Source organism: Triticum aestivum, chromosome 2D (genome assembly GCF_018294505.1).
Source record: "Triticum aestivum cultivar Chinese Spring chromosome 2D, IWGSC CS RefSeq v2.1, whole genome shotgun sequence".
NCBI lineage: Eukaryota > Viridiplantae > Streptophyta > Magnoliopsida > Poales > Poaceae > Triticum > Triticum aestivum.
In genome coordinates, this window is record NC_057799.1 from 138,869,425 (window position 1) to 138,941,025 (window position 71,601).

The 71,601-nt window shown below is 46.3% G+C and overlaps 4 protein-coding genes across 4 annotated transcripts; all 4 read right to left on the reverse strand.

Moving 5' to 3' along the window:
* Positions 1–1,305: 1,305 nt before the first annotated feature.
* On the reverse strand, positions 1,306–2,851 carry LOC123052220 (uncharacterized). Its single transcript, XM_044475337.1, has 4 exons — positions 2,601–2,851; positions 2,168–2,217; positions 1,776–2,061; positions 1,306–1,676 (listed from the first exon to the last, which is right to left on the reverse strand). The coding sequence occupies exons 1-4, from the start codon at positions 2,826–2,828 to the stop codon at positions 1,647–1,649; spliced, it is 594 nt and encodes a 197-aa protein (XP_044331272.1). The 5' UTR covers positions 2,829–2,851; the 3' UTR covers positions 1,306–1,646.
* A 4,470-nt stretch (positions 2,852–7,321) lies between these two features.
* LOC123052221 (uncharacterized) lies at positions 7,322–8,796 on the reverse strand. The gene is made up of 4 exons (XM_044475338.1): positions 8,521–8,796; positions 8,241–8,281; positions 7,722–8,138; positions 7,322–7,611 (listed from the first exon to the last, which is right to left on the reverse strand). The coding sequence occupies exons 1-4, from the start codon at positions 8,525–8,527 to the stop codon at positions 7,594–7,596; spliced, it is 483 nt and encodes a 160-aa protein (XP_044331273.1). The 5' UTR covers positions 8,528–8,796; the 3' UTR covers positions 7,322–7,593.
* A 614-nt stretch (positions 8,797–9,410) lies between these two features.
* LOC123052222 (uncharacterized) lies at positions 9,411–10,566 on the reverse strand. Its single transcript, XM_044475339.1, has 4 exons — positions 10,440–10,566; positions 10,013–10,065; positions 9,623–9,910; positions 9,411–9,532 (listed from the first exon to the last, which is right to left on the reverse strand). Exons 1-4 carry the CDS (start codon positions 10,444–10,446, stop codon positions 9,503–9,505), a joined length of 378 nt encoding a protein of 125 aa, XP_044331274.1. The 5' UTR covers positions 10,447–10,566; the 3' UTR covers positions 9,411–9,502.
* A 1,710-nt stretch (positions 10,567–12,276) lies between these two features.
* Positions 12,277–13,378, reverse strand: LOC123052223 (uncharacterized). Its single transcript, XM_044475340.1, has 2 exons — positions 12,623–13,378; positions 12,277–12,540 (listed from the first exon to the last, which is right to left on the reverse strand). Exons 1-2 carry the CDS (start codon positions 13,064–13,066, stop codon positions 12,520–12,522), a joined length of 465 nt encoding a protein of 154 aa, XP_044331275.1. The 5' UTR covers positions 13,067–13,378; the 3' UTR covers positions 12,277–12,519.
* Between the last annotated feature and the right edge of the window lie 58,223 nt (positions 13,379–71,601).

Sequence of the window (71,601 nt, forward strand, 5' to 3'; positions counted from 1 at the left end):
CAGAGCGGCCAGTACCCGGCCGCTAACCACCCCTGCTGCATCGAGGTGATCATCGCGGCCTCTTTGCCACCACGACCGCAAGGTGTGCGACACTTTTCCCACAAAGGTATGGACAGTGGAGATGAGTTTTTCTTCCACCACTTCATTTGTTCATCGGACGATTCGTCGTCGGATGATGAAGATCTTGTGGTGGCTGCACTGGTCGTTCACGACCACATTCATCGGCAGCTTCCTCGGTACAGGGGGTCACTCCCTGGCCATGCTCCCAACCTGAACCGCAACAGGGAGAGAGGCCACGCCCTGCTCTATGCCGATTACTTTGCGAACACCCTGCTCTTCAAGCCGGATAAATTCCGTCGCCGTTTTCGAATGGCAAGGCATGTGTTCAATCGCGAGAGGGAGTGGTTGCTCATGACCCATATTTCGAGTGCAAGACGAATGCTCTTGGCAAGCTTGGATTCTCCTCTTACCAGAAATGCACCGCGGCCATCCGCATGCTTGCATATGGAATTCCAGGCGATCTAGTGGATGAGTATGTGCGTATGAGTGAGACAACATGTCTGATGTCAATGTACAAGTTCTGTCAGGCTATGATCGAGGTGTTTGGCCCGGAGTACTTGAGGCAGCCAACTGCCGCTGATACAGAGAGATTGTTGGCGACCAACGCAGCTAGAGGCTTTCCAGGCATGCTTGGCAGCATAGATTGTATGCACTGGGAGTGGAAGAACCGCCCATTTGCTTGGCAGAGCCAGTACAAGGGGCATGTCAAACCGTGCACTCTCATATTAGAAGCGGTGGCTTCGCAGGATCTTTGGATATGTCATTCTTTCTTCGGCATGGCAGGTTTTCACAATGATATCAACGTGCTGCAGCGTTCTCCAGTCTTCGCAAGGCTTACAGAAGGCCACTCCCCATCTGTCAACTTTGAGATCAACGGCCACCAGTACAACAAGGGATACTATCTAGCTGATGGTATATATCCTCAGTGGTCAACTTTTGTGAAGACAATCTCGAACCCCCAAGGTGAGAAGAGAAAGAGATTTGTCCAAATGCAAGAGAGTGCTAGAAAGGATCTTCAAAATGAGTTGGTTGAGCACGTGCGGTTTCGTCATGGAGGCAGAACTACCATGCTGTTCGGACTTCGGAATCAACATCAACTGCAGTTTATTTTCAAATTGTGTGCTCAGGGTACCACTCCTTGAAGTATCAGAAGATTGGCATCACTCCTGGCTTGGGGTGCACAGAAAAAGAGTAGGGATTGCACAGAAGAAAATCATGTGCATACATGCTACAATTGAAATGAACTGATATAAAGTGGTTCCAACCTTCAAGGCTTCTGCTAAACAAATTCAAATCCGGTCTAAGTTCATACAGACAGTCTAGACCCCAAAGCTGCTGCATGCTACAAACAGACAGGCAGTCTAAACCCCAACGGAACAAGACAGCAACAAAATGGCAAGTTAAACTTGTACCCAAGTACGGACATGCATACTGGCAAATTGAAACTGAAACCCATTATGACAGGCCCTTCCAAATTTCTAACTTAGAGTAGCAGAGTAGGAACTAAACAAAACGGCGCATCTCCAGACTCCAAAATGATCCATCTTCAATCCTTCGGCAGCCGAATCCAGAAGTGCGCAGCTCACCTAGGCATCATCCTCCACAGCCGCGTGGCACTGACGAAAACGACGAGAGCAAGTTCATTACATTAGCGCCCAACATCAAGCCGAAACTTGAGAAAGAAGAGAACAGACGGACACCGCGCAAAGACTCACCAGCAGACGGATCCTGTACGGCTTGAGCGCGAGCTCCACGAAGCACGCGGCGGCGCCCACCGCGTAGAAGCGCCGGGCCGCCAGCGTCCGCGCCCGAGCGGCCTTCCTCGCGAAAAGACAGGCCAGGTTGATCTGGGAGAGCACGCACATCATCACGAAGTGGTTGCTGCAGAACAAGGCGTGGAGCCGGGCAGGGCCGTCGGGCGCCATGGAGACCGCCGCCGCCGCCGTGAGCAGCAGCAGCAGCAGCATGGCCAGCGCGCACCGCCATCTTGACGATCTTGGCCTGCAGAAAAGCATGGCGTGCAGAGTCAGATGGAGCGAACGCAAGAACACGCTGGCAGAGGAACTCGAGATCGATTATGAACGTGCATGTGGGAGGTTTTTTTCACCTTGTTCCGCCTCGCTCGATCAGCTCCTGCAGCACCCAGCAGATTGCGGCCTTCAAAGTTGAGATAAGAAACAAAAAGATGATCAAATCTTTGTGGAATGACAAGGAAATAGCAGAGCAAAATCTTGGTGACATGGCAGGCAAAACTGCGCGAGACCCGAAGAAAAAGGACAAGAAACCCCCAATTGAGCCTTTGCCATGGAAAATCAGAGGGGATGCGACCAGTTTTGTACTGATCCGAACGCGGAAGATCTCCAAATGGAAACAAGATTGCTCTACGGCGAGGAAGACGGAGAAAAAGAAACCAAGGAAGAACATTCACCCGGAGATCTTAAGCACAAATTTCCAGCAGAATAGTGGGCATAACAAAGCTAACAGCAGGAAAAAACCAGGGACGATTAATCAAGAGGGATAGATCATAGATGCAAGCATACCATCCATCTCTCTAGCACCACTCTATTCCCTGACCACGGAGAGTTTTGGAGATATTGGCGGGGCACTGGATGAAACAGCGACAGAGCTTTTCTGAAACGAAATTGCCGTGGGGGCTTGGCGCCTACTTTATATGCAGCGTACGGGGCAAGGATGAGGCACGCGGCCGTGGTTTGGTCTCCACATCGGTCAAGGTAGTACATGCATATGCATGGACGGGTGGGCTGCATTTTCAGTCTGGAGGGAGCAGCAGACGCAGCTTTTTCAGGTTTCAGTTTCTTCATTTCAGATCAGCTCAATTGCCACCTTTTCTTGCATTGAAGATCAAACCTTGGTAACATGGCAAAGAAATAGCAGAGCAAGATCACAAAGTGGCGCCTGCCAGTAGTGACTAGTTGGACAATTAACGACAGGAAAAACCCCAACAAATCCCAAAGAATGGCTGATGGCGCTGTGATATATAGGCAGGCGGGCCAGCCAGCGGAGGGGAGGATGGCTGTGACTTGTGAGTGGTCAAGGTGGTCAAGTCGGGAAGATGCTCTGTTTCTGTGGCAGGAGGGCAGGATCGACGCAGCTTTTCCAGTTTTGAGCTTTCTGAACTGTCCGACTTTTTCCTCTTTTCGATTCTGAATCGAGTGAGTCCAAATGGTTCTTGGGCTTCAAGAAAAATTACTCCTAACTCCAAATCCAAATGGTTTAGCTTTGTTGCATTCCAATTCCTTGGAGTTTTCTTATGGAGACAGAATTATCATTGAGTTCTGAATCAAGATAACCTGCAGTTCATTACCTACGCGCACATTCCGCGAGTTTGGAATGCACAGAGAGCATCAGAGCAGCTAATAAATTTGGAGAACTGGCTGCAAATTACTAACGCGTCAAGAATGGGAAATGCATGCAACCATATATTATTAATAGAGCAAAATCCAGCAGCCCAACAACATTGACCCGGAAAAAAGCGAAAAACAAACCCCGAGGCCATATACCTCGCGACAGTAACTCCCCCAGATAACCACTAACCCTATGGTACAAGACACAACATAAACGAAAAATACACAACTCCTAGGCTACCCCTTCAAGAAGGAATCACCGCACATGCGCTGATGATGGCAAGTCCACCACAAGATTGAACTTCGGATTCTCATCCCCAAAGCAAAGCTTCAATCCATCACCTTCAACAAAGACACGACGCAGGTGCACGACGACATAGCCCGATCAGAGATCTTGTGTTTCCACCGGAGTGCATAAGCTCGTCACTAAAGCTGTCTGTACCATCCGCCTTTATCCATCTACCGACACCTCGATAGCTGGAACCTCCAGAGGAGACAACAAAAGTAAAGACGTCCCATACCGCCTGCGTCTCGCTACTGTCAGACCGCCTTTGATCCAACAACAACAGGCTAAACTTGACACCTCTGCCAGAGCCGGCGTGCAGCACCTGCCGGTAGCAAGCATGACTTGACGTCTCCGTATAAGACGTCGTGTGTAGCATCCGCCGATAGCACATCCACCGGTGGCTTCACCTGCCGACGACAGGCACCACCCGACAACTCCGAGAGAGGTTCATGTGTCACCTGCCGAGCCGCATCGAACCCGGTCTGTTGATGGAAGGGACGTCCCATACCGCCACCAGCCTCAGAAGGCCGTCACCATCTCGAGATCCGCACTCCGAGTCGCCCACACGACCCCGGAGTCTGCCGCTGTTGATGAAGAGGGGCCGCGGCCCCGATTCCGTGCGCTACAGGGAGAACACCCCCGGGGAGACCCGTCCACACCGCCCTCAGCCCTCCCCCTCCATCGCCTCCCACTACTGCTGCCGTCGCTGAGGACGCCGCGGGGCGAAGCCCCTGTGGTGAGGCGGCGGCGGCGGCACAGTCCTCGGCCGGCGGTAACACGTGGGGGGCAGCGGCGTCCATCTCCCTCCTCCTCTAACGGCAGTGCGCAACGGGTTGGCAGGGGCCAGGAGATCTCCGGCGGCCGTTTGGCGGATGAGATTTTGGCTACGATGAGATCTGATCTGGGACCGAGGGGTTTAGATCGAGATCCACTGCGGCTGCGCCTCGTCTCGACAACGGCAAGAGGAGATCCTCCCTGGGTAATCTTCGCGGCATGAGGACCTCCGGGTGTCTTGGCCCGAGCATGGTGGTGGTGGCTACCTTCTCCACCGAAGGCGGTTGGCCAGGCTGGTAGTGACGGATCTTGGATCCCACTATTAGCACCAGCGGCGAGTTGGGGAGACATAGTCGCCGGTGAAAACCGAGCCGACTCCGGTCATGGCGGGCGATGGCGACGTCTACGTCGTTACCTTCATGAAGGCATCGTCAAGTAACTATCGTCAACCTGCTCGTGCCGCTCTGGCAGAAATCCTAAGATCACCAGATTGGACGATGGCGGCATTGTGGTGTCGTGTTCCCTATTGGGGGCATCGTTTCTGGAGCGGCGCCGGATGGAAGAGGCGTGAGGTGGTGTGGCGTGCCTTCTCTCGCGTCGACGACAACGGGTCTCGGCAGCATGGAGCAGCGGGGTCTCACTGGTGGGCGTGTGATGATGGACGAGCGCAGGATGGTGGAGTTGTCTGGCGTCATGGTGGCGTCGACGGCAGCTAGACCGGGCAAGATAGATGTAGCAGTACATTACTGAAGATGGATTGGTGGCAGGTGATTGCGGCGGCCTCATACCCGACAGGCGTCCTGGTTGAGGAGTGCGCCGGACTGGTGGGTGCCCCATACCCGGGAGGCGTCCTGGTTGGGACCTCAGGTCTTAAATGTTAGGTTTGGCTGCGAGGTCTGTTTGGTATTAGGCCCAGACTATCACCATCCCTACATCAACTAGATAGGAGTAGCGACAGATGTTGCCTAAACGGTGGCTTTAGTCTTACTGTTGTATGACTTTGTAAGGTCTTGTGTGAATAGTTAATAAAGTGGCTGTATGCATCGTCCAGATGCAGAGGCCGGGGTTCCTTCTCCTTTTCTAAAAAATAGGGAGCACCCACCATCGCACCGGCCGTTGTCATCGCCCATACAACGGCAACCGCCGCCGCGATCCCGCATCAAGCGCCGCCGACTCCGGAGGAAGCTCCAGCCGCCACGCGCATCCTGCGACGAGCCCGGACACGGGATCCCAAGATCCACCGCCACCGGCGCCGCCACAAAGGACCCACCCCGTCGGACTGACGGCCGGGTCCCACATGAAAACACTCTGAAACTCGTCAGTCGGAAGCTCATCTCCTCCGTCGGGTTGATGGCGCCGCGTGGCGCCGCTCCGGCAGGTGACGTAGTGCCCTAGCCCGGCTGCTTAAGTCGACCGCCAGCACCGAAACCCTACTTGTCCACATCCCTCCCCCCCATCCGCCGCCGTCACCACTTTCCACATGCCGTCCGCTGCCACTAGTAGCCATGCCACCACGTCGCCAGCTTAGGAGCTACCCATATCTAACATCGGAGTGTCGGCTGCAGATCCAGGCTAGGCACGAAGCCCGAATCGCTGTGGGGCTACCTTCGGAGCGGTGATGATTAAGGCTTGGCTTGGTCTAGTTGATGTGCAACCTTCCCATTGGGTGGCGATGAATTCTGTCAGCGAGTGGTGGCAACATAACACCTGCAACATCTCGCAGTCTCGGAGGGTGCTCATCTCTCTAGTGATGCTCATCTGGTGGGAAATATGGAATGAGTGGAATCCTCGTGTTTTCCGCAACATCGTGGTGCCGGTGGGGGTGATTGTTACTAAAATCAAATAGGAAGCTTCTCTGTGGTGCGCGGCGGGGGCAAAATTTCTGAGTAATATAATGTCGCGAGAGTAGTGCTTTGTAATTCGGCCTTCCGCTAAAACTCTCAAAACTTCTCCTTAATTAATGACAATGTCAAATATTTTACCTTGATTCAAGAAAAATCCTGCCGGTACCCTTTAGTTAAACAAACATGCAAACAAAACATTCACTCAAGCAGATATCACCAAAATTTGATATTCTAGCAGAAGTAATCCTTTAGCAGATCCTTCACCAAAATTCTCAGAGATGTGCTTGTGTATTTGTTCAATCAACCATCAAGTGTATAAGCTAGCAGATTGTGTTCTAAAAACAATTTCCTAGAGGAATGAGCTTGTGTAGCTAACTATGCAACTCTATACAAACTTTACTAAAGATTTATATGACAGATTTTCATTTGTGACGACCTGCAAGGATTAAATGACCTGAACCAGATTCATGTTGCATATATATCCTTCCATGACATTACCTACTTTGCTGCAGCTACAATATACATTAACCATGACATGTCTTCCTCTGTTCTGGTCAGAATTACAATCTGATTACTACCCCCTAATCATATTTCATAATCTGACATGAGCATGATCCCACACTGAATGGTTTTGTAACTCCTACTGTTTTAGCATGATAAAATAGATGGCTCCAAATTTTTTATTTTCTAACATGGGAATCTGATAAGAACAGAGACTGACCCTGAAACAGATCGATGATTAACTTAACTGAAGCTAAATCCTTTTTTAACCACGCATCAAGAACTCAATAACAGTCAATCTGAAATTAGTAGAATATGGCTAACATAGCAGAACCGATTGCAATCACAGAGAGGACCGAACAGAGAAGATCCCATCCTCATCAACAAGAACCAAGGATTCATTGCCCTGCTAGGCGATAGTGATCCATTGACTACCCATCAAGGCATCAACATGTCAGGGCATGAAACGCAAACAAGCAATGAAAAGATCATATCCCCATCAACAAGTTTTTCATGAAACATTCCCTACAAAAATAGTTTTTTCCCGAAAACAACAGGTACTGACAGACGAACACATTAATCATGTCCCCCGAATGAAGTCAAGTCCTTCCAGCAGATAGAGAACCTTAAACTCATAACACATCCAACACTAGACAGAAAATACTAGTATAGTAAGTAGGTAAACTGCCATAGCAAGGCAAATCCAAACGGTCGCTACAGTTCAGGTACCAAGATGCTCGCTCAATCTTCGTCGATCCGGCAGCTAAGCAAAGACGGGGCGCTGGCAAAACAGACGATAAACAGCTTAATTAAAAGCCTTCCCTCAAACAAACAAGAATGCTCAAATTGTATGAGAATAAACAAACACAGAACAAAGAACTGAATTCCAACCTGCAGCATGTTGTAGACGGTCATGGCGAGGCTCACCACACTGGCGACCCCGGCGATGATCAGGTCCGAGCAGCTCGGCCCCGGCGCATACCCGCCGGCCATGGCGGTGTAGATCAGGTAGAACAGGACGCCGGACATCCACACGGATATGCCCATCATCCACTGGCTCACGGGAGGCGGAAGCGCCGTCGGCGCCGGCTTCTCCGACAGCGCGATGGCAAGCAGCGCCTGCAGCAGGGCGGTGACGAAGGTGAAGAAGAAGCAGGTGACCAGGGCTTCCACGGCCGGGCCGTAGCGGCGGGACCCGACCCCGACCCCGGCGCCGGCGGGACTCGGCCACCGAAGCGAGGACATCCAGAGCGTCATGAAAAGCACCATGTACAGTAGGCAGAGCGTCTTCACGTCGATCTTGGGCGGCTGCAGAGCACGGAAACAAAGAAAAACACATGCAAAGACTGGCTTAGAGAGATGAAATCGAACGCAAGAAGGAGCAAGAGACGAGTGGATGGAATTGCTCACCCTGGCTAACCCGCTTGCTCCTGCGGCGCCCAAGTTGCGGCCTTCAAAGTTGAGACAAGACAAGAGGTGGGTTAAATCTTGGCAGCAAATAGCAGAGCAAAGAAACAAGAAGATCAAATCTCGGTAACATGACAAGGAAATAGCAGAGCAAGAAGCCACTCTTTTGACGCAAATAAATCACAAGAACAAATTCTCGTAAGCGACCCAGATTGTTTACCAAGAGAAAGCCCAGCATATGAATCGAACGGTAAAGCGGCATGGAGGATAATTGCAAGCTTACCGGCCATCTTTCCTCCTAACCACAGACGCAGGATTTTTCTTGTTGTGTAGCGGAAACCTTGGCTTGGCGCTGGAGAGGCAGATGGCGGTCTAGCTGCTGCCTATGTAGCCAGGCCGGCAAGCGGAGGAGGGGTCAGGGTGGTAATCGTGGAGATTCTCCGTCACCGTGGCAGGAGGGCAGGAGGATCAAGACAGCTTTTCCAGTTTGCAGTTTACCTTTCTGAACCATCTCCTCTTTCTCTTTTCTTTTCTGAATCGAGGATTGCGGTGGTTTGGTATGGTAAAAGCGTAGGGATTGCACAGAAAGAGAAAATCAAGTCCTCTTTAACGATAGAACCAGAGAGTACAGGCTACAGTCCAAATGAAGGAACTGATATGATGTGGTTAAAGAAAATCAAGTCCTCTTTAACGTAGGTGTTGTGCTGTTACGATGGCGCATAGACAGAGGTGATTGCAAAATGAAACGACCTACGCGCAGAGAGCAGCTAACCATGAAAATTTTGTTGCAAATTATTGCATACTGTACATTCCAAGTTTCCAACCTTCAAGCTTTCTCTTGAGCTAGTAAATATAAGTTCAAATCCCTTCTAACTTCATACCAAGCCTACAGCCTAAAGGGCCGCATACATGCAACAAGACAACAACAAAATGGCAAGGACCCAGGTAGAGTACGAAGTAACATACATACTAGCAGATGAGTCTAAAACCCCACATGACAGGCTATTCCAAACTTCTAAGGCCTTGTACAATGGGAGATGCTTAGAGGGGTGCTTAGAGAAATAAACCGAGATTTTCTGAAGCACCGGTGGCTATTTTTACAGGAGAGACGACCCTGTACAAATAAGCACCGGTGCTTAAGGAAAATCTGGTTTATTTCTTTAAGCACCTCCTCTAAGCATCTCCCATTGTACAAGGTCTAATATAGCTAATTAAACAAAACGGCGCATCTCCAAAATGATCCATCTTCGGCAGGCGCAGCGCACCTAAGCGCCATCCTCCACAGCCGCGCGGCACTGCCAGAAACGACGAGTGCAAATTCATCAGCGCCCGAAATTAAGCCCAAACTTAGAGAATTAAGTGACCAAGACAGCACACAAACTCACCACCACCGGGATCGTGTACAGCTTGAGCGCGAGCTCCAGGAAGCACGCGACGACGCCCACCGCCCAGAAGCGCCGGGCCGCCGGCGTCCGCGCCCGAGCGGCCTCCCTCGCGAAAAGACAGCCCATGTTGATCTGACAGACCACGCACATCACCTGGAAGTTTTTGCTGCAGAAGAGGGCGTGGAGCCGGGCAGGGCCGTCGGGCGCCATGGAGACCGCCGCCGCCGTGACCAGCACCGCCAGCACGGCCAGCACCAGTACCGGCACCGCTATCTTGACGATCTTGGCCTGCAGAAAAGCAGAGCGTGCAGTGCAGACTCAGATGGAGAAATAGGTGCAGAGGAACACGAGATCCATGGTGAATACGCATGCAGGAGTTTTCTTTTTTACCTTGTTCTGGTTCGCTCTCGCAGCTCCTCCTACAGCACCCAGCAGAAGGCCGCCTTCAAAGTTCAGATAAGAAACAAGAAGGTCAAATCTTGGTGACATGATAGGGGAGTAGCAGAGCAAGATCATCAAGGTGAAACTTTGCGAGCTGCCACTACCCGAAAACAAAAAAAAAAGGGCCAAGAAACGCCCAATTGAGCCTTTGCCATGGAAAATCAGAGGGAATGCGGCCAGTTTTAAACTGATTCGAACGCAGAAGATCGCCAAAAAAGGAAACAAGATTGCTCCACCGTGAGGAAGACGGAGAAAAGGAAACCAAGGAAAAACATTCATCCGGAGATCTCAAGCACAAATTTACACCAGAATAGTAAGTAGAACAAACTACCAACAACGATTAGTCAAGAGGGATAGATCATAGATGCTTGCATACCATCCATCTCTCTAGCACCACTCTTTTTTCCCTGACCACGGAGAGTTTCGAAGATATTGGCGGGGCTCTGGAGGAAACAAGGATGGAGCTTTCTGAAACGGAATTGCCATGGGGTTGGTGGTTGGTCTACTTTATAGGAGTAGCATGCAGCATACAGGTGAGGATGAGGAGGAGGTAAACGCGGCCGTGGCTTGGTCTCCACGTAGGTCAAGGTGGTGCATGGACGGCTGGCAACATTTTCAGTCTGGAGGGAGCAGCAGATACAGCTTTTGCAGATTTCAGTCTCTTCATTTCAGAGCTCAATTGCCACCTTTTTTCTTTTCTCGTTTCTTGCATTGAATAACTTACAACTCACGCGTAAAATCGACTGGTTTTTTTCTACCTGGTTTTGCTTTTCCAAATCACACGTGACGATCCGCACATGAGATGGATGGTGGTCCGGTTTAATGATAGAACCAGAGAGTACAGGTTACAGTCGAAAGGAACTGATATAAGCGGTTAAAGAAAAAGATGAGACTTGCGCGGCTGCGGGTAGGGGTTGTGCTGTTAGAGCAAATCCAACGGGCTGAGGACGGCGTTTTTGTCCGCTTTTTGTCCGTTTTGGTCGGCCGAACGCCCGCCGTCTACTCTCTTTTAGTTTTGGGTCGGCAGTGCGCCCAACGGGCCGACCCTTTTCATGACCGCGCACATTTAAGATCATGTCGTCGCCCTGATTTTGGCGCTCCAGCGCGCAGGAAAGGTTCGCGCGCGCGGGGAAAGCGGCCTAGCGCGCTGGTTTTGGTGCTCCAGCGCGCGGGAAAGGTTCGCGCGCGCCGCGGCCGGCGCTCCCTCCACACTCTGTCCGCCGCCCACTCTCGCCGCATCTGCGCCACCATGCCGATCCGCCGCCTGGGCGCTTCGGATTTTCGCGGAGTCCGCGAGCGCCGCTCCGGCGCCTTCTCCGCCGAGATCTGGTTTCGCGAGAAACGTCTCGTCCTCGGCACCTTCGACACTGCAGAGGAGGCGGCCCGCGCGCACGACGCGACGGCGTGGCGCCTCCTGAGGCCTCGACGGGATATGAATTTTCCCAACATGTCGAGCCAGCGGGCGCAGGAACTGGCGCCTCTCCCACGGCTTTTCACCGACGAGGATCGTCGTGTCCACCGAAGGCGGCAGCGTCGCGTCGCCATCGTAGAGAAGGACGTGGAAGCCTTGGTGGTGTGGCGCGGAGGCTTCCCACAGGACATCGTCGACGAGCGCCAGTTCTACAAGCAATTGAGATCGGAGAGGTACGCGAGGAGGAGGGAGCGAGCCGCCTATCGGAAGGACAACGCGTTCGCGGAAGCAGGCAGCTCAATTGAAACTGAAGCTACGAGAAACGTCGGGTTGGGACTTTGAAGAGAGCAGCTTGCTGACGCCTACCTTCAGACGTCGGAGGAGGACATTACCGAGTCGGAGTCAGAAAGCGACGACTAGTGGTCTTTTTCTTTTATGTGTGTACGCTAGAACTATCTATGTATCCATTTTAATCTGAAAAAATGGCCGGCGGCGTCGGCGACGTAGCAGGCGGGCGAGGGTGTGAATCCACTGTGCCACCGCCCAGCGGGCCCGGTGAGGAAAGATGGCGAGCGCGCGCGTCCGTGTTGTGTCCGCGCCGACGCAAATCAGGCTCAAAAATGGGCCGGGAATGGGTCGGCAGGCGGACGAAAGCGGACACGCGTCTGTTTGGGTCGACGCGTTGGGCCGGCTTTTTTGTCCGCGTCGACCCAGACGGACGCCCGCAGAGTCGCCCCATTGAAATTGCTCTTACGATTGCGCATAGACAGAGGTGATTGCACAAGGAAATTGCTGCATACAGTCCAAGTTTCCAACCTTGAAGACTTCAGCTAAACAAGTTCAAATCCCTTCTAACTTCATACTTAGTCTATAGCCTAAAGGGCCGCATCCCAGCGACAAGACAACAACGGAATAATGGTAAGACGAGACTAAAACACCACATGACATGACAGGCCCTTCCAAAGTTGTAAGTTGTAACTAAACAAAACGGCGCATCTCCAGACTCCAAAATCATCCATCTTCGATCCAGGCTTGCGCGACGAACCTAAACACCATCCGCGGGGCACTGACAGAAACGACGAGTGCAAGTTAACCAGCCAGCAATTTCAGAAAGAACAGACGGGGACGGACGCAGCGCAAAGACTCACCAGCACCATGATCATGCACAGCTTGAGAGCGAGCTCCACGAAGCACGCGACGGCGCCCACCGCGTAGTAGCGCCGGCCCGCCAGCGTCGGCGCCAGAACGGCCTCCTTCGCTAGATGACGGCCCAGGTTGATCTGGCAGAGGACGCAGATCATCGGGAAGCAGTTGCTGCGGAAGAAGCAGGTGCGGAGGCAGGCGCAGGCAGAGTCGTTCGGCGTCATGGAGACAGCCGACACCGTGAGCAGCAGCAGCATGGCCATCAGGGGCACCGCTGTGTTGAGGATCATGGTCTCCAGATTGCGGCCTTCAAAGTTGACATAAGAAACAAGAAGATGATCAAATCTTGGTGACATGACTGGGAAACAGCAGAGCGAGATCATCAAGGCGAAAGACAAAGAAAGATGACAAAAAAAAGTCAAAGAAACCCCCAATTGAACCTTTGCCATGGAAAATCAGAGGCAATGCGACCAGTTTTGAACTGATCCGAACGCGGAAGATGACCAAAAAGGAAACAAGATTGCTCTACTACGAGGAAGACAGAAAAAGAGACAGAGGAGGGAAATTCATCCGGTGATCTTAAGCATGTATTTCCACCAGAATAGTAAGCAGAACAAATTACTACCAACAGGAAATAACCAAGGACGATTAATTAAGAGGGATGGATCATAATAGATGCAAGCATGCCATCCATCTCTCTAGCACCACTCCTTTCCCTAACCACGGAGGAGTTTTGGAGATATTGGCGGGGCTCCAGAGGAAATGACGATGGAGGTTTCTGAAACGGAATTGCCATGGGATTGGCGCCTACTTTATATGCAGCATACGGGCGACGAGGAGGCACGCGGTCGTGGCTTGGTCTCCACATGGTCGTACCCGTACATGGACCGGTGGCAGCATTTTCAGTCTGGAGGCAGCAGCAGACGCAGCGGGGGAGGGGTCAAGTCGTGGAGATGCTCCGTCTCCGTGGCAGGAGGGGGCCCGGAGGAGGATCAACACAGCTTTTCCAGCTTGCAGTTTTCTGAACTGTCTCCTTTTTCTCTTTTCTTTTCTGAAGCGAGTACGTAACTCCTGGCTTGGCAGACTGGTGGTTTGGTATGGTAAAAGCGTAGGGGTTGCATGAGGCGGAACAAAAGATTCACCAGGATCAAAGAAATGTTGATCACGGAATAGACGCACTAGGTCGCATACACTCCAAATTTCAAACCATATAGGCTTCAGCTAAACAAATTCAAATCCCTTCCAAGTTCGTACTCCTACTTAGGCTACAGCTTAGAGGGCCGCACCCCAAAATTGCTGCTACTCCTACAAACAGATACAGAGTCTAAACCCAACGGAACGAGACAATAACAAAAGGCCGGTGCTAGGCGTAAACCGTTGATGGCAGGGACTTTTACACCACCTTGCCAGCCGTCCGATCTGCCTACTAGTGGCCGTTGGATTACACCTCGCGCAGGGAAGCTTTCAACGCAGCGCTATCACACCTCGCGCAGTGCTCCAAGCCTCCAACGTAGCATCGACGCGGCCGGCCAGCTCCATTGCAGCCCCGGTGCAGCTCCAACGCGGCACCGACGCTCCGGCGAAGCTCCATTCCAACTACGGTCGAGCTCCACTGCAGCCCCGGCCAAAGCTCCAAAGCAGCACTGACGCTCCGGCGAGCTCCATTGCAGCCCGGGCGCAGCTCCAAAGCAGCACCGACGGCCCACGCAGCACTGGCGCGTCCGGCGAAGCTCCGTTTCAACTCCGACGGGGCTTCAACAGCTGCGACACCGGAGCCGCCGTCGACCGCTGCAACGCAACACCGTGTGTCGCCGGTGAGAGCTCCATTGGAGCACCGAGCGCTGCACTACAGCTTCGAGCCCGCCAGAGAGCCCTGCAACATAGCACCGGGAGCCGCCGGAGAGAGCTCCAATGGAGCACCGAGCGCGGCACTGCAGCTTCGAGAGCGCCGGCGAGCTCCATTGGAGCACCGAGCGCTGCACTGCAGCTTCAACAGCCGTCGGCGAGTGCTGCAACGCAACACCTGGATCCGCCGTCAAGAGCTCCATTGCAGCACCGCCGCTGGCTTGCGGGGCGTGTGGTGGTGGCCGTGGCCGTTGGAGTGGGGGGCGGAGGCGGAGGAGGAGGAGGAGGGGGTGGCGGAGGGGCGCGCGAGGCGGCGGAGCGAGTCCTCGCCGATGACCTTGGCGCCGCGGTCGGTGTCGCGCGAGAGGTCGATGCGGTCGGGCCCGTGGATCTTGTAGTAGGAGAGCACGCCGTCGCTGAGCGCGAACCAGCGCGGCCGCCACCCGCGGCCGTAGTTGACCCACTTGTAGAGGACCCCGGAGATGCCGCCGCCGACGATCTCGTTCAGCCTCACCCCGTCAGGCGGCGAGGAGGGCCCGCCGCCGACGCCGACGCCCGCCACGCGCGCCCGCCGCTCGCCGGCTGCGGAACTGCTGCTGCAGCAGCGGGCGGGCTGGGGCGGCGGCGGCGGCGGTCTCCAGCCTCCTACTTCATGCTGCGGCGATAGCCTTCGGCCTCCTCTCTCTCTCTCTCGCGTGTGATCCATGGAAAGGGGAAAAGGAGGGCTGGAGGCGAAGAGATAAGGTTGGAGAAGAATGTGCAGCTGGAGAAGAAGATAAGGTTGGGGGAGAACGTGGGCAGGCCCCACAGGGGACACGCGTCGAGCGAAGGAGAAGGTTTACGAGAGGAAAATATCAGCCGCTCTAAAGTAAGCGTTTTCCATAACAAAATGGTACGTACTACTAAGATAGACTTGTACGAATATGCTGGCAAATCGAAACTGAAGCCAGATTGTTCAGATTTTCAAAAATTGTTTGGATTATTTTAAAAAATGTGTGGAAATAAAAAAATATCATGTTTTCAAATTTTGATTTTATTTTTTAAAGAACATTCACAAATTTTCAAAAAATGTTCAACAGTCGAATTTTGTTTGTGGTTTTCAAAAAGTATTTTGGAATTCAAATTTTGTTCACATTTTTTCTAAAAAGTGTTCGTGTCTCCAAAATGAATTCAAAGTAAGTAAAAATGTGTCCGTGAGTTCTTAAAACTTCCACGCTGCAACCAGTCAACAACATCAACCATGGTGGCTAGTAGCACGCGTAGTTGAGTGGGAGCTCGCGGGTTTGATTCCTAGCGATAATGCTGCTCTTTAGGATTTCCTGCTTTCGGGGCTTGCCAGTGGGCTGGCCCTGTGCGTACCACACACTATTAGATGCAATGTGCGTCCAATAGGAGCTCCCGCGTGGGAGGCATTTGCATTCGTATCACGGTGTAAAATGTGGGCTGAGCCTACTAGTGGATGCTAGTTGCTGGCAGGGCACCTGCTGGGTTGTGCTATTCACGTTCCAGAGCCTCAGAATACCCGAAGATCTAGTTGTCTATCCATGATACATGCTTTTAGAGGCTATTTGGATCCGGCCCACACCAGCCCTACCGAAACGACTGTGAGCCAAACATCCGGCGAAGGAACAACCACCAAGAACTCGCGTGTATGCTAGTGCACAATCACAATGTCTAGCCAAAAAATGGTTGCAACACAAACCCTAGCCCAACCTGTGGTCCACGACCAAAATTTTGGAAGGGCCGTATTTTTCTCGATATTAACTAATATAATATGCCCTTTGATGTCTTTATTCAAAAAATGCTCAAAAGGAAGAAAAGTGTCCAGCGACGCAACTTACCCTGTCTAGACGATTAGGGATTAGCCTACCATTGAAGCCTTCTGCCAGTGTCGAGTTTTTCCTACCTTTTGCTCACCACTGTCGATATTCACCACGCAGATTCTTGGGTTGACTACGAGGACGGTTGGCCCGTCCACCCGACCCTGGTGTCTGCGGAGAGAACTCAGGGTGATCACATATGGATTTTTTCATTCGAAGCTTTTCAATACATCATCATGGCGGCTTCAAGTTCGAGTTCCCGGAGGGACAAAACAGAGTAAAGGAGAAGCAATCTGAGGGGGGGGGGGTACATTTTTTTTGATTCTGAACTAATTGTATCCTTTTTGTTCCCATCGAGCTTTCTTGCCTAGTGACTAAGGAATTTCACACTTGTTGTGTCTATAAAAGATTTCCAAGATCTAATTCTAGTTTCTTATTATGTAGTGGAAACGCCTCACAATCTTCATTTTTTTTATTCTGAACTAATTGTATCCTTGTGAACTATCCGCTTCAAAAAGGATAGTTGATCGAACCGAAACCAACGGGTGGTCTGGAGGATACTATGAGGAAGATGAGACTGAAGGAATGTGAACTTGATGATGTGTATGTAGGGCTTGATGAGACCGACGAGTAGGCTAAATCGGCATGTTGGCTTGTAGTGGCTAAGTTACACACAACCAAGAACTTCAGTAGTGCGGCATTCAAGAAAACAATGAAATTCATCAGGAACCTAGCCCATTAGCCAGAGATCTAAGAGATGGACGACACCATTTTTGTGGTCTAGATGCTTTGTCTTGGGGATTAGAAAAGGGTGATGTTTCAGGGGAGATGGATCTTCCATGGTCTCGTGGTGATGTTTGAAGATTTTGATGGCAAAAATACACTCGAATCTGTAAAAAATTATAGGGCTCGATGTGGGGCACAGATTCACCAGATTCCATATTTATATAGGAAATATCCGACTGTGGACTAGTTAGCTCAGAGAATTAGGACGGTGCGGAGCGTGGAGCTGAACCCTGCAAGGTTCTGTGAGGGGACTATGTGCGTTTATGGGTGAAGAATGAAGTGAGCAAGCCCTTCATATGATGAACTCCCCTTAATCTGGTCTGAGCAAGATTGTTCCTAGATGTGAAGTATGAAAAAATAGGTTACTTCTGTGATGTTAGCAGTTTGATGCGACATGATATGGAGGAGTGTGGAGACGATGTTCACCTGCCCGACAATGTACAGTGGGGCAAATGGCTGGTGACAAAGAGGAGGGAGACCCATAATCTCACAGGGAGTTGCTCGTGATAGCATGAACTTCTCACTGGGTTGCTTTTGAGGTAGATGGCATGGTCGTGGTAGGATCCCAAGGAAAAGAGCTCCAAAGAGAGTGTTTGGGGGAGGAAGAAGATATCGATGATACAACTCAAAGCCCCATGAAAAAGTAGGAACTGAAGGACAGAGATGGCATAGAACCAGGCGGGAGTAAAAGTTAGTGTATCAAAAATCTTGACATGAGCTAGGGCAAGGAAGGAGATCCTGAATAGAGGGCAAAGGTTTCTGAGAGGACGTGGATGTCGCATGAATATGCGGTTTAAAAACAAATACGGTTAAGGCTTGAAAAAATGCAGAATAAAACTAGCGTCTAATTTGTCAAGCACAACACCTTAATATACTAGGCTCAACTATGTGCACCAACAACTTATGGTAAGCCAGATAAACAACTAAGTGATAGCAAGATATATAACATGAAGCACTAAGGCTATAACAAAGTAAGTGCACAAGTAAAGGGTTCGGGTAAGAGATAACCGAGGCACACAGAGATGTTGATGTATCCCAGAGTTCAAACCCTTGCGGATCTAATCTCCATTAGAGCGGTGTGGAGGCACAATGATCCCCAAAATGCCACTAGGGCCACCGTATTCTCCTCATGCCCTCGCACAATACAAAGTGTCGTGGTTCCACTAAGGGACCCTTGAGGGCGGTCACCAAACCCGTACAATTGGGGACCCTTGGGGGCATTCACTGAACCCGTACAAATTTCTCGGGGCAACCTCCACAACTTAATTGGAGACCTTGGAGTTTTCCTGGAGCTTTACACTACAATGATTGAGCTCCACGACACCACCAACCGTCTAGGGCACATAAGCACCCAAGAGGCATAAGCTCTAGGATGCCCAAACACCCAAGAGTAATAAGCTTCTCAAATTTCACTTCCACGTATCATCATGGAGAACTCAAACCGATGCAACTAATACAATGGAAAGAACACACGAAGTGCTCAAGTCCCTCACTCTCAAATCCCACCAAAGCAACGAAAAATATGAAGAAAATGCGAGGAAGAACAAAAAGAACACAAAAAAACTCCAAGATCTACATCCACATGGTTCTCCTCACTTAGAGGAGAGATGTATTGGTGGGAATGTAGATCTGGTTCTCCTCTCTCTTTTCCCTAAAAAAGATGTAAGAATCATGAGAGAAATAGAGAGAAAGCAAGCTCCAAGAGGCCAACAATGATGGGGGAAAACTTGCTCAAGAATGTTGGGGTGAATGGGTAAGAAGACCCCTTAAATAGTGGGAAGGAGAATCCAACCGTTATGTTCAGGAAACGCTCAAGCAGTACTACCTCTTGAGGGAGCGGTATGATACGTCCATTTTGCATCATGCTTTTATATCGATATTTATTGCATTATGGGTTGTTACTACACGTTATGTCACAATACTTATACCTTTTCTCTCTTATTTTACAAGGTTTACATGAAGAGGGAGAATGCCGGCAGCTGGAATTCTGGGCTGGAAAAGGAGCAAATATTAGAGACCTATTCTGCACAACTCCAAAAGTCCTGAAACTTCACAGAGGCACGTTTTGGAATTAATAAAAAATACTGGCGAAAGAACCCACCAGAGGGGGCCCACACCCTGGCCACGAGGGTGGGGGCGCGCCCCCCTGCCTCGTGGGCCCCCTGGCAAGCCTCTGGTGCCCATCTTCTGCTATACGAAGTCTTTTACCCTAGAAAAAATCATAAGCAAGCTTTCGGGAAGAAACACCGCCACCATGAGGCGGAACCTTGGCGGAACCAATCTAGGGCTCCGGTGGAGCTGTTCTGCCGGGGAAACTTCCCTCTGGGAGGGGGAAATCATCGCCATCGTCATCACCAACGATCCTCTCATCGGGAGGGGGTCAATCTTCATCAACATCTTCACCAGCACCACCTCATCTCAAACCCTAGTTCATCTCTTGTATCCAATCTTTGTCCCAAAACCTCAGATTGGTACCTGTGGGTTGCTAGTACTGTTGATTACTCCTTGTAGTTGATGCTAGTTGGTTTATTTGGTGGAAGATCATATGTTCAGATCCTTTATGAATATTAATACTCCTCTGATTATGAACATGAATATGATTTGTGAGTAGTTACGTTTGTTCCTGAGGACATGGGAGAAGTCTTGCTATAAGTAGTCATGTGAATTTGGTATTCGTTCAATATTTTGATGAGATGTATGTTGTCTTTCCTCTAGTGGTGTTATGTGAACGTCGACTACATGACACTTCATCATTGTTTGGGCCTAGAGGAAGGCATTTGGGAAGTAATAAGTAGATGATGGGTTGCTAGAGTGACATAAGCTTAAACCCTAGTTTATGCGTTGCTTCGTAAGGGGTTGATTTGGATCCATATGTCTCATGCTATGGTTAGGTTTACCTTAATACTTCTTTTGTAGTTGCGGATGCTTTCAATAGGGGTTAATCATAAGTGGGATGCTTCTCCAAGAAAGGGCAGCACCCAAGCACCGGTCCACCCACATACCAAATTATCAAAGTAACGAACGCGGATCACATGAGCGTGATGAAAACTAGCTTGACGATAATTCCCATGTGTCCTCGGGAGCGCTTTTCTCTATATAAGAGTTTGTCCAGGCTTGTCCTTTGGTACAAAAAGGATTGGTCCACCTTGCTGCACCTTGTTTACTTTTGTTACTTGTTACTCGCTACAAATTACCTTGTCACAAAACTATCTGTTACCGATAATTTCAGTGCTTGCAGAGAATACCTTACTGAAAACCGCTTGTCATTTCCTTCTGCTCCTCGTTGGGTTCGACACTCTTACTTATTGAAAGGACTATGATAGATCCCCTATAATTGTGGTTTAAGTGGAAATTGGTAAGGAAAATTTTATATAGTGTGCTGAAATTTACTGTCACTTGTTACTATGGAAAGTAATCCTTTGAGGGGCTTGTTCGGGGTATCTTTACCCCGACCAGTAGAGCAAAGAGTTGCTCCTAAACCTACTGAACCTACTGAAAATGTTTACTTTGAAATTCCTTCGGGTATGTTAGAGAAACTGCTAGCTAATCCTTTTACAGGAGATGGAACACTGCATCCCGATTTACACCTAATCTATGTGGATGAAGTTTGTGGATTATTTAAGCTTGCAGGTATGCCCGAGGATGTTATCAAGAAGAAAGTCTTCCCTTTATCTTTGAAGGGAAAGGCATTGACATGGTTTAGGCTATGTGATGATATGGGATCATGGAACTACAACCGATTGAAATTGGAATTTCATCAGAAGTTTTATCCTATGCATCTTGTTCATCGTGATCGTAATTATATATATAATTTTTGGCCTCGCAAAGGAGAAAGCATTGCTCAAGCTTGGGGGAGGCTTAAGTCAATGTTATATTCATGCCCCAATCATGAGCTCTCAAGAGAAATGATTATTCAAAAATTTTATGCTCGGCTTTCTCTCAATAATCGCTCCATGCTCGATACTTCTTGTACTGGCTCTTTTATGATGAAGACTATTGAATTCAAATGGGATTTATTGGAAAGAATTAAACACAACTCTGAAGATTGGGATCTCGACGAAGGTAAGGAGTCAGGTATAACACCTAAGTTTGATTGTGTTAAATCTTTTATGGATACCGACGTTTTCCGTGAATTTAGCACTAAATATGGACTTGACTCTGAGATAGTAGCTTCTTTTTGTGAATCATTTGCTACTCATGTTGATCTCCCTAAGGAGAAGTGGTTTAAATATAATCCTCCCATTGAAGTAAAAGTAGTTGGACCTATTAAAGTTGAAGAAAAGACTATCGCATATAATGATCCTATTGTTCCTACTGCTTATATTGAGAAACCGCCTTTTCCTGTTAGGATAAAGGATCATGCTAAAGCTTCAACTGTGGTCAACAAAAGTAATATTAAGACACCCAAACCCCCTGAGCAAATTAAAGTTGAACCTAGTATTGCTATGGTTAAAGATCTTTTGGCTGATAATATTGATGGGCATGTTATTTACTTTTGTGATGAAGCTGCTAGAATTGCTAGACCTGATACTAAAAATAAACATAGACCTGTTGTAGGCATGCCTGTTATTTCTGTTAAAATAGGAGATCATTGTTATCATGGCTTGTGTGATATGGGTGCTAGTGCAAGTGCAATACCTCATTCCTTATACAAAGAAATTATGCATGATATTGCACCTGCTAAGATAGAAGAAATTGATGTTACAATTAAGCTTGCCAATAGAGACACTATTTCACCAGTTGGGGTTGTTAGAGTTGTTGAAGTCTTGTGTGGGAAAGTTAAATATCCTGCTGATTTTCTTGTTCTTGGTTCCCCACAAGATAACTTTTGTCCCATTATATTTGGTAGACCCTTCTTGAATACTGTTAATGCTCGGATAGACTGCGTAAAGGATGTTGTTACTATTGGTCTGGGTGATATGTCTCATGAGTTTAATTTTGCTAAATTTCGTAGACAACCCCGTGATGAGGAATTGCCTAGTAAAGATGAAATTATTGGTCTTGCTTCTATTGCCGTGCCTCGTAATGATCCTTTAGAACAATATTTTCTAGACCATGAAAATGATATGTTCATGAATGAAAGAAGGAAAATAGATGAAGTATTCTTTAAACAAGGACCTATTTTGAAACACAACTTGCGTGTTGAAATCCTAGGGGATCCTCCTCCACCCAAGGGTGATCCCGTGTTTGAGCTTAAACCTTTACCTGATACTCTTAAATATGCATATCTTGATGAAAAGAAGACATATCCTGTTATTATTAGTGCTGACCTTTCAGAGCATGAAGAAAAGAAATTATTGAAAACTCTAAAGAAGCACCGTGCTGCTATTGGATATACTCTTGATGATCTTAAGGGCATTAGTCCCACTCTATGCCAACACAAAATAAAATTGGAGAAAGACACTAAACCAGTTGTTGATCACCAACGAAGGTTAAATCCTAAGATGAAAGAAGTGGTAAGAAAAGAAATACTAAAGCTTCTGGAGGCAGGTATAATTTATCCCATTGCTGATAGTCAGTGGGTAAGTCATGTCCATTGTGTCCCCAAGAAGGGAGGTATTACTGTTCTTCCTAGTGATAAAGATGAATTGATCCCACAAAGAATTGTTACAGGTTATAGAATGGTAATTGATTTCCGCAAATTAAATAAAGCTACTAAAAAGGATCATTACCCTTTACCTTTTATTGATCAAATGCTAGAAAGATTATCCAAACATACACACTTTTGCTTTCTAGATGGTTATTCTGGTTTCTCTCAAATACCTGTGTCAAAAGAGGATCAAGAAAAGACCACATTTACTTGTCCTTTCAGTACCTTTGATCATAGATGTATGCCTTTTGGTTTATGTAATGCACCTTCTACCTTTCAAAGATGCATGATGGCTATATTCTCTGATTTTTGTGAAAAGATTGTTGATGTTTTCATGGATGATTTCTCCGTATATGGAACTTCTTTTGATGATTGCTTGAGCAACCTTGATCGAGTTTTGCAGAGATGTGAAGAAACTAATCTTGTCTTGAATTGGGAGAAGTGCCACTTTATGGTTAATGAAGGTATTGTCTTGGGGCATAAAATTTCTGAAAGAGGTATTGAAGTTGATAAAGCTAAAGTTCATGCTATTGAAAAGATGTCGTGTCCCAAGGACATTAAAGGTATACGAAGTTTCCTTGGTCATGCCGGTTTTTATAGGAGGTTCATTAAAGACTTCTCAAAAATTTCTAGGCCTCTGACTAATCTCTTACAAAAAGATATTCCTTTTGTCTTTGATGATGATTGTGTAGAAGCATTTGAAATACTCAAGAAAGCTTTGATTTCTGCACCTATTGTTCAGCCACCTGATTGGAATTTACCCTTTGAAATTATGTGTGATGCTAGCGATTATGCTGTAGGTGCTGTTCTAGGACAAAGAGTTGATAAGAAATTAAATGTTATCCAATATGCTAGTAAAACTCTGGACAATGCCCAGAGAAATGATGCTACTACTAAAAAGAATTTTTAGCGGTTGTATTTGCTTGTGATAAGTTCAGACCTTATATTGTTGATTCAAAAGTAACTGTTCACACTGATCATGCTACTATTAAATATCTTATGAAAAAAAGATGCTAAACCTAGACTTATTAGATGGGTTCTCTTGCTACAAGAATTTGATTTGCATATTATTGATAGAAAGGGAGCTGAGAACCCCATTGCAGACAACCTGTCTAGGTTAGAGAATGTTCTTGATGACCCACTACCTATTGATGATAGCTTCCCTGATGAACAACTAGCTGTCACAAATGCTTCTCGTACTGCTCCATGGTATGCTGATTATGCTAATTACATTGTTGCTAAATTTATACCACCTAGTTTCACATACCAGCAAAAGAAAAAGTTTTTCTATGATTTAAGACATTACTTCTGGGATGACCCACACCTTTACAAAGAAGGAGTAGATGGTGTTATTAGACATTGTGTACCTGAGCATGAACAGGAACAGATCCTGCGCAAGTGTCACTCCGAGGCTTATGGAGGACATCACGTTGGAGATAGAACTGCGCATAAGGTATTGCAATCCGGTTTTTATTGACCTACTCTTTTCAAGGATGCTCGTAAGTTTGTCCTATCTTGTGATGAATGTCAAAGAATTGGTAATATTAGTAGACGTCAAGAAATGCCTATGAATTACTCACTTGTTATTGAACCATTTGATGTTTGGGGCTTTGATTATATGGGACCGTTTCCTTCCTCTAATGGCTATACTCATATTTTAGTTGCTATTGATTACGTTACTAAGTGGGTAGAAGCTATTCCAACTAGTAGTGCTGATCATAACACCTCTATTAAGATGCTTAAAGAAGTTATTTTCCCGAGGTTTGGAGTCCCTAGATACTTAATGACTGATGGTGGTTCACATTTTATTCATGGTGCTTTTCGTAAAATGCTTGCCAGGTATGACGTTAATCATAGAATTGCATCTCCATATCACCCACAGTCTAGTGGTCAAGTAGAATTGAGTAATAGAGAGCTCCAATTAATTTTGCAGAAGACTGTTAATAGATCTAGAAAGAATTGGTCCAAGAAACTTGATGATGCATTATGGGCCTATAGAACTGCATATAAAAATCCTATGGGCATGTCTCCGTATAAAATGGTTTATGGAAAAGCATGTCACTTACCTCTCGAACTAGAACATAAGGCATATTGGGCCATTAAACAGCTCAATTATGATTTCAAACTTGCCGGTGAGAAGAGGCTATTTCACATTAGCTCACTTGATGAATGGAGAACCCAGGCCTGTGAGAATGCGAAACTGTTTAAAGAAAAAGTTAAAAGATGGCATGATAAAAGGATACAAAAGCGTGAGTTTAATTTAGGTGATTATGTGTTGCTATTCAACTCTTGTTTAAGATTTTTTGCAGGAAAACTTCTTTCTAAATGGGAAGGTCCATACGTTATCGAGGAGGCCTATCGTTCCAGTGCCATAAAAATCAACAACTTCGAAGGCACAAATCCGAAGGTGGTGAACGGTCAAAGAATCAAACATTATATCTCAGGTAATCCTATAATGTTGAAACTAATGTTATTGAAACCGTAACCTCGGAGGAATACATAAGGGACATGCTACCTCTTGTGACGCCCGGATAATCAAGCTACAGTAACCTCTGCTAATAATGCCACGTCACCTCGATTACTGTTGCTAATCTCGCGTTAGTTAGAAACTGATTCAAATTCAAGTTTGAATTAAAGTCAAAACAATTAAAGTTTTCAACAATTAAAACTAAAATGTTCAAAATGGAACAAATAAATCCTAAGTAATATTGGTGGAGAAACCACACCTTTATAAAATGTGTAAATACTCTAAAATGAGCCGAACAGCAGCTAAAACCAATAAGTAAATGCTTTTTATAATATATGAAATATTTAGCTAATTTATTTGGGAGCCCAAGTTATTTTGGCATTAGAATAAATAGTAACACTATTTTAGAAACTAATTTTATATTTTATAAAACTAAACTAAAAAGAAAATTAAAAGTAAAACAGTAAAAAAACAAAAGGATAAAAAGAGAACACCCCCCTCTCTCACTGGGCCACGGCCCAGATGGCCTCGGGGCCAATCAGGCCGGCCCACCCGTTGACCCAGTATAACCCCCACCCCACTAACCCTAGACACCCACTCCTCCCAACTCACCCCCACGATCCCCCTCGCCCCTTCCCCTATCCCGATTTGGGCAGCGCCCCGCCCTTGGCGCTGCCGACGCTCATCGGTCACCGTCCCGCCCCGCCTCCGTCATCACCCACGATGCCACCTCACCGGCGCCGCCCATCCCGGTCTCCTTCCTCTCCCTCCACCACGCCGTCCTCCCCACTGCCCGCCGGCCCCGGTCGTCCCTGCCGACGTCGCCGGATCCGCCTCCTATCGTCGTCCTCGCGCCACCGCCATGCAGAAGCTCCGGCCATAGCCGCAGCCGCCTCGTCCTCCGCGTCCGTGTCGCGCCAAGCCGCCTCCTCGCCGGAGAGGGGACGAATCCTGGAGGCCCCGTCGCGGATCCGTCCTCCCTCGCCTTGCTCCCCTCGCTGAAGTCCCCTCGACGACCGGCGCCCCCCTCCTGCGACACCGTCGGACGCCGCCGCTAACCTCGTCGTCGATCCGCTCGGCCCCGACCTCCTCCGCCTCCGTCGAGCACCCTACCGGTTTCGTTGTGAGCCTCCGGCCCCCCACGGCCTTTTCCCCCTCCTCCCCGTGCCCTCCAGCGCCGTTTGCCGCTAGCTCTGGCGTAGTCGCCGCCTTCCGTCGCCCCTAGCTTCAGACGAAGGCACGTCTCAACGCGACGCCTCGTGCTTATCCGTTTGGCACCCGGGGCTGCCCCTTTTGGTCGCCAGAGCCACCGGCTCCGCACGGCGCCGCCGTTCTCTGAACTCATAGACGGGCACGCACACGCACACACATGTTCTAACAGTGGGTTGACCCACTGACGTGTGGGCCTGCTCGGTTTAACTATTCCCCTAACCACCTGATTAGAACCTAATAAAATGGTCTATTTGAATAACTGAAAATGACATGTGGACCCATTTCATTTAAAAGCCTGTTTAAAGGTACGGAAGTCAATGACATGCGCCCCCAGCTAATCTGTTAAATTAATTAAGCTTTTAAACACTATGCTACAGACGGCAGGGCCCCCACAGCTAATAACACTAATTAACATAACATAAATTTGTTAATTGAAATGTCTCACTGACACATGGGTCCCACTGGTCTTTTGACCAGTAAAACCACTGACTTGGCAGTCCCAGTCAGTGACAGGTGGGACCCCAGCGCCCCCCTTGACCAGTCAATGTTGACCCAGTCAACTGCTGATTGGGCCCACATGTCAGTCTCATACGCACACTTCTGGGTACACTTATGTGTACCCATAGCAATTTATCTTTTATTTTCGAATTAAACTAAATCCTGGAAATTTAGAAAATCATTTAAACTTAGAAAAATCATATAAAATAATCCGTAACTCAGATGAAAATACTTTGTACATGAAAGTTGCTCAGAACGACGAGACGAACCCAAATATGCAGTCCGTTTGTCTGCCACGCGTTCCTAGCATAGCGAACATGCAACCGTCCCCCTCCCTTTCATCTGTCCGAAAATGCCAAACACCGGGAACACTTTCCCGGATGTTTCCCCCCTTCGCCAGTAGCACCTAGTACTGCGTTAGGTCACCCCTAGCACCGCGTATTGCCATGTTAGGCTTTGTGATGCTTTGATTGCTATGTTATTTATTGTGTTCCCCCTCCGTTACTTCTTTCCGGTAGACCCCGAGACCGCTGCCGGTACCCCTGTGATCGACTACATCGACGACGAACCCTTCACTTGCCAGAGCAACCAGGCAAGCCCCCCTGATCACCAGATATCGCCTATTCTTCTCTATACTGCTTGAATTAGAGTAGCGTAGCATGTTACCGCTTTCGGTTAATCCTATTCTGCTGCATAGCCTGTCATTGTTGCTACAGTTGTTACCCTTACCTGCTATCCCACTGCTTAGTATAGGATGCTAGTGTTCCATCAGTGGCCCTACACTCTTGTCCGTCTGCCATGCTATACTACTGGGCCGTGATCACTTCGGGAGGTGATCACGGGTATATATATTGTATACTTTATATACATGACACATGTGGTGACTAAAGTCGGGTCAGCTCGTTGAGTACCCGCAAGTGATTCTGATGAGGGGGCTGAAAGGACAGGTGGCTCCATCCCGGTAGAGGTGGGCCTGGGTTCCTAACGGCCCCCGACTATTAATTTGTGGCGGAGCGATAGGGAAGGTTGAGACCACCTAGGAGAGAGGTGGGCCTGGCCCTGGTTGGTGTTCGCGGATACTTAACACGCTTAACGAGATCTTGGTATTTGATCCGAGTCTGGCCATTTGGTATATACGCACTAACCAACTACGCGGGAACAGTTATGGGCACTCGACGTCGTGGTATCAGCCGAAGCCTTCGTGACATCAGCGACGGAGCGGCGCGCGCCGGATTGGACTGGAATGCCTGCTAGGCTAGGTCTGCTTCCGGCCGCCCTCGCAACGTGCAGGTGTGCAATGGGCGATGGGCCCAGACCCCTGCGCGCATAGGATTTAGACCGCCATGCTGACCTCTCTGTTGAGCCTAGGTGGGGCTGCGACGTGTTGATCTTCCGAGGCCGGGCATGACCCAGAAAAGTGTGTCCGGCCAAATGGGATCGAGCGTGTTGGGTTATGTGGTGCACCCCTGCAAGGAAGTTTATCTATTCGAATAGCCGTGTCCCTTGGTAAAAGGACGACCCGGAGTTGTACCTTGACCTTATGACAACTAGAACCGGATAGTTAATAAAACACACCCTTCCAAGTGCCAGATACAACCTGGTGATCGCTCTCTAACAGGGCGATGAGGAGGGGATCGCCGGGTAGGATTATGCTATGCGATGCTACTTGGTGAACTTACCATCTACTCTCTTCTACATGCTGCAAGATGGAGGTGGCCAGAAGCATAGTCTTCGACAGGATTAGCTATCTCCCTCTTATTCTGGCATTCTGCAGTTCAGTCCACCGATATGGCCCTTTACACATATACCCATGCATATGTAGTGTAGCTCCTTGCTTGCGAGTACTTTGGATGAGTACTCACGGTTGCTTTTCTCCCTCTTTTCCTCCTTTCCATTCTACCTGGTTGTCGCAACCAGATGCCGGAGCCCAGGAGCCAGACGCCACCGTCGACGACGACTCCTACTACACTAGAGGTGCCTACTACTACGTGCAGGCCGCTGACGACGACCAGGAGTAGTTTAGGAGGATCCCAGGCAGGAGGCCTGCGCCTCTTTCGATCTGTATCCCAGTTTGTGCTAGCCTTCTTAAGGCAAACTTGTTTAACTTATGTCTGTACTAAGATATTGTTGCTTCCGCTGACTCGTCTATGATCGAGCACTTGTATTCGAGCCCTTGAGGCCCCTGGCTTGTATTATGATGCTTGTATGACTTATTTATGTTTTAGAGTTGTGTTGTGATATCTTCCCGTGAGTCCCTGATCTTGATCGTACACGTTTGCGTGCATGATTAGTGTACGATTGAATCGGGGGCGTCACAAGTTGGTATCAGATCCAACTGCCTATAGGAATCCCGCTTTCCAACTCCTTGGCCGAAGTTGAGTCTAGTCAATGAAAATTGTTTTACTAACATGGCTGTGCTGCCCATGGGCCCACGTCGCCATTTGGGTGGTATTAGGATCTTTTACTCCTCGATCTTTGCTCTGGGACTTTGATCTCTCTCCTATTCGGGTTTAATGAATTTTGCTAAATCTAACATTAGGATCTCGTTATCACTTTCACCCGGAGAGCCCCTTATTACTGATGATCGTCTGCTGCACGTGAAGACCCTGAAGACACTCCCCGCTGTTAACCCGAGAACTTGTGTTCATCGCGTTTGCAATTCCCTTCCACCGTCAACCCTTATGGATAACTACATGCAGTTGTCATTCTTACATTCATCCCTAGTTGGTCTTGTTATTACAAGATACCCCGAAATACTCTTCGTTGTTTCGAGAATCCTTTTTGCCTACTGCCTTGCTATTCTTTGCCACATGAATACCACTATGGATAATTTCTAGCACTCACCGGATATGTGCTCATCCCCAGTTGATTCATGTATTTCACAAAAGTCTTCAAAATACTATTTGAACTTCCGAAAACCCTGAGTAGCCTATTGCTCTTGAAGTTTTTACTTGCTTGCATTATGGTTAATCCCATAAGTCTACAATCTTATTGGCATCTCTTGTCATTATCATTTTGAGTCCGTTGATTCAATTTGTTTCGAATGCTCGCAATCCTCAATCAGATCCTAGAATTCATCCTTCCGGCTCAGACGTCATTTTAAACGTGAGCTGGTTCTCGCCAATCAAATTGTCGTCGATTGTGCCCTAAGTCTATTGAACTTATCCATCCTTGATCAGAGCGTCTGCTTCTGATCCTTCGCAATGTAAATCATAATTCCTTTGCAATTGAGCTCTAAGTTACTCAGTTGTTTCTATAATCCAATGTCTTTGCATTGATTCTTCCTTTGGTTGTGAGCCGATACTCACATCAGATCCTTTATGGACCATCAGAACCTTGTTGGATTTTATCCGACAACGTCCTTCATATTCAAGAACCTTGGAAGTTCTTTCCCTGATACATAATGCCTTTGGTAAATCCTGTTCCTTGATTTGGCCAACCATGCTCTGCTTTCAAGCTGGTGATATTTACTATTGAAGCTTGTGGTATATGTTTCCACGATGCCCCCATGGGTTGAACCTATGCCTTCCATAATATGTGTGAACTCGAAAGTTTTCATGAGTCGTACTCTTCTGGTATTTTGCCAGATAAAATTTCAATACTACAACTTTTTCGAAAGTGAGAAGTGAATGAAAGGTTATGCATTGGAGAAGTGGGAGTCGACCTTGAACTTTATGTTCATGCCCATGGACACGATGTAGATCTTATCATTAAAAGCTTCTCTTAAATTAATTATTCCCTTGGTATAAGTTCATCTTATATCTGGGATCTGGCCTTTTGCAATCGTGGTCCCGACCATGTTCTCCTTTAAATACCATTTCTCGTACAAGTTAAGCACTTGTCTTCTGCAGAGCAATACCCTAGTCCAACCTCTACTTTGGTTTGTCGTCAAGTATTACCCCCCTGGTATCTCGAGATTATCACGGAACTGCATAACTTCTTATGAGTTCTTCATCAAGTACTACATTCTCACTGATTACAGTTTTTCACGGGCTTCGAGTTATTAAACACTCAAGGACATCGATAACTGAATCGAGTCCACGTCGCGATTAAACAACTCTTAGTAATCTTCTTTACTTGCGAGTTTGTACTCGATCACGTCATTCCTAGCCTGATTGGCTATATCATTATCGTGCTAAATTTTAACTGTGCTACTGGGTCCTTCTTCCCGGAGCATAAATTGTGACGGTGAGCTAATCTTACAATCGATCTTCCTCGTCATATCACTTCTCCTTGAACAGCAAACTTGATTTCGAGTTTGTGTCCTAACCGTGGTTCCAATAACCTTTCGCTTTCATCATTCCTTTGACTTGATGTCATCGTCGATCAATTACATCTTCTTGAAAACCTCTCGACAAATTTGTCGTGATCATTGTCAACAGTTTGACTTCTTCCAAGTTGTGTGTCGAAATTCAGGATGAGAAATACCATCCTTGCCCCTCAATGAATTGTGTTATGATCGACAACATTCTTGCCTTCCCCCAACAGAAGCTTGTTCATATTTTGTGTTGTATCTTGATTTCCTTGCTATCTAGCTTATGATATGTTCTACCTTGGAGTATTACCATCTTTGATGTCAAGAATGTCGTGAGCATTACTCCACCTCTTAAGAATTCTTGGTGCAGTGATACTTCTCACCATTACCATTCTTTCTTGGTCCCCGTGTTGTTTCTAAACGAAATACCGACAAATGGTCTGTGATGTGTAAATTCTAAACTTCTAGCAACCCTATTGCTTTGAAGTTATTGGTCTATAGTTTCATTCTACGTCTATGGCTTAATGAATCATCATTTGAACATTGATCGTGCTACCTAGCCCATATTTCGGGTGCACCGTCAACCAATATTCAATCGTGTATGTTTCCTCGAGCATACCTCATTATATCATTTGAACTGACAAAAGCTATCTCCTCGTACACATAATTGTGGAAATCCATCTTTTGGAAATCTCAATGGAATGTCGCTGAGTCCATCAGCCACCCCTAACCCTCTCCTTGGTTTAATGATGAACTCTTGTTTCGGAACTTGCTTTCATAGTTCATTTCCCGAGAATCTTACAATGTCATCCCATCAATTTGTGTTGCACCTTTCTTCTCAGACATCCTGAGTCTGAGGTATCCTGACACCAATCAGATCTGAATCTCGGTCAGATATGATGGTTGGAACATATTTCCAAGAGTTATAACGTTGGTCTTTATATGACCCGGTAAGGAGGTGTCATACCTAGCCCTCCGGCCCTATTGCTATAGTTTTCATTTTTAGAAAGGTTATCCATTCTTTCCATGAGGAAATTGTAAGACTTACTCTATAAGTTGTTCCTGATGGATCCTTTGTGTATCCATAGCCTGATCTTACCTAATGACCATGTCAATGCTATCTCGAAGCATGTCTATGGTACTCCGATTTTCAACAGGAACATTTGAAGCCCAATGCTAAATGTTTCCTGCTCAATTATCCAAACACCGCTGTATGGGTAATGTCATGAAAATTCTCTCCCGTACCTAAAGAGTTTTGTACATTATATCCTGTCATGGATATCATGCTCTGCTTGTCCTTGGGAAGGATATACCCTTGAAATATGTGTTAAACCACATTTTCCTTTCCATTGTTCTGTTTAATCTGATATTCATATTTTCCTTTCCATTGTTTGGTTTAACCTTTCTGGTGATCTATATGATCTAAGCAGTAATATTCTCCTGCTTATGTAAACACCTCAGTGTACAATTCTGTCAGTAAGACCCTGTTACTATTGTCGATGATATTCCGGTAACCACCGATGGACGAGAACTTTGCCTATTGGTCCGCCTCGTTCAACGAGCAGGAAAATGGTTCTCTTCGTCCCTCGCCCTTGGTACCGATGTTGTTGCCGACATAACTGACATGCTATCCTCTTACATGCCTTGCTTACATGATCGTGCAAGACATTACTGCCCTTTCTACTTTTAACCCACATGGTGGGCCCATAACCCACAGTTCCACAGGATCGAAACCTGACTCTCCTGAAAACACCCCTGTTCCCATGGTTGTTCCTCGCGCGTGGCCTTGTATGTAATTCATGAGCCACCTTCCGAGAGATCATCAATTCTGGCATCAGACAAAATACTTATTCCTGTTGCTTTGAACCACTTTCACGCCCTGTAACAGGCATCGAACGATTGCCTGCCCGCTCGAAACTTTCCATGACACCTCCTCACGTTGCTCTTGATATTTTCTTAAGTTTCAATTCGAGAGTTACTTTCCGCCACCTTCCCCGATATTATCGACCAGATAGTCAACCTTGCCGAGGTTCGTTCCCCTGGAATACCCACCCATTATTTTTTCGTAAGTTCGATGGAATTCCCAAAGAAAGGATGTCGGCTTCATCTTGATGAACTGAAGCAGAGAAATGAAGACCTCAAGTAATGGATCGACCTCTTCGAGAAGAGCGACCAAGACCGAGAAGATCTGTTAGATTTTTCGTAACCCAATCCCTTCCCCTTACTCCCCTCCTAAATCTCGGGACGAGATTTCTTGTAGTGGAGGAGAATTGTGACGCCCGGATAATCAAGCTACAGTAACCTCTGCTAATAATGCCACTCGATTACTGTTGCTAATCTCGCGTTAGTTAGAAACTGATTCAAATTCAAGTTTGAATTAAAGTCAAAACAATTAAAGTTTTCCACAATTAAAACTAAAATGTTCAAAATGGAACAAATAAATCCTAAGTAATATTGGTGGAAACCACACCTTTATAAAATGTGTAAATACTCTAAAATGAGCCGAACAGTAGCTAAAACCAATAAGTAAATGCTTTTTATAATATATGAAATATTTAGCTAATTTATTTGGGAGCCCAAGTTATTTTGGCATTAGAATAAATAGTAACACTATTTTAGAAACTAATTTTATATTTTATAAAACTAAACTAAAAAGAAAATTAAAAGTAAAACAGTAAAAAAACAAAAGGATAAAAAGAGAACACCCCCCTCCCTCGCTGGGCCATGGCCCAGATGGCCTCGGGGCCAATCAGGCCGGCCCACCCGTTGACCCAGTATAACCCCCACCCCACTAACCCTAGACACCCACTCCTCCCAACTCACCCCCACGATCCCCCTCGCCCCCTTCCCCTATCCCGATCTGGGCGGCGCCCCGCCCCTGGCGCTGCCGACGCTCATCGGTCGCCGTCCCGCCGCGCCTCCGTCATCACCCACGATGCCACCTCACCGGCGCCGCCCATCCCGGTCTCCTTCCTCTCCCTCCACCACGCCGTCCTCCCCACTGCCTGCCGGCCCCGGTCGTCCCCGCCGACGTCACCGGATCCGCCTCCTATCGTCGTCCTCGCGCCACCGCCATGCAGAAGCTCCGGCCATAGCTGCACCCGCCTCATCCTCCGCGTCCGTGTCGCGCCAAGCCGCCTCCTCGCCGGAGAGGGGACGGATCCTGGAGGCCCCATCGCGGATCCGTCCTCCCTCGCTGAAGTCCCCTCGACGACCGGCGCCCCCCTCCTGCGACACCGTCGGACGCCGCCGCTAACCTCGTCGTCGATCCGCTCGGCCCCGACCTCCTCCGGCTCCGTCGAGCACCCTACCGGTTTTGCTGTGAGCCTCCGGCCCCCCACGGCCTTTTCCCCTCCTCCCGGTGCCCTCCAGCGCCGTTTGCCGCTAGCTTTGCCGTAGTCGCCGCCTTCCGTCGCCCCTAGCTTCAGACGAAGGCACGTCTCGACGCGACGCCTCACGCTTATCCGGTTGGCACCCGGGGCTGCCCCTTTTGGTCGCCAGAGCCACCGGCTCCGCACGGTGCCGCCGTTCTCTGAACTCACCGACAGGCACGCACACGCACACACATGTTCTAACAGTGGGTTGACCCACTGACGTGTGGGCCTGCCCGGTTTAACTATTCCCCTAACCACCTGATTAGAACCAAATAAAATGGTTTATTTGAATAACTAAAAATGACATGTGGACCCATTTCATTTAAAAGCCCGTTTAAAGGTATGGAAGTCAATGACATGCGCCCCCAGCTAATCTGTTAAATTAATTAAGCTTTTAAACACTATGCTATAGACGGCAGGGCCCCCACAGCTAATAACACTAATTAACATAACAAAAATTTGTTAATTGAAATGTCTCACTGACACATGGGTCCCACTGGTCTTTTGACCAGTAAAACCACTGACTCGGCAGTCCCAGTCAGTGACAGGTGGGACCCCAGCGCCCCCTTGACCAGTCAATGTTGACCCAGTCAACTGCTGATTGGGCCCACATGTCAGTCTCATGCGCACACTTCTGGGTACACTTATGTGTACCCATAGCAATTTATCTTTTATTTTCGAATTAAACTAAATCCTGGAAATTTAGAAAATCATTTAAACTTAGAAAAATCATATAAAATAATCCGTAACTCAGATGAAAATACTTTGTACATGAAAGTTGCTCAGAACGACGAGATGAACCCGAATATGCAGTCCGTTTGTCTGCCACACGTTCCTAGCATAGCGAACATGCAACCACCCCCCTCCCTTTCATCTGTCCGAAAATGCCAAACACCGGGAACACTTTCCTGGATGTTTCTCCCCTTCGCCAGTAGCACCTAGTACTGCGTTAGGTCACCCCTGGCACCGCATATTGCCATGTTAGGCTTTGTGATGCTTTGATTGCTATGTTATTTATTGTGTTCCCCCTCCGTTACTTCTTTCCGGTAGACCCCGAGACCGCTGCCGGTACCCCTGTGATCGACTACATCGACGATGAACCCTTCACTTGCCAGAGCAACCAGGCAAGCCCCCCCTTGATCACCAGATATCGCCTATTCTTCTCTATACTGCTTGCATTAGAGTAGCGTAGCATGTTACTGCTTTCGGTTAATCCTATTCTGCTGCATAGCCTGTCATTGTTGCTACAGTTGTTACCCTTACCTGCTATCCTACTGCTTAGTATAGGATGCTAGTGTTCCATCAGTGGCCCTACACTCATGTCCGTCTGCCATGCTATACTACCGGGCCGTGATCACTTCGGGAGGTGATCACGGGTATATACTGTATACTTTATATACATGCCACATGTGGTGACTAAAGTCGGGTCAGCTCGTTGAGTACCCGCAAGTGATTCTGATGAGGTTGCTGAAAGGAGAGGTGGCTCCATCCCGGTAGAGGTGGGCCTGGGTTCCTGACGGCCCCCGACTGTTACTTTGTGGCGGAGCGACAGGGCAGCTTGAGACCACCTAGTAGAGAGGTGGGCCTGGCCCTGGTCGGCGTTCGCGGATACTTAACACGCTTAACGAGATCTTGGTATTTGATCTGAGTCTGGCCATTTGGTCTATACGCACTAACCAACTACGCAGGAACAGTTATGGGCACTCGACGTCGTGGTATCAGCCGAAGCCTTCGTGACATCAGCGACGGAGCGGCGCACGCCAGATTGGACTGGAACGCCTGCTAGGCTAGGTCTGCTTCCGGCCGCCCTCGCAACGTGCAGGTGTGCAATGGGCGATGGGCCCAGACCCCTGCGTGCATAGGATTTAGACCGGCGTGCTGACCTCTCTGTTGAGCCTAGGTGGGGTTGCGACGTGTTGATCTTCCGAGGCCGGGCATGACCCAGAAAAGTGTGTTCGGCCAAATGGGATCGAGCGTGTTGGCTTATGTGGTGCACCCCTGCAGGGAAGTTTATCTATTCGAATAGTCGTGTCCCTCGGTAAAAGGACGACCCGGAGTTGTACCTTGACCTTATGACAACTAGAACCGGATACTTAATAAAACACACCCTTCCAAGTGCCAGATACAACTCGGTGATCGCTCTCTAACAGGGCGACGAGGAGGGGATCGCCGGGTAGGATTATGCTATGCGATGCTACTTGGTGAACTTACCATCTACTCTCTTCTACATGCTGCAAGATGGAGGTGTCCAGAAGCGTAGTCTTCGACAGGATTAGCTATCTCCCTCTTATTCTGGCATTCTGCAGTTCAGTCCACCGATATGGCCCTTTACACATATACCCATGCATATGTAGTGTAGCTCCTTGCTTGCGAGTACTTTGGATGAGTACTCACGGTTGCTTTTCTCCCTCTTTTCCCCCTTTCCATTCTACCTGGTTGTCGCAACCAGATGCCGGTGCCCAGGAGCCAGACGCCACCGTCGACGACGACTCCTACTACACTAGAGGTGCCTACTACTACGTGCAGGCCGCTGACGACGACCAGGAGTAGTTTAGGAGGATCCAAGGCAGGAGGCCTGCCCCTCTTTCGATCTGTATCCCAGTTTGTGCTAGCCTTCTTAAGGCAAACTTGTTTAACTTATGTCTGTACTCAGATATTGTTGCTTCCGCTGACTCGTCTATGATCGAGCACTTGTATTCGAGCCCTCGAGGCCCCTGGCTTGTATTATGATGCTTGTATGACTTATTTATGTTCTTGAGTTGTGTTGTGATATCTTCCCGTGAGTCCCTGATCTTGATCGTACACGTTTGCGTGCATGATTAGTGTACGATTGAATCGGGGGCGTCACACCTCTTGAGCACTGCGTTGGTTTTTCCCTTGAAGAGGAAAGGGTGATGTAGTAAAGTAGCGTAAGTATTTCCCTCAGTTTTTGAGAACCAAGGTATCAATCCAGTAGGAGGCCACGCTCAAGTCCCTCGCACCTACACAAACAAATAAGAACCTCGCAACCAACGCGATAAAGGGGTTGTCAATCCCTTCACGTTCACTTACGAGAGTGAGATCTGATAGATATGATAAGATAATATTTTTGGTACTTTTATGATAAAGACTAAAAGTAAAGAAAGCAAAATAAACGGCGCCAGAAATAGTTTGTTGACGGGAGATTAGTATGATGGAAAATAGACCCCGGGGCCATAGGTTTCACTAGTGGCTTCTCTCAAGAGCATAAGTATTATGGTGGGTGAACAAATTACTGTCGAGCAATTGATAGAACTGAGCATAGTTATGAGAATATCTAGGTATGATCATGTATATAGGCATCACGTCCGCGACAAGTAGACCGACTCCTGCCTGCATCTACTACTATTACTCCACACATCGACCGCTATCCAGCATGCATCTAGAGTATTAAGTTCATAAGAACGGAGTAATGCTTTAAGCAAGATGACATGATGTAGAGGGATAAACTCATGCAATATGATATAAACCCCATCTTGTTATCCTCGATGGCAACAATACAATATGTGCCTAGCTGCCCCTGCTGTCACTGGGAAAGGACACCGCAAGATTGAGCCCAAAGCTAAGCACTTCTCCCATTACAAGAAAGATCAATCTAGTAGGCCAAACCAAACTGATAGTTCGAAGAGACTTGCAAAGATAACCAATCATACATAAAAGAATTCAGAGAAGATTCAAATATTGTTCCTAGATAAACTTGATCATAAACCCACAATTCATCGGTCCCGACAAACACACCGCAAAAGAAGATTACATCGAATAGATCTCCACGAGAATCATGGAGAACTTTGTATTGAGATCCAAAGAGAGAGAGAAGAAGCCATCTAGATAATAACTATGGACCCGAAGGTCTGAGGTAAACTAATCACACATCATCGGAGAGGCTATGGTGTTGATGTAGAAGCCCTCCGTGATCAATGCCCCCTCCGGCAGGATGCCGGAAAATGCCCCAAGATGGGATCTCACGGGTACAGAAGGTTGCGGCGGTGGAATTAGGTTTTCGTGGATGCCTCTAATGGTTTGGGGGTACGTAGGTATATATAGGAGGAAGAAGTACGTCGGTGGAGCAACGTGGGCTCCACGAGGGTGGAGGGCGTGCCTGGGGGGGTAGGTGCGGCCCCTGCCTCGTGCTGTTCTCGTTGATTTCTTGATGTGGACTCCAAGTCCTCTGGATCACGTTTGTTCCGAAAATCACGTTCCCGAAGGTTTCATTCCGTTTGGACTCCGTTTGATATTCTTTTTCTGCGAAACACTGAAATAGGCAAAAAACAGCAATTTGGGTTGGGCCTCCGGTTAATAGGTTAGTCCCAAAAATAATATAAAAGTGTATAATAAAGCCCATTAAACATCCAAAATAGAATATAATATAGCATGGAACAATAAAAAATTATAGATGCGTTGGGGACGTATCAAGCATCCCCAAGCTTAATTCCCGCTCGTCTCGAGTAGGTAAATGATAAAAACAGAATTTTTGATGTGGAATGCTACTTGGCATAATTTTCAATGTAATTCTCTTAATTATGGTATGAATGTTCAGATCCGAAAGATTTAAGACAAAAGTTTAATTTTGACATAAAAAATAATAATACTTCAAGCATACTAACTAAGCAATTATGTCTTCTCAAAATAACATGGCCAAAGAAAGTTATCCCTACAAAATCATATAGTCTGGCTATGCTCTATCTTCATCACACAAACTATTTAATCATGCAAAACCCCGATGACAAGCCAAGCAATTGTTTCATACTTTTGGTGTTCTCAAACTTTTTCAATCTTTACGCAATACATGAGCGTGAGCCATGGACATAGCACTATATGTGGAACAGAATGGTGGTTGTGGAGAAGACAAAAAGGGAGAAGATAGTCTCACATCAACTAGGCGTATCAACGGGCTATGGAGATGCCCATCAATAGATATCAATGTGAGTGAGTAGGGATTGCCATGCAACGGATGCACTAGAGCTATAAGTATATGAAAGCTCAACAAAAGAAACTAAGTGGGTGTGCATCCAACTCGCTTGCTCACGAAGACCTGTGACACCCAAAACTTTATTTGGCTTTTTCAAAACTTTTCCTTGTTTTGAGGGAGGTGATTTGAATTCTTCTTCTAAAAGAACTCTCCCTCTCAAAATATTTTCTTTTATGACTAGTGCTTCATTTTTGGATTCACTCAAAACTTGATTTTGGTCTTGGAGGTTTTCCTCTTTTAATTGGACTCAAACCAAAATTTTTTTCTCTTGGAAAAATGCCTTTTAAAAATTTCTTTGAAAATACTCTATAGCTTTTGGAATAAACCTTTACCACTTTCAACAATTCTCTCTTGCCATGGCCTTAGTGCAAATCCACTCTCCTAAACCTTCCCTCACCTTTGGATCATGATTTACTTCAAATCCAGCAAGTTGGACCACTCCATATAATTATTTTTCCATTTAAATCTTATCAAAACAATTTCTGTCTTCTATTCTAGCCCTTGAAGATTTACAAAGGAGCTACCATTTCTGTTTTGATTCTTGCCCCCAAACCTTTTTCCCTTCCTAGTCCTTTGAACCCTCAACCAAGATCCATGAAGATCCACTGGTCTTCAGTTCAAAATTTTCAAACTATACTTGCTGCAAGTTTGGACCAGATTTGTCAAATTTGGTGAAATTCATTCAAATCTTTCTCCAAAAATTCTGAGTAAAATCAGGCAGCCTCTGGGTGCATTGAGTGGTCACCTCACCAAGTCCCAGCCCCAGGAAATTTTTTCTCCTTGCCAAATCATTCTGTTGAACACCTACTGGACACTGTTACTGTCATTGTTCAGTTAAGTTCAGAAAACAGTTTCAGTGCACTGTCGTTTTCTTCAGTGTTCGATCTCAATCTCGCCAGTGTCGCTGTGTCGCCTTGCTCCCCATCCTCTCCCCCTTGTTCCTGCGCCACACGATCCCCTGGAGCCTTGCGGACGTCGGCGACGAGCAGGAGGAGGTGCGCCGCCCCGTGACCGACGCCAGCGGCGGTTTTGCGGCCGCCAGAGAGAGGCGCGGCGCAGACGGCGCCACCCAGCGCCGCCCAAGCCACCGGAGCTCGCCGCGTGGCCTTCCACTCCCCAGAACGCGCTGCCACTCTCGTCGTGAACCGCAGGGCGCAGAGCGCGCTCTCTGCCGCCGTCGTGCCCGTGCGGCCACCCCACCGTGGACCGGCGCCATTACGCCAAGACCGACCCAGCTTAGCAGTGGAACGGCACCAGTAAACCTCACTGATGCTGCCTGACCACCTAAACCCCCTGCTTAACCACTGCCTCGCCGTAATTGCTCGCCGGAGCAACCCCGTTCATGGCCACCCCCTCGACTCTCCTATAAATAGAGGCCCCGAGCTCGAACTCGAACCCACACCATCTCTGCACTCCACCTAGACCGCGCCAAGCCACTGGAAGAGCCCCGGGGGAGCCTTCTTCCCCAGCTCCGGCCGCCGCGACCCGCCACGGGATCCAGCTTGATTCGCTCCCGTGCGTGCACCTCTGCCTCCCATCTCTTGCCAGTAGCTCTCTAGTGCATCCCTCCTTCTGACCCGCGCTTCAATTCGAAGTTTGCAGCACTCACCGGAGTTCTCCACCATCACCCGAGCCGCCGTCCACCGGAGAAAGTGTCGCCGTCGACGTGGTGCTCTCCGTCGGTCGAGTCCACCACCCACCGACGCGGAAGGACACGCTGAAGCTCTTGGTACACTCCGATCTCCCTGTCTCGCCGTGGTTCGACGCCGGCGACCACCGCAGTCTTCGGGCGCCGGTGAACTTTTTAAACCTGACATGTGGGACCCCCTGTCAGCCTCTCTTCTGTTTCCCCTCGCGAAACGTTTTCTGTTGGCGCCTTCGGGCAAATACGCTTTCCCTTTGAGCTGGCGCGTTTCCTTCCGAAGCATTTTCTGTTTTCTCGGTTAAGCCCCTGGAACTTTTCTGTTTCATTACAGATGAGTCCCTTGACAGAAACCTTTATAACTTTTTAATAAAAAGTGATTTTTGAATGATTTTTTTGTCAGTCTTGTATTTTTGTCTAGTTTTTTATTGTTTTTATTAGGAAAATTTTTGGAGAAGTTTTTATGCACGCGTTGGTTTTCACGTTAGTGCCCGTTTTCGTATGCCGTAGGTTCCGGAAGAGGTCACGGAGCCGCGAACTTCGCCGAGCTAGACTCCGACTTCTCCGAACCAGGCAAGCATGTTTGAACCTTTGATATGATAGGTGTTTTGCATGTTTGCGTGAGAGGTTGTGCGTGGCATATGAGTATCGGTGAGTACCTCGTTGCTTGTGAGGCAACTACCCGCGTGTTCCAAAGTTGCGATGATCTCTGATGAGAGATGGCCTAACCATGTGGTGACATGGAGGGCAGCAAGGTGGTACTGTTGTAGCATGCCAGCCTTGTGTCATCCGACAAACTCCGACGTTAACGTGGACGGAGTCACGTTATCGTTCTTCCCCCTTCCGTGCTACCACATGTTTTCTGCCAGAATGCGGTTTAGTAAGTTGGTAACCTCTTTCCGTGTACACACCAAACAGAGGGGCCGGGATGATGGTTCCATGGCCCTGGATTAAAGCCAGTCATCCGGTCAGGGGGCATGGGTGTTTCCGGTTGGGACCGAGAGGGGGGCACCCCTTAGAGCGCGCATATAGAAATTTGATCCCATGCTACGCGAGGTTGTAGCCTCCCCGTCTCAAGGTTTTTCTTGAACGTTACCGAGGGTGATCCCTGGCTTCGGAAATGTTCAATGGGTGTGTACTGGTTAGATGTGTTTCTTCCAAAACACCGTAGACGGAACTAGTCCCCGTGACTACTGAAATCCGTTGGCTGTGGTTAAAGTACAAACTCTGCAGAGTCAAATCCTTCCGAGTCATCGTATCCATAGTCAAGTATCATGATCAGCGTACCCATATCTATGTCGTAACCTCGTGGTATACTCTTCGTTCCGGTAAGCAAGCTGAGTGGTGGACTTGGCTGAACGTTATTCCTGTGGATGGACTAACCCTGTTGTTTACCTCATGTCTGCTTATTCTCTTGATATGATTTATAATTCATGAGCTACTAAGTTATGAACATAAGCCCTTTATGTGATGTCGCTCAGACGTCCGACTGTGGCATGTTTTGTCTCTTACCTTCAATATAAGCCCTTTATGTGATGTCGCTCAGACGTCCGACTGTGGCATGTTTTGTCCCTTACTTTCATTATAAGCCCTTTATGTGATGTCGCTCAGACGTCCAGCTGTGGCACGCACTGCTTTTATTTTCTGTTATAGGCCCTTTATGTGGTGTCGCCCTGACGCCCGACTGCGGCATTATTATTCTTGCAGTTTCCTCTCGAGGAGTCATTCAGACCCTCGTTTGGCACCAGTATTACTATTCTTGCAGTTTCCTCTCGAGGAGTCATTCAGACCCTCGTTTGGCACCCAGTATTTAATTTGGGATTTCGGGAGGACTACCGCCCGACTTCTTTGTTATTTTTCTCATGCAATTATTGTCTCTATGTCTGAACGCACTTGTTATTCCGTTCTTATGCTCCATGTTTACATTTGTTATATCTTATGTCCGAACTGTCTTGCGAGTGCTTTCATAGTACTCACCTGGCTTGTTGATTTGGCCAGATGTTGACGAAGGCGATCTCTTGGATGAAGAGTTTGATAGCGCGTCCGACGCCTAGAGGAGTCCCAGTCAGTCCTGTGCGATCCCGGATATTGGTCACTTGTATTATATACGCTTCCGCCACCCGCAATAAGTCTCCTCGAGCCTCACTCCGACGCTCGAAGAGCTGTAGTTTTCAGGAGTCATATCACCCACTTCGCGGTGATATTTCCACCATCGTTGTTATCGTGAGTTAGTAGTTGTGCCACCCTATCCGCCGTCTTGTTTTGTCGGCGTCCATGTAATAAATTGTTGAGCAGTCTCCGCTCAACCTTGTATTATATTCAGTACTCCTGGTATTTTTCTTCTGTGACCAAGATATTGTCTACCAGTGAGAAGGAATTCTTCTTTACTGGTCCGTAAAAGGGATTGGTCTCTCAATAAATATTTTATTGAAAAACCGGTCGTGACAAGACCTAGGGCATTTTGAGGAAGCCCATCATTGGAATATACAAGCCAAGTCTATAATGAAAATTTCCCACTAGTATATGAAAGTGACAACATAGGAGACTCTCTATCATGAAGATCATGGTGCTACTTTGAAGCACAAGTGTGGTAAAAGGATAGTAGCATTGTCCCTTCTCTCTTTTTCTCTCATTTTTTTATTTGGCCTTTCTCTTTTTTATGGCCTTTCTCTTTTTTTTAGTCCGGAGTCTCATCCCGACTTATGGGGGAATCTCAGTCTCCATCATCCTTTCCTCACTTGGGACAATGCTCTAATAATGATGATCATCACACTTTTATTTTCTTACAACTAAAGAATTACAACTCAATACTTAGAACAACAATATGACTCTATGTGAATGCCTCCGGCGGAGTACCAGGATATGCAATGAATCAAGAGTGACATGTATGAAAGAATTATGAACGGTGGCTTTGCCACAAATACAATGTGAACAACATGATCATGCAAAGCAATATGACAATGATGGAGTGTGTCATAGCAAATGGAATGGTGGTAAGTTGCATGGCAATATATCTTGGAATGGCTATGGAAATGCCATGATAGGTAGGTATGGTGGCTGTTTTGAGGAAGGTATATGGTGGGTTTATGATACCGGCGAAAAGTGCGCGGTATTAGAGAGGCTAGCAATGGTGGAAGGATGAGAGTGCGTATAATCCATGGACTCAACATTAGTCATAAAGAACTCATATACTTGTTGCAAAAATCTATTAGTTATCGAAACAAAGTATTAGGCGCATGCTCCTAGGGGGATAGATTGGTAGGAAAAGACCATCGCTCGCCCCCGACCGCCAATCATAAGGAAGACAATCAATAAATAAATCATGCTCCGACTTCATCACATAATGGTTCACCATACGTGCATGCTACGGGAATCACAAACTTTAACACAAGCATTTATCAAATTCAAAACTACTCAACTAGCATGACTCTAATATTACCATCTTCATATCTCAAAACAATTATCAAGCATCAAACTTCTCATAGTATTCAACACACTCATAAGATTTTTTTTACTAATCTTGAATGCCTATCATAATTAAAGCAAACTACCACCCTGTTTTGTGGGACTCTCAAAATAATATAAGTGAAGCATGAGAGAAAAATAGTTTCTATAAAACAAATCCACCACCGTGCTCTAAAAGATATAAGTGAAGCACTAGAGCAAAAACTATATAGGTCAAAAGATATAAGTGAAGCACATAGAGTATTCTAACAAATTCCGAATCAAGTGTGTCTCTCTCAAAAGGTGTGTACATCAAGGATGATTGTGGCAAACTAACAAATAAAGACTCAAATCATACAAGACGCGCCAAGAAAAACACATATCATGTGGTGAATAAAAATATAGCTCCAAGTAAATTTACCGATGGATGAGGACGAAAGAGGGGATGCCTTCCGGGGCATCCGCAAGATTTGGCTTTTTGGTGTCCTTAGATTATATTGGGGTGCCATGGGCATCCCCAAGCTTAGGCTTTTGCCACTCCTTGTTCCATACTCCATCAAATCTTTACCCAAAACTTGAAAACTTCACAACACAAAACTTAACAGAAAATCTCGTGAGCTCCGTTAGCGAAAGAAAACAAAACACCACTTCAAGGTACTGTAACGAACTCATTATTTATTTATATTGGTGTTAAACCTACTGTATTCCAACTTCTCTATGGTTTATAAACTATTTTACTAGCCATAGATTCATCAAAATAAGCAAACAACACACGAAAAACAGAATCTGTCAAAAACAGAACAGTCTTTAGTAATCTGTAACTAACGCAAACTTATGGAACTCAAAAACTTCTACCAAAATAGGAAGACCTGGACAATTTGTTTATTGATCTACTGCAATTGGAATCAATATTTTATCACGTTCTGGTGATTTTTAACAATTGTTTTCGTGAACAGAAAGTTTCTGGAATTTTCAGCAAGATCAAATAACTATCATCCAAGAAGATCCTATAGGTTTAACTTGGCACAAACCCTAATTAAAACACAAAAACAAATCTAAACAGAGGCTAGATAAAAGATTTATTCCTAAACAGAAGCAAAAAGCAAAAAACTAAAAATAAAATTGGGTTGCCTCCCAACAAGCGCTATCGTTTAACGCCCCTAGCTAGGCATAAAAATAAGGATAGATCTAGGTATTGCCATCTTTGGTAGGCAATTCATAAGTGGCTCTCATAATAGATTCATAAGGTAATTTTATCTTCTTTCTAGGGAAGTTTTCCATGCCTTTCCTTAACGGAAATTGGAATCTAATATTCCCTTCCTTCATATCAATGATTGCATCAATCGTTCTAAGGAAAGGTCTACCAAGAATAATAGGACATGAAGGATTGCAATCTATATCAAGAACAATAAAATCTAAGGGCACATAATTCCTATTTGCAACAATAAGAACATCATTAATTCTTCCCATAGGTTTTTTAATAGTGGAATCAGCAAGGTGTATGTTTAGAGAGCAATCATCAAATTCGCGGAAACCTAACAAATCACACAAAGTTTTTGGAATCGTGGAAACACTAGCACCCAAATCACACAAAGCATAGCATTCATGATCTTTAATTTTAATTTTAATAGTAGGTTCCCACTCATCATAAAGTTTTCTAGGGATAGAAACTTCCAACTCAAGTTTTTCTTCATAGGATTGCATCAAAGCATCAACGATATGTTTAGGAAAAGCTTTATTTTGACTATAAGCATGTGGAGAATTTAGCACGGATTGCCACAAGGAAGTACAATCTATCAAAGAGAAATTATTATAATTAAATTCCTTGAAATCCAAAATAGTGGGTTCATTGCTATCTAAAGTTTTAACTTCTTCAATCCCACTTTTACAAATTTTTGGCTCAAGATCTAAAAACTCCGAATTTTTGGAACGCCTTCTAGGTAAAGGTGGATCATATTCAGTCCCATCATTATCAAGATTCATATTGCAAAACAAATATTTAATAGGGGACACATCAATAACTTTTAGATCTTCATCTTTATTCTCACAAAAATTAGAAGAACACGCTTTCACAAAGCAATCTTTCTTAGCATGCATCCTAGCGGTTCTTCCTTTGCATTCATCAATGGAAATTCTCATAGCTTTGAGAGACTCATTGATATCATGCTTAGGAGGAATAGATCTAAGTTTCAAAGAATCAACATCAATAGAAATTCTATCAACGTTCCTAGCCAATTCATCAACTTTAAGCAATTTTTCTTCAAGTAAAGCATTAAAATTCTTTTGCGAATTCATAAACTCCTTAACACTAGTCTCAAATTTAGAAGGCATCTTATTAAAATTTCCATAAGAATTGTTGTAGGAATTACCATAATTATTAGAGGAATTACTAGGATACGGCCTAGGATTAAAGTTTCCTCTATATGCGTTGTTACCAAAATTATTCCTCCCAACAAAATTCACATCCATAGATTCATTATTATTCTCAATCAAAGTAGACAAAGGCATATCATTAGGATCAGAAGAAACACTCTTAGTAGCAAATAATTTCATAAGTTCATCCATCTTTCCACTCAAAACATTAATTAGCAAATAATTTCATAAGTTCATCCATCTTTCCACTCAAAACATTAATTTCTTCTATCGCATGCACTTTTTTATTCGTAGATCTTTCAGTGTGCCATTGAGAATAATTAACCATAATATTATCTAGGAGTTTACTAGCTTCTCCTAAAGTGTTTTCCATAAAAGTGCCTCCCGCGGCCGAATCTAAAAGATTTCTAGAAGCAAAATTCGATCCGGCATAAAAAATTTGTATAATCATCCACAAATTCAAACCATGAGTAGGGCAATTACGTATCATTAATTTCATTCTCTCCCAAGCTTGTGCAACATGTTCATGATCAAGTTGCTTAAAATTCATGATATCGTTTCTAAGAGAGATGATTTTAGCGGGAGGAAAATACTTAGAGATAAAAGCATCCTTGCACTTATTGCTTGAATCAATACTATTTTTAGGCAAAGACGAAAACCAAGCTTTAGCACGATCTCTAAGCGAAAAAGGAAATAGCTTCAATTTAACAATATCATTGTCCACATCTTTCTTCTTTTGCATATCACACAAATCAACAAACATATTTAGATGGGTAGCGGCATCTGCACTAGGCAGGCCGGCGAATTGATCTTTCATGACAAGATTCAACAAAGCAGTATTAATTTCACAAGACTCAGTATCGGTAAGAGGAGCAAGAGTGCTAAGAAAATCATTGTTGTTGGTATTGGTAAAGTCACACAATTTAGTATTGTCTTGAGCCATAGTGACAAGCTAGCAATCCAACACACGAGCAAACAAGAAGCGAGCGAAAAAGAGGCGAACGGAAAAGAGATGGCGAATAAAACGGCAAGTGTGAAGTGGGGGAGAGGAAAACGGGAGGCAAATGGCAAATAATGTAATGCGAGGGATAAGGGTTTGTGATGGGTACTTTGTATGTTGACTTTTGCGTAGACTCCCCGGCAACGGCGCCAGAAATGGCTCGTTATCGGGAGTCAAATCTTGACTTGACTTGGCGCACACCTCCCCGGCAACGGCGCCAGAAATCCTTCTTGCTACCTCTTGAGCACTGCGTTAGTTTTTCCCTTAAAGAGAAAAGGGTGATGCAGTAAAGTAGCGTAAGTATTTCCCTCAGTTTTTGAGAACCAAGGTATCAATCCAGTAGGAGGCCACGCTCAAGTCCCTCGCACCTACACAAACAAATAAGAACCTCGCAACCAACGCGATAAAGGGGTTGTCAATCCCTTCACGGTCACTTACGAGAGTGAGATCTGATAGATATGATAAGATAATATTTTTGGTATTTTTATGATAAAGACTAAAAGTAAAGAAAGCAAAATAAACGGTGCCAGAAATAATTTGTTGAAGGGAGATTAGTATGATGGAAAATAGACCCGGGGGCCATAGGTTTCACTAGTGGCTTCTCTCAGGAGCATAAGTATTACGGTGGGTGAACAAATTACTGTCGAGCAATTGATAGAACTGAGCATAGTTATGAGAATATCTAGGTATGATCATGTATATAGGCATCACGTCCGCGACAAGTAGACCGACTCCTGCCTGCATCTACTACTATTACTCCACACATCGACCGCTATCCAGCATGCATCTAGAGTATTAAGTTCATAAGAACGGAGTAACGCTTTAAGCAAGATGACATGATGTAGAGGGATAAACTCATGCAATATGATATAAACCCCATCTAGTTATCCTCGATGGCAACAATACAATACGTGCCTTGTTGCCACTGCTGTCACTGGGAAAGGACACCGCAAGATTGAGCCCAAAGCTAAGCACTTCTCCCATTGCAAGAAAGATCAATCTAGTAGGCCAAACCAAAGTGATAATTCGAAGAGACTTGCAAAGATAACCAATCATAAGAATTCAGAGAAGATTCAAATATTGTTCATAGATAAACTTGATCATAAACCCACAATTCATCGGTCCCGAGAAACACACCGCAAAAGAAGATTACATCGAATAGATCTCCACGAGAATCGTGGAGAACTTTGTATTGAGATCCAAAGAGAGAGAATGTAACGACCCGACCCGAAATCGGTCAAGTCTCTGTGTAGCTGTACCATCCCAAGATCATGCTGGCACACAGAGTACATTGATGCAAAGATTCAAAGTTCAATCACACCTGAATTTATTACACGATTCTCATATCGAGTCTTTATTACATCATAATAAATTCGGCCGAAGGCCAACTCATGAGAAATAAACTAAATAAAGCTGCGGAAGCGTAGACGAATAGCGAGTCCATCCGACTCCATAGGGCAATCGCCAAGCGTGGATCGTAGCCTCACTCCTGATCGGAAAATTCCTCTGCAACATAAGACGTTGCAGCTGTGTAGGTCAGCATTTTGAATATGCCGGCAAATCATGAATAGAGAACAACAATAAAATTACTAATACTATATGCAATTTTGCTGTGGGGCTCTAAGTTTCATTGTTTTGCGAAAAAGCCGGTTTTCCCTACCTAGAGGTCAGGAAGTTAATTCTTCAGGAGGCCCATGATTCACCATACTCGATTCACCCAGGCAACACCAAGATGTATCTGGATTTGAAGGAAAGTTTCTGGTGGACAGGTATGAAGAAGGATATTGCCGAGTACGTAGCAGTATGCGATGTTTGTCAGCGAGTAAAGGCGGAACATCAGAAGCCGGCAGGGTTACTTCAACCTTTGCCGATACCCGAGTGGAAATGGGAAAAACTTGGAATGGATTTCATCACAGGATTACCGAGGACCAGTTCAGGTTATGATTCTATCTGGGTAGTGGTTGATCGCTTGACCAAGGTAGCTCATTTCATTCCCGTGAAGACCACATATACCAGCGCTAAGTTAGCCAAGATATACATGACCAGGATCGTATGTCTGGATGGAGTTCCGAGGAGTATCGTGTCAGATAGAGGAACACAATTTACCTCAAAGTTTTGGAATCAGTTGCATGAAACTTTGGGTACGAGGCTGGAGTTCAGTACAGCTTTTCATCCACAGACAGATGGACAGACCGAGAGAGTCAACCAGATATTGGAGGACATGTTGAGAGCCTGTGCGCTAGACTATGGGTCTAGCTGGGATGACAACTTGCCATATGCAGAGTTCTCGTACAACAACAGCTATCAGACCAGTCTGAAGATGGCCCCTTTCGAAGCTCTATACGGAAGGAGGTGTAGAACACCATTGCTGTGGGATGGTGTTGGAGACCGAAAACTTTTTGGTCCCGATCTTATCAGAGACTCCGAAGAGAAGGTCAAGCTGATTCGAGATAGACTCAAGATAGCACAGTCGAGACATAAGAGTTATGCCGACAGTAAACGCAAGGAGATAACGTATGAAGTTGGAGACCGAGCATATCTCCGTGTGTCCCCACTTCGTGGAATCAAGAGGTTTGGTGTTAAAGGGAAGTTGGCACCCAGGTTCATTGGTCCCTACAAAATCCTCGAACATCGTGGAGAAGTCGCTTACAAGCTGGAATTGCCGAAAGGATTGTCCGGAGTTCACGATGTCTTCCATGTTTCTCAACTGAAGAAATGCCATGCTGAGATGGCCGAAATTCCGTTGAGAGACACAGTGCCCCTAGAGGCCATACAGCTCGACAGTGATCTGACTTATAAGGAGAAACCCGTCCAAATTCTCGAGACTGCAAACAGAGTCACCCGCAGCAAGATCATCAAGTTTTGCAAGGTTCTGTGGAGTCATCATTCCGAGGAGGAAGCCACCTGGGAGCGAGAAGAAGACCTCCGCCGAGACCACGCGCACCTATTTGCTAGCCAACCCGAATCTCGAGGGCGAGATTCATCTTAAGGTGGGTAGGTTTGTAACATCCCAAATTTTCAATTTGGAATGTTTTACAATTATTAGCTAAGCATCTTTGCATTTTGATTGAAATTGAGTGGCATTTGAAAATTTCAGAGGCAGTTGAGTTTGTGTTGAGAATTTGAACTTGATTTGGCATTGAAATTTATTTCAAATATCCCTCACAAATACTTGATCAAAAGTATGAGAGGAGCTAACATGACACTCCAAAAAGTCAGAAGAAATGTATTGCCAAAAAGTTTGAATTCAAATCTGAATTTTATTTGGGATTTCCAGAAATTGTTTTTTTGTTTGGGTTTTACCTCTGGAAAAATGTCCACGTTGTAGGATTAATTCCCGTGAGAATTTTGATATATATATGTCCTATATAAAAATAATATATATTTATTTTATATTTTTTCCTTCCCTCTATTTCAAAAAAAAGAGAAAGCCCCGAGCTGGCCAGGCCAACCGGCCCAGCACCCAGGAGCCAGCCGGCCCAGCCAGCCGACCGCACCGGCCTGCCCCAGCGCGCCCGCACGCCCGAACCCTCTCCCGATCGGTCGCCCGATCCCCTCTCCCTCTCTCTCTCTCTCACTGACGCGCTGGCCCCAGCTCTTTCTTTCCCCTCGCGCACGGCACGCCGCACCGGAGCACGCGCAGAGCGCGCCCGACACCGCGATCTTCTCGGGATCGCGATCCCGCGTCGCCCCCTCGTCCAAGTCCATGTCCTATAAGTTCCCCTCGCTCTCCTCTCCCAAACCCCCCAAAAACCCTAGTCCGAAACGCACCACAGCTCACGCCCTCCTCCTTTGGATCTCGCCGCCGCCGCCTCGGTTCGCCGCCGCTGCTGCCACCGGTGAGCATTCCCCCTTGCTTCCAAGCTACACCACCCGAACCCCCTGTTCGTTCCTCATCTCCCTGACATCCTCTCTTCTCCCAGGGAGCCCCGAAGCCGTCGTCCCCGAGCTCGACCGCCGCCCGCCGGAACTGCAGCTCACCAGGGAGTCGTTGCCGTCGCCCCGATCGCCACCGTCGTCCCCGAGCTCCACCAACTCCACCCCCGCCTCCGCAACTCCTCGCCGCACCTCTCCGACACCTTCGCCGACCTACCCGACTACCGGAGCCGCCGCACCGCCAACGCCCGAGCCGCCGCCATCGTCTCCGTTCGTCGCCGCCGACGCTGTAAGCCCGAGCTCCCCTCCATCGTTGGATCTCGCATGAATGGCCTAGATTAGAAGCAACGAAGGGGTACGGTTTTATTTAATAGATCGGTTTTACTTACGGTTTTTTTGTTAGATCGAACCGGTCGACTTTTCTGTTTAGCCACGGGCGCTTTTTATTTAGATTTTGCCTGAGCGGCATATAGGCCCAATAGCGCGGTTTTCTTTTTAGTTTTATTTCTTCGTTTCTGTTTTAGCAGAATAGTTCTGTTTTTGTTTTTGCTATTTCTTTTAGTTGGTTCAATATTTTTAGTTGATTTTTTTGTGAGTTTGCAAATTTGTTGCAGTTTCTGTAGAAAATATGTTTAGCCATGTTTAAATTATTAGAAATAGTTTTATATTAGATTTAGACATATTAGTTTTTCTGCCACAAATTGAGCTAGGATTATTATTTTTTAGTGATTCTTTTTGCTACTGCTTAGTTTTGACCATGCCTAGCAGTAGGAACTTATTTGGGTATTTCAGATTTAATAAACAATTAGTTTTATGTCGAAATCATGTTTTTCTTGTTTATTTAGCTAGCTGCTGTTTTCCTACTGTTCTAGTTAGTAAATTATTTTATTTTTATTATTTTATAGTTTATTTTAGATTAGTTTCTGTAGCTACAGAGGATGAACTTTTATTTACAGTTGAATAAAACTTTTATTTTATTTTCTTTGCTAGGATTGTTTTAGGCATAATAGGAGTTCTATAATAGCTTTTGATGTGATTCTTTTTGCTCCTAGTTTGTATGATGTTTTTCCTTCTGTTAGTTAGCAAAACCAATGCTTAGGTTCTGTTAAGAAAAGTTTTAGTTGTGTAAAACTATTTCTTAGTTGTTGCTTGATATGATGAAAACCTTGATTTGCTTTCTCCGAGTTTTTCTTTGGTTTTGGTTTGAGTACGTGGGTGTTTTACTTCAACTTGCTGTTATGTTATATTGTGCTATACTTATTTGTGCTATTGTTTGACTCGGTAGAATTTCCGGAGTGCGAAGCCTGCTATTACTAGTCGCTAGCTTTCGAAGACCGTCAGCCAGGCAGTCATTTGATCATGTTTTTACAATACCTATGATTTTATTGCATTAGAGTTATACCTCCCCACCATGCATGCAGTAGGAGAATTTTGTGAAGTTATGTTCTTGAGTAGTATCATGAGGTAGGATGAACCCTTCTCCCTTGTTATCGATGCCCGGGACGATGTAGTTTATTTTGCTATGCTCGTAGACGGGGTTGGTTGAGTGATTCATAAGGGAGATGCGAGAGTCAAGATGATGAAAACCCCATGACGACAACTCCATGATGGCATATGCGAGGACTGCATCTTCAAGGCCTCAAGACTTCAAGACTCAAGACAAGAATTCAATACACACTACTGGGTGAAGGACGGTTGACGGGCACCCTGGAGAAACCAGTGGATGGCCGGGATGCATGGAGAAGTGCCATGACATCTTGCGGAAAGCTTCACCCAGACTCAAAGAGACGGAAGAATACTTCATGCCCGGAAGCTTACCTGTGCAACCACAAGTCACTATGGGCTCTGGCTTGGTTGACCTTAGTTGTGACTCTGGCTGGGACGGTGCTAGCAGATGTAGAACTACGGTAGGATTGGATGAGCACCGGACAGTGGTCAGAGGAACTCTTTGGAAGACCATGTTTCGGTCATCTTGTTCTCAAACACCCTGAAGTGCGAGAACGTAAAAAGAGGGATCGAATCTTGCGGGTAAAGTGTACAAACCTCTGCAGAGGGTTTAAACCTAATCGATTAGCCGTGTCCCCGGTTACGGACAATTTGAGCCTCTGGACTTGGATCTATCTCGGAACTCTCAACACCGGACTGATAACATAATTGTGGGCAACTTATGATGATTTGGGCCATGAGACATCGGTTGGCGGAACCATGTCATGATAGGAAACTCCGTAGTATAGACTCCTGAATTTCTTTGATGTAGGGAAAATAAAACCAGCTTTTATGCAAAACAAAACTCAGACACAGAGCCACAAAGCCATATTGCATATAGTATAGTTTTATCATGTGTTTTCTCATGTTGTGATCTTGCCGGTACATTCAATGTACTGACCTACACGGCTGCAACGTATCATGTTGCAGATACTTTCTTCCAACGAGTAAGAGTACGGTACAGGGTTACGGTCTACACTCAACCTGCCGAAGGCGTTGATGGGACTCCACACCCGACTATTTGTTTCCGCTGTGACTTATGAGGTATATATCAGATTTACGTTATTTATACATGTGATTGCACTTTGATATATACATTGATGTACTGTGTGTGCCAGCATACTGATCCAGGGATGGCACAGAAACACAGAGACTTGACCGTCTGAGGTCGGGTCGCTACAGAGAAGAAGCCATCTAGCTAATAACTATGGACCCGAAGGTCTGAGGTAAACTACTCACACATCATCGGAGAGGCTATGGTGTTGATGTGGAAGCCCTCCGTGATCAATGCCCCCTCCGGCAGGACACCGGAAAAGGCCCCAAGATGGGATCTCACGGGTAAAGAAGGTTGCGGCGGTGGAATTAGGTTTTCGTGGATGCCTCTAATGGTTTGGGGGTACGTAGGTATATATAGGAGGAAGAAGTACGTCGGTGGAGCAACGTGTGCCCCACGAGGGTGGAGGGCGCGCCTGGGGGGGGGGGTAGGCGCGCCCCCTTGCCTCGTGCTCTCCTTGTTGATTTCTTTATGTGGACTCCAAGTCCTCTGGATCACGTTTGTTCCGAAAATCACGTTCTCGAAGGTTTCATTTTGTTTGGACTCCATTTGATATTCTTTTTCTGCGAAACACTGAAATAGGCAAAAAAACAGCAATTTGGGCTGGGCCTCCAGTTAATAGGTTAGTCCCAAAAATAATAGAAAAGTGTATAATAAAGCCCATTAAACATCCAAAACAGAATATAATATAGCATGGAACAATAAAAAATTATAGATACGTTGGAGACGTATAAATTATCCCCAAGCTTAATTCCTGCTCGTCCTCGAGTAGGAAAATGATAAAAACAGAATTTTTGATGTGGAATGCTACTTGGCATAATTTTCAATGTAATTCTCTTAATTGTGGTATGAATGTTCAGATCCGAAAGATTCAAGACAAAAGTTTAATATTGACATAAAAATAATAATACTTCAAGCATACTAACTAAGCAATTATGTCTTCTCAAAATAACATGGCCAAAGAAAGTTATCCCTACAAAATCATATAGTCTGGCTATGCTCTATCTTCATAACACAAAGTATTTAATCATGCACAACCCTGATGACAAGCCAAGCAATTGTTTCATACTTTTGGTGTTCTCAAACTTTTTCAATCTTCACGCAATACATGAGCGTGAGCCATGGACATAGCACTATATGTGGAATAGAATGGTGGTTCTGGAGAAGACAAAAAGGGAGAAGATAGTCTCACATTAACTAGGCTTATCAACGGGCTATGGAGATGCCCATCAATAGATATCAATGTGAGTGAGTAGGGATTGCCATGCAACGGATGCACTAGAGCTATAAGTATATGAAAGCTCAACAAAAGAAACTAAGTGGGTGTGCATCCAACTCGCTTGCTAACGAAGACCTAGGGCATTTTGAGGAAGCCCATCATTGGAATATACAAGCCAAGTTCTATAATGAAAATTTCCCACTAGTATATGAAAGTGACAACATAGGAGACTCTCTATCATGAAGATCATGGTGCTACTTTGAAGCACAAGTGTGGTAAAAGGATAGTAGCATTGTCCCTTCTCTCTTTTTCTCTCATTTTTTTATTTGGCCTTTCTCTTTTTTATGGCCTTTCTCTTTTTTTAGTCCGGAGTCTCATCCCGACTTATGGGGGACCTCCATCATCCTTTCCTCACTTGGGACAATGCTCTAATAATGATGATCATCACACTTTTATTTTCTTACAACTAAAGAATTACAACTCAATACTTAGAACAACAATATGAGTCTATGTGAATGCCTCCGGCGGAGTACCAGGATATGCAATGAATCAAGAGTGACATGTATGAAAGAATTATGAATGGTGGCTTTGCCACAAATACAATGTCAACTACATGATCATGCAAAGCAATATGACAATGATGGAGCGTGTCATAGAAAATGGAATGGTGGTAAGTTGCATCGCAATGTATCTCGGAATGGCTATGGAAATGCCATGATAGGTAGGTATGGTGGCTGTTTTGAGGAAGGTATATGGTGGGTTTATGATACCGGCGAAAAGTGCGCGGTATTAGAGAGGCTAGCAATGGTAGAAGGATGAGAGTGCGTATAATCCATGGACTCAACATTAGTCATAAAGAACTCATGTACTTGTTGCAAAAATCTATTATTTATCAAAACAAAGTATTACGTGCATGCTCCTAGGGGGATAGATTGGTAGGAAAAGACCATCGCTCGTCCCCGACCGCCATTCATAAGGAAGACAATCAATAAATAAATCATGCTCCGACTTCATCACATAATGGTTCACCATACGTGCATGCTACGGGAATCACAAACTTTAACACAAGTATTTCTCAAATTCAAAACTACTCAACTAGCATGACTCTAATATTACCATCTTCATATCTCAAAACAATTATCAAGCATCAAACTTCTCATAGTATTCAACACACTCATAAGATTATTTTTTAATAATCTTGAATGCCTATCATAATTAAAGCAAATTACCACGCTGTTTTGTGGGACTCTCAAAATAATATAAGTGAAGCATGAGAGAACAATAATTTCTATAAAACAAATCCACCACCGTGCTCTAAAAGATATAAGTGAAGCACTAGAGCAAAAACTATATAGGTCAAAATATATAAGTGAAGCACATAGAGTATTCTAACAAATTCCGAATTAAGTGTGTCTCTCTCAAAAGGTGTGTACAGCAAGGATGATTGTGGAAAACTAAGAAATAAAGGCTCAAATCATACAAGACGCGCCAAGCAAAACACATATCATGTGGTGAATAAAAATATAGCTCCAAGTAAATTTACCGATGGATGAGGACGAAAGATGGGATGCCTTCCGGGGCATCCCCAAGATTTGGATTTTTGGTGTCCTTATATTATATTGGGGTGCCATGGTCATCCCCAAGCTTAGGCTCTTGCCACTCCTTGTTCCATACTCCATCAAATCTTTACCCAAAACTTGAAAACTTCACAACACAAAACTTAACAGAAAATCTCGTGAGCTCCGTTAGCGAAAGAAAACAAAACACCACTTCAAGGTACTGTAACGAACTCATTATTTATTTATATTGGTGTTAAACCTACTGTATTCCAACTTCTCTATGGTTTATAAACTATTTTACTAGCCATAGATTCATCAAAATAAGCAAACAACACACGAAAAACAGAATCTGTCAAAAACAGAACAGTCTTTAGTAATCTGTAACTAACGCAAACTTCTGGAACTCAAAAACTTCTACCAAAATAGTAAGACCTGGACAATTTGTTTATTGATCTACTGCAATTGGAATCAATATTTTATCACGTTCTGGTGATTTTTAACAATTGTTTTCGTGAACAGAAAGTTTCTGGAATTTTCAGCAAGATCAAATAACTATCATCCAAGAAGATCCTATAGGTTTAACTTGGCACAAACACTAATTAAAACACAAAAACAAATTGAAATAGAGGCTAGATCAAAGATTTATTCCTAAACAGAAGCAAAAAGCAAAAAACTAAAAATAAAATTGGGTTGCCTCCCAACAAGCGCTATCGTTTAACGCCCCTAGCTAGGCATAAAAACAAGGATAGATCTAGGTATTGCCATCTTTGGTAGGCAATCCATAAGTGGCTCTCATAATAGATTCATAAGGTAATTTTATTTTGTTTCTAGGGAAGTGTTCCATGCCTTTCCTTAACGGAAATTGGAATCTAATATTCCCTTCCTTCATATCAATGATTGCATCAATCGTTATAAGGAAAGGTCTACCAAGAATAATAGGACATGAAGGATTGCAATCTATATCAAGAACAATAAAATCTACGGGCACATAATTCCTATTTGCAACAATAAACACATTAATTCTTCCCACAGGTTTTTTAATAGTGGAATCCGCAAGGTGTAAGTTTAAAGAGCAATCATTAAATTCACGGAAACCTAACAAATCACACAAAGTTTTTGGAATCGTGGAAACACTAACACCCAAATCACACAAAGCATAGCATTCATGATCTTTAATTTTAATTTTAATAGTAGGTTCCCACTCATCATAAAGTTTTCTAGGGATAGAAACTTCCAACTCAAGTTTTTCTTCATAGGATTGCATCAAAGCATCAATGATATGTTTACTAAAAGCTTTATTTTGACTATAAGCATGTGGATAATTTAGCACGGATTGCAACATGGAACTAGAATCTATCAAAGAGCAATTATTATAATTAAATTCCTTGAAATCCAAAATAGTGGGTTCATTGCTATCTAAAGTTTTAACTTCTTCAATCCCACTTTTACAAAATTTTGACTCAAGATCTAAAAACTCCGAATTTTTGGAACGCCTTCTAGGTAAAGGTGGATCATATTCAGTCCCATCATTATCAAGATTCATATTGCAAAACAAAGACTTAATAGGGGACACATCAATAACTTTTAGATCTTCATTTTTATTCCCACAAAACTTAGAAGAACACGCTTTCACAAAGCAATCTTTCTTAGCACGCATCCTAGCGGTTCTTTCTTTGCATTCATCAATGGAAATTCTCATAGCTTTGAGAGACTCATTGATATCATGCTTAGGAGTAATAGATCTATGTTTCAAAGAATCAACATCAAGAGAAATTCTATCAACGTCCCTAGCCAATTCATCAACTTTAAGCAATTTTTCTTCAAGCAAAGCATTAAAATTCTTTTGCGAATTCATAAACTCCTTAACACTAGTCTCAAATTCACAAGGCATCTTATTAAAATTTCCAAAAGAATTGTTGTAGGAATTACCATAATTATTAGAGGAATTACTAGGATACGGCCTAGGATTAAAGTTTCCTCTATATGCGTTGTTACCAAAATTATTCCTACCAACAAAATTCACATCCATAGATTCATTATTATTCTCAATCAAAGTAGACAAAGGCATATCATTAGGATCAGAAGAAACACTCTTAGTAGCAAATAATTTCCTAAGTTCATCCATCTTTCCACTCAAAACATTAATTTCTTCTATCGCATGCACTTTTTTATTAGTAGATCTTTCAGTGTGCCATTGAGAATAATTAACCATAATATTATCTAGGAGTTTAGTAGCTTCTCCTGAAGTGTTTTCCATAAAAGTGCCTCCCGCGACCGAATCTAAAAGATTTCTAGAAGCAAAATTCAATCCGGCATAAAAAATTTGTATAATCATCCACAAATTCAAACCATGAGTAGGGCAATTACGTATCATTAATTTCATTCTCTCCCAAGCTTGTGCAACATGTTCATGATCAAGTTGCTTAAAATTCATGATATCGTTTCTAAGAGAGATGATTTTAGCGGGAGGAAAATACTTAGAGATAAAAGCATCTTTGCACTTATTGCATGAATCAGTACTATTTTTAGGCAAAGACGAAAACCGAGCTTTAGCAAGATCTTTAAGAGAAAAAGGAAATAGCTTCAATTTAACAATATCATTGTCCACATCTTTCTTCTTTTGCATATCGCAGAAATCAACAAAGCTATTTAGATGGGTAGCGGCATCTTCACTAGGAAGGCCGGCGAATTGATCTTTCATGACAAGATTCAACAAAGCAGTATTAATTTCACAAGACTCAGTATCGGTAAGAGGAGCAATCGGAGTGCTAAGAAAATCATTGTTGTTGGTATTGGTAAAGTCACACAATTTAATATTGTCTTGAGCCATAGTGACAAGCAAGCAATCCAACACACGAGCAAACAAGAAGCGAGCGAAAAAGAGGCGAATGGAAAAGAGATGGCGAATAATACGACAAGGGTGAAGTGGGGGAGAGGAAAACGGGAGGCAAATGGCAAATAATGTAATGCGAGGGATAAGGGTTTGTGATGGGTACTTTGTATGTTGACTTTTGCGTAGACTCCCCGGCAACGGCGCCAGAAATCCTTCTTGCTACCTCTTGAGCACTGCGTTGGTTTTTCCCTAGAAGAGGAAAGGGTGATGCAGTAAAGTAGCGTAAGTATTTCCCTCAGTTTTTGAGAACCAAGGTATCAATCCAGTAGGAGGCCACTCTCAAGTCCCTCGCACCTACACAAACAAATAAGAACCTCGCAACCAACGCGATAAAGGGGTTGTCAATCCCTTCACGGTCACTTACGAGAGTGAGATCTGATAGATATGATAAGATAATATTTTTGGTATTTTTATGATAAAGACTAAAAGTAAAGAAAGCAAAATAAACGGCGCCAGAAATAGTTTGTTGACGGGAGATTAATATGATGGAAAATAGACCCGGGGGCCATAGGTTTCACCAGTGGCTTCTCTCAAGAGCATAAGTATTACGGTGGGTGAACAAATTACTGTCGAGCAATTGATAGAACTGAGCATAGTTATGAGAATATCTAGGTATGATCATGTATATAGGCATCACATCCGCGACAAGTAGACCGACTCTTGCCTGCATCTACTACTATTACTCCACACATCGACCGCTATCCAGCATGCATCTAGAGTATTAAGTTCATAAGAACAGAGTAACGCTTTAAGCAAGATGACATGATGTAGAGGGATAAACTCATGCAATATGATATAAAACCCATCTTGTTATCCTCGATGGCAACAATACAATACGTGCCTAGCTGCCCCTGCTGTCACTGGGAAAGGACACCGCAAGATTGAGCCCAAAGCTAAGCACTTCTCCCATTACAAGAAAGATCAATCTAGTAGGCCAAACCAAACTGATAGTTCGAAGAGACTTGCAAAGATAACCAATCATACATAAAAGAATTCAGAGAAGATTCAAATATTGTTCCTAGATAAACTTGATCATAAACCCACAATTCATCGGTCCCGACAAACACACCGCAAAAGAAGATTACATCGAATAGATCTCCACGAGAATCATGGAGAACTTTGTATTGAGATCCAAAGAGAGAGAGAAGAAGCCATCTAGCTAATAACTATGGACCCGAAGGTCTGAGGTAAACTACTCACACATCATCGGAGAGGCTATGGTGTTGATGTAGAAGCCCTCCGTGATCAATGCCCCCTCCGGCAGGACGCCGGAAAAGTCCCCAAGATGGGATCTCACGGATACAGAAGGTTGCGGCGGTGGAATTAGGTTTTCATGGATGCCTCTGATGGTTTGGGGGTACGCAGGTATATATAGGAGGAAGAAGTACGTCGGTGGAGCAACATGCGCCCCACGAGGGTGTTGGGCGCGCCTGGGGTGGTAGGCGCGCCCCCTGCCTCGTGCTCTCCTCGTTGATTTCTTGACGTGGACTCCAAGTCCTCTGGACCATGTTTGTTCCGAAAATCACGTTCCCGAAGGTTTCTGTCCGTTTGGACTCCGTTTGATATTTTTTTTGCGAAACACTGAAATAGGCAAAAAACAGCAATTTGGGCTGGGCCTTCGGTTAATAGGTTAGTCCCAAAAATAATATAAAAGTGTATAATAAAGCCCATTAAACATCCAAAACAGAATATAATATAGCATGGAACAATAAAAAATTATAGATACGTTGGAGACGTATCAGGACACTTTCCAAAACATTTCAGACTTCGAAAACGAATAGGTACGTGGTACGGTAAGTAAACCGACTCCAAAACAGTTCTAATGGCAATTTTTCTCCGTATTGGAATATTTAGAAAAATGGGAAAATAAGAAGTAGTCCGGGAAGGGCACGAGGGTGGAGGGCGCGCCCTACCCCCCTGGGCCCACCCCGTGCCTCGTGGGCACCTCGTGTGCTCTCCGGACTCTGTTTTCTTGCACGATACTTCTTTTGGTCGGTAAAAATTCGTTATATAATCTCCCGAAGGTTTTGACCACGATATCACGCAAATATCCTCTGTTTTTATTTCGAGCTATTTCTGCCGCTGATTAGAGCAAGATGTCTTCTTAGGAGTCAGTCGGGGAGAGCCGGGTGTCTAATCCGACACCAGGACCAAGAGCAAACAGTGATGCTGACCACTTTGGGCCATCGACAGAGGAAGAGATGGAGGCCGACTTGAAAAGGATAGATGCCACGGAGGAGGATCAAGAAGTTACTTCCCGTTTCCGAGCCGGATTCACGATGGGGGAACTACAGAGCTCAGCCATTCCAACCTCGGTCATCCCTTCCAATGTTAAATTTCTCTCTTATGAAAATATGAAAAAGAGTGTTACTTCTTCTCCCATAGCTATGCAACATCCATGGGTGAAAGGAGCTTTAACTGTCACGGGTAAGCTCCGTAAGGAAATAATGGATCTCAAGCAGCAAGTCAATAAGCTCGAGGAGGAGAATCGTATCCTGAGGGGCATCATTGCCAAGAATATCACATCACCACCTCCGAAGAAGGAGACATAATCACATGGGTATGGGCACTCCCCTTCGCAACTGCCAAGCTTGGGGGAGGTGCCCCGGTATCGTATCACCATCACACCCCTATGTTTACCATATTTCTTAGTTCGATCCTTTTGGTAATATCTTGATCTAATAGAATAAAGTTTTAGTATGATTTAGTTTTGAGTTTTTCTTTATGATCCTTCTATGTAATCGAGTCCGTGAGATATATATAGTAAAGGTTAGTGTTGAGTCAAGGGCTTGACTATCTTTCCATGATTGTGAGGGAATAAAAGAAAAAGAAAGAATAAAAAGAAACAAAGAGATCATATTGATCTTATGGAGAGTGATGACTTCACATATAAAGAGTATGATGAATAAAAGTTGTTGAGAGTTGACAAACATAGTTTTGGTCATTGTTGCAACTAATAGGAAGTAATAAAGAAAGAGAGGTTTTCACATATAAATATACTATCTTGGACATCTTTTATGATTCTGAGCACTCATTAAAATATGACATGCTAAAGAGTTGATGTTGGACAAGGAAGACAACATAATGGGTTATGTTTTCTTGTATCTAAAATAAAGTATATTGTCATGATCATCCAACATGTTGAGCTTGCCTTTCCCCCTCATGCTAGCCAAATTCTTTGCACCAAGTAGAGATACTACTTGTGCTTCCAAATATCCTTAAACCCAGTTTTGCCATGAGAGTCCACCATATCTACCTATGGATTGAGTAAGATCCTCTAAGTAAGTTGTCATCGTTGCATGCAATAAAAATTGCTCTCTATATATGTATGATTTATTAGTGTTGAGAAAATAAGCTTTATACGATCTTGTGATGTGGAAGAAATAAAAGCGATGGACTGCATAATAAAGGTCCATATCACAAGTGGCAATATAAAGTGACGTTCTTTCGCATTAAGATTTTGTGCATCCAACCATAAAAGCACATGACAACCTCTGCTTCCCTCTACGAAGGGCCTATCTTTTATTCTTGTCTTATACCTTATACAAGAGTCATGGTGATCTTCACCTTTCCTTTTTACACTTTATCCTTTGGCAAGCACAGTGTATTGGAAAGATCCTGATATATATATCCAATTGGATGTAAGTTAGCATGAATTATTATTGTTGACATTACCCTTGAGGTAAAAGGTTGGAAGGCAACACTATAAGCCCCTATCTTTCTCTGTGTCCGATTAAAACTCCATACCCAGAAGTATTGCATGAGTGTTAGCAATTGTGAAAGACTAAATGATAGTTGAGTATGTGGACTTGCTGAAAAGATCTTATATTGACTCTTTCCGATGTTATGATAAATTGCAATTGCTTCAATGACCGAGATTATAGTTTGTTAGTTTTCAATGAAGTTTCTGATTCATACTTGACATTGTGAATGGATTGTTACTTTAGCATAATAAATCATATGACAATATATATTTTTGTTGCTATTATAAGAATGATCATGATGCCTTCATGTCCGTATTTTATTTTATCGACACCTCTATCTCTAAACATGTGGACATATTTTTCGTTATCGGTTTCCGCTTAAGGACAAGCGAGGTCTAAGCTTGGGGGAGTTGATACGTCCATTTTGCATCATGCTTTTATATTGATATTTATTGCATTATGGGCTGTTATTACACGTTATGTCACAATACTTATGCCTTTTGTCTTTTATTTTACAAGGTTTACATGAAGAGGGAGAATGCCGGCAGCTGGAATTCTGGGCTGGAAAAGGAGCAAATATTAGAGACCTATTCTGCACAACTCCAAAAGTCTTGAAACTTCACGGAGGCACGTGTTGGAATTAATAAAAAATACTGGTGAAAGAATCTACCAGAGGGGGCCCACACCCTTGCCACGAGGGTGGGGGCGCGCCCTACCCCCCTGGGCGCGCCCCCTGCCTCGTGGGCCCCCTGGCAGGCCTCCGGTGCCCATCTTCTACTATATGAAGTCTTTTACCCTGGAAAAAATCATAAGCAAGCTTTCAGGAAGAAATACCGCCGCCCCGAGGCGGAACCTTGGCGGAACCAATCTAGGGCTCCGGCGGAGCTGTTCTACCGGGGAAACTTCCCTCCGGGAGGGGGAAATCATCGCCATCGTCATCACCAACGACCCTCTCATCGGGAGGGGGTCAATCTTCATCAACATCTTCACCAACACCATCTCATCTCAAACCCTAGTTCATCTCTTCTATACAATCTTTGTCCCAAAACCTCAGATTGGTACCTGTGGGTTGCTAGTAGTGTTGATTACTCCTTGTAGTTGATGCTAGTTGGTTTATTTGGTGGAAGATCATATGTTCAGATCCTTTATGAATATTAATACTCCTCTGATTATGAACATGAATATGATTTGTGAGTAGTTACATTTGTTCCTGAGGACATGGGAGAAGTCTTGCTATAAGTAGTCATGTGAACTTGGTATTCGTTCGATATTTTGATGAGATGTATGTTGTCTTTCCTCTGCTGGTGTTATGTGAACGTCGACTACATGACACTTCACCATTGTTTGGGCCTAAAGGCATTGGGAATTAATAAGTGGATGATGGGTTGCTAGAGTGACAGAAGCTTAAACCCTAGTTTATGCGTTGCTTCGTAAGGGGCTGATTTGGATCCATATGTCTCATGCTATGGTTAGGTTTAACTTAATACTTATTTTGTAGTTGCGGATGCTTGCAATAGGGGTTAATCATAAGTGGGATGCTTGTCCGAGAAAGGGCAGCACCCAAGCACTGGTCCACCCACGTACCAAATAATTATCAAAGTAACGAACGTGAATCACATGAGCGTGATGAAAACTAGCTTGACGATAATTCCCATGTGTCCTCGGGAGCGCTTTTCTCTATATAAGAGTTTGTCCAGGCTTGTCCTTTGGTACAAAAAGGATTGGTCCACCTTGCTGCACCTTGTTTACTTTTGTTACTTGTTACTCGCTACAAATTACCTTGTCACAAAACTATCTGTTACCGATAATTTCAGTGCTTGCAGAGAATACCTTACTGATAACCGCTTGTCATTTCCTTCTGCTCCTCGTTGGGTTCGACACTCTTAATTATCGAAAGTACTACGATAGATCCCCTATACTTCTGGGTCATCACGGCACTACCTCTAAATATGCGCAAGCGGTACTACCTCTAGTTATTGGTGGGTAACAAAAAACCCCATGGTAATACGCGCGTCACAACAGCGGAAGTACTGCACAAGCGGCACTACCTCTTAAGGAAGCGGTACTACCTCTAATTATGCGCAAGCAGTACTACCTCTTAAGGATGCGGTACTACCTCTAATTAGATAGCATGAGAGCGAGAACGGCCATAACTTCTGCAAACGAATTCCGATTTTGACAAACTCAAGCTTGATAGAGAGCTAATGACTAGTGCAGGCAAAACATGACTATAAATCTTCAAAACAAGTAAGAGTAAAATTTCAACAATGTAGAAGTGTGAAACCTCATAAGAGAAGAACCGGCAAAAAATCCAACATCGAAAACATAATAGAAGTGTCGGGGGAAATCGACACATATGGAATCACTGGGATCCCTTCTACGGTTGGTGGGCGCGGGGTTGTGCAAAGAGCGGGTCTGACAGGAAGCACAGAGATCATTTACCCAGGTTTGGGCCGCGGAGATGCGTAATACCCTAGTCCTGCTTTGGTGGATGTATTTGAGTGTTCTTGAGCTAGCTACGGGGTGTAATTTGCCCAAAAGATCCGAATCCTTCTCCTGGTCGCCTCGGGCCTCCTTTCATAGACAAAAAGGGGTTGCCACAGTGGCACACAAGAGGTGGAAAGGTGTAAAGTGGATGAGTCTATCCTCTGGCACCGTCGGACAAACGCATTTAATGCGCTGCCGACGTGCCCCTCTTGCTTTATCAGGGATGGCAAGGAAGCACGTCCCAGCTGTTGCCGCCTCGCCTGGCTTCGACACACGTCCGAGCTGACGAGGCGTCATGGCGCCACGTTGGCTAGCTGCTGGGGTGGCGTGGTGGTGGAGCCTTCACGAAGATTTGCATGCCACCACGCAGGTGCTTGCTGGGTCGGTGTAGAGGCCGCTCGTCGCCACGCAGGTGCCTGCTCAGCTGGTTGAGCTGGCAGCTGCATGGGGACGGCGGTGGTGTCTTGGCAGGCGTGGGCCTGGCTGTGGTTCCGATGATGCCCTCTGCAAGGGCCTTGCCGGGGGCCCGGCAAGGGTCTTGCCGTGGCGCCGCGGCCGTCCCCGGCAAGGCGCTTGCCGAGGGTCTCGTGGATTTCCTCAGCTAGGATCCCACCAAGGGTCGTCGTCTTCTGGTCCTCATCTGATCTTGTGTGTTTATGATCTTGACGAAGATCTGCATGCCATCACAGAGGTGCCTCCCGAGCCTTGGTTCCAATGTGGTTTGTTGGTGGTGTTGGAACCCGTGGGCTTAAGGGTGGCACACTCTGCTGGCGTTGGGCAAGTTGCCCCGGCAAGGCTCTCGCCGGGGCCGCGGAGGCCGCCCCGACAAGGGTCTTGCCGGGGGAGTCTGCCTCGCCCCCTTGCTCTTCGCGTCTCTTCGTCTTGGCGTTGCTCTGGTCGCCTTGTGCTCCGTCTCCCCTCTTCCGCCCTGCTTGGTGTGGCCATGGGCGCGGCTCCGACTGCCCGTGCACAAGTAAAGGGGTAAAAAGGAGAGCCCCTACTTTTGTACACCGACAGGAGCCCGCGGGCCTGGGCCACACATAAGCGCGACGCGTTGTTGGGCTAGGCCTAGAACGATGCGCGGGCAGGTGAGGCGGATCTTTTTACCGTAGTAACCTTTCGTCTGCTGCGCTTCTCCACGACCCACGTTGAACGCGCGGCGTGGAGGGTCGTGTGTGACGTGGGGGTCATGCGTGGGGCGGTCTCCACATGCATGCGTCACATCACTGTTAATGGGAAAGGAGGCGGCCCGCGCCTTCCCCGTAAAAAGGAATAATCGCGGGCGCGCCGCTCATTTACCCCCTGCGCCTTCTCCAATCTTGGAACCGCCGTCCCCTTCTTCCTCCCTCTCTAGCTTTTGCCTTTGCTCGCTGTCGCCGCGTCTTCGTCGCCCTTCCCCCTTCGCCTCTCGCAGCCGCCATGGCACCCAAAACCAGTACAAGCAAGGGAGTGGCCCAGGACGCCGGGGCGAAGGAGCCGCCGGAGAGCGAGTTGGCAGTGCGGTGGACGCAGTCTGCCTACTTCCCCACGTCAGTCAATGCGGTCCATCTCCGGGACTACTTCAAGCACCTGTGGGGGTGCAAGACGGGGGGGGGGGGGGGGGGGACGACGGGGCATCAGGCCACGCACGTCATCCCTGCTGCTTTCGCCGAAGCCGGCCCAAATCAGTACCCATTCTTCGTAGACTACTTTTCCTACGGCCTCTGCCCCCCTTCTCTGATTCTTCAATGAGGTCATGCACACCTACGGCTTCCACCTTCTGGATTTTATTCCAAACGCCGTGGCGTGCATGGCTCTTTTTGCGCACCTCTGCGAGGGTTTCGTCGGGGTGCATCCCAACACGGCGCTCTTCCGCCACTACTTCTTCCCTCGGATCCAAAAGGGGGCGCCATTTCCGGTTGTGTCGCCTGGATCCCAAGGTCCAAGGGGACATACCCGGAGGGCGCTCAGAAGGAGAGGGCGCTCAGAAGGAGAGGTGGGAGGAGTGGCGGGGCAGGTGGTGCTGGATTGAGGAGGATGATCCACAAGATTTCTGCCGGGTTCGCCATGCGCCGCCGGTTTGCAGAAATGACTGGAGCAATGTTGACGCCGACGACGTGAAGCTCAAGGTTGCCACCACCAGGATTCTTCGCCTCACCGAGGCCGGGCTCACTCTTGAGATGATCGGGGCGGATTTCATCCACCGCCGAATCGCTCCGCTGCACAACAAGGGGAGGCCGGCCTGGCTCTTTACGAATGCGGCCGACATCATGAGGCTTCGCCCCGGCCTCGACCACAACCTCACGGTGATGGGGCACGCCCACTTCTGCCAGCGGCTCTTCCAGCTCGATGTGAACCGCGACAGCAAGGTCGAGTGGTCCGGCAAGGCTGCCAAAACCGGCAAGGTTGCCAAGGGGCCCTTGTTCGGGTTGCCGGCGGGGGTGGTCCCGCTGAGCAATAACTCACCCCAAAACGACATCATCGCCATGATGCCGGAGTTCAACGCGCACGGCCTCATCCCAACTTGGGCCGAGCCGCAAGAAGATCAAGTGCAGGAGTTCTTTGATACCTTGGGGGAGAAGTACATCCGCGACGAACTGCGGCTCGTCCAGGGCACCACCCAGGCGGAGCTGGACCACACCTCCGCCAGGGCGGCGGAGGCGGAGCTCGCCAGGGAGGCCGGCAGCGCTGGCTGCATGGAGAACAAGGCCGCGGCGGAGGCAGAGGAAAAGGGGCTCACCCAGTGGGCGGAGTCTGCTAGGGAGGCCAGCAGCACCAGCACTGGGGCCCCTCTCATCGAAGATGTGGTCGACGAGTCATCGGAGGAGGAGGCTGAGGCTGTCGATCCCCCGGCCACGGGGAGATGGCGAGTCCTGCGGCGGGCCAGCTCCGGCGAGCCGGTCTGGCCTGGCAGGGCCGTGCAGCCGCAGCAAACCCAGGAGGCGTCCGTGCGCCAGACGAGGGCCGCGGCGGCGAGGAAAGTGGTGAAGGCCGCGGTGGCGAAGAAGAAGGCAATTGCCTCTTCTTCGTCCAAGCTTCCACGGACTCCATTTGCTTCCCCTCCTCCCGCAGATGACGACGCGGAGGTTGTCTTTGATTTTGGGTCCCTCAGCCCAAGGAGGAAGAGGAAGGCAACAGAAGAGGAGGTGGAGGATGAGTAAGTATCTTATTCCTTTTTGTCATCTCTGCCTCCTCAGACTGTGCCGCTTATCTTGATTTGTTTCCTTCTTTGCAGGTATGCGGAGACACTGGCCCAGAGGGTGAAGAGGGCCAGGGCTTCGGCGAGCAGCCAGCCCCCGGCAGGTACTTCCGGTACACCGCTGGTGGTGTTGAGCAGCCCGGACAGCAGCCCCCAGCACAGCCCCCAGCGTAAGCTCATCACTCACCCCTCGTCGACGTGTGTTGGGGGTATGATCCCTTGGCGTTGACCTTGTCGTGGTTGCAGGAGGAGGACAGCAGCAGGAGGAGCCACTGAGGGCTACCCCCAACACGCCGCCCCCATCGACCACGCCGCCCCATGGGGCGTCCCCGGCAAGGGCGCCAAGCACCGAGCCCATGCACACGGAGGAGGAGGAGGCAAACTCGGACGCTGGTGGCTTCGCCTCGGCGCCAGATGTTGGCGGGGAGGGGGCCTCTTCTTCCCAGCCCGGCACGGGTAAGTCACTCGCCTTCCGTCCCTGTTCTTTTTGTTGGGGAATGTAGCAATAATTCAAAATTTTCCTACGTGTCACCAAGATCAATCTAGGAGATGCTAGCAACGAGAGAGAGGGAGTGCATCTTCATACCCTTGAAGATCGCTAAGCGGAAGCGTTACAAGAACGCGGTTGATGGAGTCGTACTCGCGACGATTCAAATCGCGGAAGATCCGATCTAGCGCCGAACGGACGGCGCCTCCGCGTTCAACACACGTACAGCCCGAGGACGTCTCCTCCTTCTTGATCCAGCAAGAGGAGAGGAGAAGTTGAGGGAGAACTCCAGCAGCACGACGGCGTGGTGGCAATGGAGCTCGTGGTTCTCCGGCAGAGCTTCGCTAAGCACTACGGAGGAGCAGGAGGAGTTGGAGGAGGAGAGGGCTGCGCCAGGCAAGGGGTGCGGCTGCCCTCCCACCCCTGCACTATATATATGGGCAAGGGAGAGGGGGGCCGGCCCCTTAGATCCCATCTGGTGGGAGGGGCGGCGGCCAGGGAGGGTGGCTTGCCCCCCAAGTCAAGGGGGCGCCCCCTCCAGGGTTTCCCCCAACCCTAGGCGCATGGGCCCTAGGGGCAGGTTGGTGCCCAGCCCACTTAGGGGCTGGTTCCCTTCCACCTACAGCCCATAAGGCCCTTCGGGGCAGGTGGACCCTCCCGGTGGACCCCCGGAACCCCTTCGGTGGCCCCGGTACAATACCGGCATACCCCCGAACACTTCCGGTGACCGTATGATGACTTCCCATATATAAATCTTTACCTCCGGACCATTCCGGAGCTCCTCGTCATGTCCGGGATCTCATCCGGGACTCCGAACAACCTTCGGTAACCACATACTAATTCCCATAACAACTCTAGCGTCACCGAACCTTAAGTGTGTAGACCCTACGGGTTCGGGAACCATGCAGACATGACCGAGACGTTCTCCGGCCAATAACCAACAGCGGGATCTGGATACCCATGTTGGCTCCCACATGTTCCACGATGATCTCATCGGATGAACCACGATGTCGAGGATTCAATCAATCCCGTATTCAATTCCCTTTGTCTATCGGTATGTTACTTGCCCGAGATTCGATCATCGGTATCCCAATACCTCATTCAATCTCGTTACCGGCAAGTCACTTTACTCGTTCCGTAATGCATGATCCCGTGGCTAACTCATTAGTCACATTGAGCTCATTATGATGATGCATTACCGAGTGGGCCCAGAGATACCTCTCCGTCATACGGAGTGACAAATCCCAGTCTCGGTTCGTGCCAACCCAACAGACACTTTCGGAGATACCTGTAGTGCACCTTTATAGCCACCCAGTTACGTTGTGATGTTTGGTACACCCAAAGCATTCCTACGGTATCCGGGAGCTGCACAATCTCATGGTCTAAGGAAACGATACTTGACATTAGAAAAGCTCTTAGTAAACGAACTACACGATCTTGTGTTATGCTTAGGATTGGGTCTTGTCCATCACATCATTCTCCTAATGATGTGATCCCGTTATCAATGACATCCAATGTCCATGGTCAGGAAACCATAACCATCTATTGATCAACGAGCTACTCAACTAGAGGCTTACTAGGGACATGTTGTGGTCTATGTATTCACACATGTATTACGGTTTCCAGTTAATACAATTATAGCATGAACAATAGACAATTATCATGAACAAGGAAATATAATAATAACCATTTTATTATTGCCTCTAGGGCATATTTCCAACACTTTTTCTTTTTGAATCTTGGTCTTGG

Coding starts and splice junctions, on each gene's coding strand:
- LOC123052220 (XM_044475337.1), bottom strand. CDS start 2,828: ATGCAGCCCACCCGTCCATGCATATGCATGTACTACCTTGACCGATGT. Junction 2,218..2,600: donor TGGTGCTAGAGAGATGGATG/GTATGCTTGCAT, acceptor TCAACTTTGAAG/GCCGCAATCTGCTGGGTGCT. Junction 1,677..1,775: donor CGTACAGGATCCGTCTGCTG/GTGAGTCTTTGC, acceptor CGTTTTCGTCAG/TGCCACGCGGCTGTGGAGGA.
- LOC123052221 (XM_044475338.1), bottom strand. Junction 8,139..8,240: donor GAGCAAGCGGGTTAGCCAGG/GTGAGCAATTCC, acceptor CGTGCTCTGCAG/CCGCCCAAGATCGACGTGAA.
- LOC123052222 (XM_044475339.1), bottom strand. Junction 9,911..10,012: donor CGAGAGCGAACCAGAACAAG/GTAAAAAAGAAA, acceptor GCTTTTCTGCAG/GCCAAGATCGTCAAGATAGC. Junction 9,533..9,622: donor TGTACACGATCCCGGTGGTG/GTGAGTTTGTGT, acceptor CGTTTCTGGCAG/TGCCGCGCGGCTGTGGAGGA.
- LOC123052223 (XM_044475340.1), bottom strand. CDS start 13,066: ATGGCAAAGGTTCAATTGGGGGTTTCTTTGACTTTTTTTTGTCATCTT. Junction 12,541..12,622: donor TGTGCATGATCATGGTGCTG/GTGAGTCTTTGC, acceptor CGTTTCTGTCAG/TGCCCCGCGGATGGTGTTTA.